This window comes from Vigna unguiculata, chromosome 4 (genome assembly GCF_004118075.2).
Source record: "Vigna unguiculata cultivar IT97K-499-35 chromosome 4, ASM411807v1, whole genome shotgun sequence".
NCBI classification, from domain to species: Eukaryota; Viridiplantae; Streptophyta; class Magnoliopsida; order Fabales; family Fabaceae; genus Vigna; species Vigna unguiculata.
This window is the reverse complement of record NC_040282.1, coordinates 12247368-12319456: the sequence shown is the minus strand read 5'-3', so window position 1 is coordinate 12319456 and position 72089 is coordinate 12247368. Positions and strand designations below refer to the sequence as shown.

Below are 72089 nucleotides of genomic sequence, written 5' to 3'. Positions count from 1 at the left end.
CAACATGATGATCCGATGGTCATGTCGGTGGAAATTGAAGACTTCGCTGTCAGAAAAACCCTTGTGGATCAAGGAAGTTCGGTAGACATCCTCTATTGGAGAACTTTCAAAAAGTTGAAAATTTCAGAAGAAGACATTCAACATTATTCAGAACCCATAGTTGGCTTTTCAGGTGAGAGGGTGGACACGAAAGGCTATATCGACCTCTTCACTAAATTTGGAGGAGGAAAGGTGACGAGGACGGTAAAGATCAGGTACCTCATCGTCGATGCGCACACATCATATAACATATTATTAGGAAGGCCCTCTCTTAATACGTTGGGCGCAGTCGTTTCCACATATCACTTGGCAATGAAGTTTCCTTCCGCATCTGGAGATATCATCACCATACACGTGGACCAACCTACTGCTCGTAAGTGTTATGCGGATAGCTTGAGAGGACGACCTAGGTCACCACCAAAACGCGCAGTACACAATATTGAGAGAACATCGAGGATTGAGGGCGCAGACTTAGATCCTCGCTTCAATGATGACACACGGGTCGAACCGGTTGAGGCCACAGAGAGACATGACTTCGGGGACGGGGTCAGGTACACCTACACTGGTAAGGCGTATGCAGATGTCGAGGAGCTGAAGCAGACGTTGAACGAGCACGCCGATTTGTTTGCATGGAGCGCAGCCGACATGCCTGGAATCGACCCTCGAATTGCTTGCCACAAACTGTCTGTTTATACAGAAGCAAAATCGGTCGCTCAAAAGAGGCGAAAAATGGGGGAAGAAAAGAGAGAAGCAACCAAGATTGAGGTACAGAAACTGCTCTCCGCGGGCTTTATCACAGAGGCTAAGTATACCACTTGGTTGGCCAACGTGGTATTGGTCAAAAAGCCCAATGGCAAGTGGCGGATGTGCACGGACTACACAGACCTTAATAAGGCTTGCCCCAAAGACACTTATCCTTTACCCAGCATCGACCGGCTTGTCGATGGAGCAGCTGGCCATAGGGTACTTAGTTTCTTGGATGCCTATTCGGGTTACAACCAGATACCTATGTACGCAGGTGACAAGGAGAAAACAGCTTTCATCACAGAGGAAGCCAATTTCTACTATGAGGTAATGCCCTTTGGTTTGAAAAACGCAGGAGCGACGTATCAGAGATTGATGGATCGGGTTTTCATCATCTGATTGGAAAATGCATGGAGGTTTACGTAGATGACATGGTGGTGATGTCCGATTCGTTAGAACAACACATAATAGACCTTAGGGAGGTGCTACATGCAGTACGCCGATATGACATGCGTTTAAATCCAGAGAAGTGCGTGTTCGGAGTCACAGGAGGGAAATTCTTAGGGTTCATGTTAACACACCGAGGAATTGAGGCTAACCCAGACAAGTGCCAAGCGGTACTAAGTATGCGTAGTCCTGCAAACATCAAGGAGACACAGAGGTTGGTCGGACGTTTAGCAGCACTGTCGAGATTCATGCCAACATTAGACGAGAAAACACAGCCCATGCTTAAACTGATGAAGAAGGCTTGTAAGTTCGCGTGGGATGAAGCCTGTGAGCACGCATTTGTTAAACTGAAAGAATATATGTCCTCACCCTCGATATTGCACAAACCCGCAAAAGGTAAACCACTTTTAATATATCTAGCTATTTCTAATAACGTCGTAAGCACTGCTATAGTCCAGGAACACGATGGACAGCAACAACCTGTTTACTTCATCAGCAGAGTTCTGCACGATGCTGAGCTGCGCTACCAGACGGTGGAGAAGGTGGCATTGGCATTGGTAGTCACAACCAGAAGATTACGGCCGTACTTTCAGAGCTATGAGGCCATAGTGCGAACCGACTACCCAATACACAAAATGCTGAGGAGACCCGATCTGGCGGGCCGAATGGTGGGATGGTCAGTTGAGTTGTCCGAATTTCACATTCGCTGCGAAGCGAGAGGAGCAATCAAAGCCCAATGTCTGGCTGACTTTGTTAACGAGCTAGCTGGACAAACAGAGCCGAACGATAACACATGGACACTTTTTGTGGACGGCTCCTCTAATACCAAAGGTGGAGGGGCTGGCATAGTTTTGCAAGGACCAAACAATCTTCTTCTTGAGCAATCCTTGCGGTTCGGATTCAAGCCCTCAAACAATCAAGCGGAGTATGAAGCATTGATTGCTGGACTGCATTTGGCAGCAGATATGGGCGTCGAGAATCTCACGTGCAAATCCGACTCACAACTCCTGGTGGGACATATGGATGGCAGTTTCCAGGTGAAAGATCCTCTCCTCATCCGCTATTACCATGTCGTAAAAGGAATGTTGGCACAATTTAAAACAGTACGGCTGGAACACATTAATCGAGCGCAGAACTCCAGAGCAGACTTACTCTCTAAGTTAGCCACGACTAAGATAAAGGGACAACATCACACAGTAACTCATGCTACACTCAGTCAACCCACTGTCACCATGATAGATAGCAATGTCACAGAGGTAACAAAAACAGAGGACAAGGGGTGGATGGTTCCCATAGTTCAATTCATACAGCATGGTGAGGACAGCGGGACTGACGACCCCGCAATCAGGAAGAAGGCTTCGCGGTTCATGCTCATAGGCGGTGAATTATATAAAAGAGGATTTTCCAACCCCCTCTTAAAATGTGTAGCCGAAAATCAAACGCAATACTTGATGGATGAATTGCACACAGGCATTTGTGGTTTTCATTCCGGCTCGAGAACCATGGCGTCCCGCATCTTGAGAGCAGGGTACTATTGGCCTACCCTCAAGACGGATTGTGACAAATATGTTCAACGATGCACTCGCTGCCAGCAGCATGGCAATCTCCTACACGCAAAGCTAGAAGAACTTCATACCATTATGTCCCCGTGGCCTTTTGCTATGTGGGGTATGGACATCTTAGGACCTTTCAGTCCTGGGAGGGGACAAGTCAAGTTTTTGCTTGTGGCAGTCGATTATTTTACCAAATGGATCGAAGCAGAACCCCTCGCTACGATCACGGCTCAGCAGGTACAAAAGTTCGTTTGGCGTAATCTAATCTGCAGATTTGGCGTTCCAAAAACCATCATAACAGACAATGGGCGACAGTTCATTGATAAGGGGCTGGCTGACTTTTATAAAGGACTCCACATTCACCATGTTACTAGTTCGGTAGAACATCCGCAGATGAATGGCCAAGCAGAGGCCGTAAACAAAGTCATATTGAAGGAATTAAAGAAACGACTCGGGGAGGCAAAAGGTACCTGGGCCGACGAACTACTAGAAGTTTTGTGGGCCTATCGCTGCACCCCTCAATCCACGACTAAGGAAACACCCTATAGCTTGACATACGGTGTTGATGCGATGATTCCTATTGAAATCGGCGACACTTCACTGAGACGACGGCTCTTTGATGTTAACCTTAACAACGAGAGCATGCTCATCAACCTAGACTTGCTCCAGGAACTCAGGGATCGTAGTTGCATTCGGGAAGCAGCATCCAAGGCTCGAGCTCAACGCCGTTACAACTCTAAAGTCAAGCATCGATCGTTTCATCAAGGAGATTTGGTTTGGCGGATGGCTAGCAACGCACGAAAAAAGGAAGGTAAATTCTCTCCCAACTGGGAGGGCCCATTTCGCATCCGTGAGGTCGTTGGCAAAGGAGCTTACCGCCTGGAATATCTATCTGGGAGCACTATACCAGCAACTTGGAATTCGTCACATCTAAAATTTTATTATAGTTAAGACTATTCATGTGTCAGGCGATGTACTCTTTCCTACCTCGATTTTTTTCCCTAAGAAGGGTTTTTGTCGAGGAGGTTTTAATGAGGCATCCTTGTTACTAATAAAGTATTTACGTTCCTCTTATATTGTTTTGCGATTGGGTTATTTTTCTCACATGATAATTTTGTTCTTACTCTACCAAGGGCCCTGGAAGCCTCGTTAACCATGACGAGCCCTCCCCTCAACTCTTCACCATGGGTCAGGTAGTATCATTAACCATGATGATCCCTCCCATACACTGCCACTGCGCTCTATATAATGTAAAGCTTTTCCCCATGTCACGCCAATAACGACCTTCGCTAAGTACTCGGCCATCGCGGCCGAGAACATGTCTACCCCCGTGGCCGACACCTGTTCTTGCTCGCATACTAAGGGACGCCGTTATCGCAACACAAATGCTGACGTATCCCTATTGAGTTCAATCACAGCACATATACGACAATTAAATTCAACATAATATCACACAAACATAGCGGCAGTTCGTTACAGACGTCCTACAAATCATAAATGTTCAGGATCTGATTTAACAACCTTTTACACATAACACAAAAAGTCATAATAAGCATACAGCAGCATCCCACACACAAGTTCATCATATAGACGGCGGCGATGACACCTTCCCGGGATCGTTAGCAGCAGCTTTGGCGGACGCTATGTCATCAATATTCATCAAGACCCCATCGTAAACATCCTTCTCAATGCTAATACGATCATCTCCTGTATCAAAGTTGAATAGGTGGGCAGTCTGACGAACGGCTTTGTAAAAACCTTCCTCATGTTGAGCCATGACGTATCCCTCCAACTCGTAGATTCGCTCCAGGGCCGCAGTATGTTCGGCCTGTAGGGTCGCCAATCTCTCCTCTAACCTTTCCAGTGCTGTTTGTGATTCTTCATCCTTCATTTCCAGCTCTTTGCAGCGCGCTTTCAGTGTATTGCGTTCCCCTAATAGCTGGGACCGCTCATTTTTCACACTTCCCAGTTGCAGAGACACTTCTTGCCTTCTTTGATTGGCCTCTGCCAAATCCCTTTGCAATACCTGAATTTCACCAGATAGCCTACTGGATTCTGGCAGCTTGCTTAACACCGTTTCCAGATGTCGTCCCATAACCACAGCTCTCGCTTGGAATTCGTTCAGAGCATACAGCACAGTCTCTGGACGGATGGCCGACACTATCTCCGCCTCCTCTGGGGACAAGGACACCTCTAGGCCTTCATTTATCTTCAATTGGGAATCAAAGAGGGCTGACAAAGCGTCTTGATCTCTTTCTTCAGTATTTTTCGTTTTCTTTGGTGAAGGAGGGCGAGGGGTTCCTGGTTTGGAAGGCCTATCATGACGTTTGCCCCTCTTCTTTTCAACAGGCGGGGGTAATAAGTCCCCCCTCTGTGATGACCCTTCTGCTGGCATCCGTCCAGCACTTCCAACACTCTTTTTCTTTTCTTCTTCCATCCTCTTACGCCTTAGCTCCAGGTAGATATCCTTTCCAGACCCATCAGCTGCTGCCATGATACCTGCACAAGCATAAATGCATCAACCACCATTAAAATCATATCCCTGGCATTCAGCCAAATAAACATACATACCGAATAATTCATCGCGTGGATGGGAGGATCTAAATACACCAATAATTTTCTTTGAAGAGAGTTTCTTGGGCAGTTGGTCCAAGTAGGACAGTGTATGTCGGTCTTCAGGGGTTAGCGACTCTCTCGGCCAAGTACGGTATGTGGTAGGGGAGTTAGTCCAATAGAAAGGAAACTTGGGTGTTCCATCATCGCAATAAAAATACTCAGCCCCGGCGGACCTAATAATGACTTTAAAGAATCCTGTTTTAAATCTCTTAAACGATTGGGTGTATGCCGCTAACAGACACTGGTGGCTTTGACCCACAAGGGAAACCCAACTAGCTAATTCCCCTGGCCGGGTACTATAGTACTGCAGAAAGACTTGGGGTGATGGTTTTAGATGCAGCACGCGACAAATTAGTCTGAAAGACTGTAAGGCAGCCCAACTGTTGGGGTGCAATTGACTAGGAGCTACATTTAACACCCTTAATACGCCCATCGTGAAATCGTCAAACGGCACGCATACATGCAAGTCGGTAACCAAGGTTGAGTACATATAAAAGAAATCATGTGAATGACCCTCACGCCCGTGGCACACACTATCCCCTCTCCTGACCCGCTCAACACTCACAATACGCTCGTCGACAGTATCTGCTATGATATCAGCACGCTTGCGCAAGGCTGCTAGTTCCGCGGATCGGGTGAACCGCGACAAGGGAAGTTTAACTCTAGGGTCTACCCAGTCATACCCTGGCCGATGCAGGGCCGCATACTCCTCGGCCCCTACTGCACAGTCACTATCCACTGGGGATGATAGACTGTTCGACGAGTCGGGTATATCCCGCTCCTCGTCTGACTCACTACACCTACTAGAAGCACAATAAGCCGAAGGGGATGACATACCTGGAGAAGCTGCAACTTCTTCGCTTAGGGGGACCTTTCTTCTCAACACGCGTATCCCTCTCAATATGGGTCCTCTTCTTTATTTATAGGAGCCCTAAGGTACCAAATGAACATAGGTCAGGCACGGATTCCGATGTCGCCATCATGGCTTGTGTCTCGAGCCCCGCGCTACTCTAACTATATCTCTAGCAACTGCACCCCTATTTTCGTTTTGCAGCGCCGTCGTACGATTAATTACTCATTCATTTATGTTTTCATGCAGACTCTTGTTTCACTTCGTTTACTACGAGCCTGGGGGGCTAGTGTATTGGAAGTCTGGGTACATCCCATTAGTTAGGTACAATAGGGAAGTTTGGGAGGGATATACTCGGCCACGGGCACGACAGGAAAAGGTGAGGCACAGTCAGTAAAAGAAGGTTAGAGTGGTGTGGTCAGAGGCATATGTCTCGACCCAGGAGCCGTAAACATCACGGCCCAATGGCTAGACACATTTGAGGCACTGAAGTCAGGGAGTGGCCTGGTAGGATGGCAGGCACGCGCAGAGTGGAGGCCGAGTAGGTGTCGGCCCTGGGTGCCTGGTACATCTCGGCCCAAGGGTTCTGATGCGTAATGGGCTAGCAGTGCAGAGGGGTAGACCCATCCCAGTCACGGCAAAGATAGCACACAGGCCCAAGAGTTTGGAAGTCCAATGGAATGTAGAAATGTTACCGTTAAGGTATGAGAGGCAGTTACTGTATTGATTAAGATTCCTTAGTGTTTAATGGGAGAAGGAAACCGCTCTGTAGGCAATAATAACGGGAATAAGGCCAGGTAGTATAAAAGATATTTGGACTGTCTAGTAAAAGGTAAGTTTTATCTAAAGCCAAGGGGTTATTACTGACTTAAGCATCGGAGTATTTGCAGGTACTCACCCCTGACGGTAGTCCAGAAGCAGCTGTAAAGAGAAGGGACGCAAAGTGGGCGGAAGAATACAGAAGGCCTTTAGATCGCTTGGCTCTAACCCTTACAAGAACACTCTTCTTTATGTTTTTCGATCTTAACCATTCTCTTTATCCTTTGTAGTTAAAATCATGTCACTTTCTTTTTATATATATATATATATATATATATATATATATATATATATATATATATATATATATATATATATATATATATATATATATATATATATATATATATATATAAAAGTTTATCCTCACAAGTCGATTAATGTCTTCACAAGAATATTTTATCTCTTTATAGATCTTTGTTTTATTTTTGAATAATACATTTTTACAAAGTCATAAATGATACATTTATTAGACTTTATTATTTTATTCTTATTTCAAGTAAACAAAGATAAGTTTTGATAAATTGATATTGCACAAATGTTTACATTGTATAGTTGTTTTCTAAGTAAAGCTATATTAGATTTGATGTGTTTTTCATTATGCACCTCCACCACTAGGTTGGTTATAATAATTCCAACAAAACTTTATTACTTCAATAGGAATATTGCAAGAAAAAGTATAGATGTGAAAAGTGTGTTCAAAGAGAAAAAAAAATGAAATAATATTTGAACTCCATAAAAGAGGAAGTTTGAATGTAGTTTATAAAAACTTTTTGAAGAACTTTTCATGATAAAATGAAGATTGGACTTCTAAAATGTTTAAGTAAAAACAACAATACGTTACAAGAGTAAAATAAATTACTTATTGACTACCTCTTTATTTTACTGAGATAAATATTTACTAAATACAAGTATTCTTTAATATTAAATTACTTTTAATATTTATGAGCATTTTATATTTGTCATTTTTGACGTAGAAGAATAGTTTCTAAAGAGATTATAAGAAAAAAATTTAGTATAAAAGATATGATCTATAATCACACTTCATAAAAAAAACACTATAAGAAAATGTTTGATTAGTAATTAATTTTAGTGACCAAAAATTATTAGTCACTAAAGTAACTAATTTAGATATCAATTTAAAAAATTATATATACCTAAAAGGAAGATATTGTTGAAGGTCATTTTTTTTCCACTCCTTGACCCTTTTGGAAAACTTTAGTGCACTCTACTCACCATGAATGCCATCCGTGATATCTCCTACCTCGACGTCAGCCACCACATCCTCCCTTCTCAGCCCTTCCTTAAGATCTCTATTTTTTACACTCATGTCCAAGAGAATATTACCTTTTTGTCAAATGAGTTTGTGTCCAACACTTTTTTTTTTTAATAAAAAAAAAAAAGGTAAAAGTAAGAGATACGTCTAATATGTAGAAAACTCAAAAAGACAATAAAAAAATATGTATCTTAATAAAATATTTTTAATTTTTATTATATTTGATTTAATATTTTATCATTTATTATTATTAAATGTTATGCTTTATCTAAAAATAAAAAATACCTCATTTAATAATCATCATCTTTTAATATAAACTACGTATAATTTAAAAATTATGAAAAAAAAATTAAAAATCCATAAATTACATATAATGTAAAAAAATTTAAAAGAAAAATTAGGGAGCCATTGCCACCCATCCCTGAAAAGCTCCGTCACTGCCTCCGTCATTGTCGTCGTCCCTGAGGTGGGACAAAACCTTTGTCATGCCTCTCCCTCACAACTACAAGTGGCAAAATGGGCTGGGCCCAACGGGCCAACCTATCAGCCCGTGTTAAAAGGAACGAGCTAGGTTGAAGATTTCAACCTATTAGCCTGTTCTAGCCCGTCCCGTCCAGCCCGTCAACTTGATGGACCAAGGTACGGGCCAGCCCGTCTTGATCCGTTGGTCTATTTTAAAAAAAAATTAATTAAAAAAATTAATTTTTTATATTATATATTTTAAATGTATAAATATACAATAGTATTGTAATTTAAATCATTAACACCTACAAATTAAGTTTGAATTATTAGTTATAATTGAATAATTTAATATGTAAATTTAATAATTATTTTAACTTATCTAATTAAAAACATTAACTAATCAATTAAAAGTTAAGAAAATATTTTATTTGATTAAATATGACTTTAATAATAATTTATATGTATATATAAACAAATTTTAAAAATAAAACAAATTAAAAAAATTTGAAAACAAATTAAAAAACTTAAAAAAAAAAAAAAACTGGACGGGCTAGCCCGACCCGGCCCATTAACCCGTCCTATACGGGACGGGTTGTGATTATTGGCCTGTTTCTATTTGACGGGCCAGACCGGTCCAACCCATTTTTGACGGGCCACATACGGGCCGGGCCAAAACGGGCCGGGCTGGCCCGTTTTGCTACCCCTACTCACAACTGCTTTAACGACTCCAACAACTCTCTCCTCACCATTTACCTCTCTTATGTTGTTCGCCTATTGGTTCCGTTGTTGCCATTACTGCTAGGTACTTCACATGCTTTCTTTCATATTTGATGAATGTCAATGGCATGGAGTTGTTTTGAGCTAAAGTTGCAAACAACATGCATGACACCAAATTTAAAAGAAAAAAAAATTTGAAATTCATCCTTTGCACACACGTTTTAATGAAGTGTTTTTAGTTAAAGTCATAGCACACCATACATGACTTCAAATTAAAAAAGAAAAAAAAAATGAAACTCGTCCTCTGCAGACACAACTTCAATATTTTAGTTTTGAGTTGAAGTTGTCCATCTTTTGCATAACTTCTTATTTCTAACCAAAGTTTTATGTCTTCCTCTGCATAAACAACTTCAATGTTTTTAACTTAATTAAGATAATCAAAGTCATACTCATTGTCCTCAACTTTTGTTTCCATATTTTGAAATTCAAATTCATCTTCTTTATATACGTTTTCTTTGTATTCGATACAGAATCGTGTGCATAAGACACAACTTCTTTAGAGGAAGACATACATGCTAAATATAACTCACCCACATGTAATAATTATTTTTAAAATTTTCCTATTATGATAAAATTAGTATAAAATTGCATCACTGAAAAAACCCGATTTCATTTGTATTGTATAATGTAAGGCCCAGTTTATTTCTCTGCCCTAATGTTTAAGGGTTGGCCTTAATCTGTTGGGCCTAAAGGCTGGCCCATAGGGTGCTAAGGCCTTAAAGCTGTTAGGGTTTCCCTTTCAGCCTCACTCTTGCAAACAGAACCTAAACGCTGCCTCTCTTCCGTTTCAGAGCTCTGCTAGGGTTAGCCGTCAACTATCTCAAAGCGAACTCCGACTCTTCCATTCCATGTAAGTTGCTTCTGAACTAGTAGTGGTCTTCCTCTAGCTATATTTTGGCGTTCCCTTGAGGCTCATCTCAATATCCCGTTCTGCTTTATCTCTTTGTTCCTTTTCCAGCCACTTGTTTTGTTCCTAGAGCGACTGTGTTCTTACGTTCAGTGTCGAGGTTGCGTCGGGATAGTCTACTAGCTTATTTCCATGTAAGGGAAGCTAGAAACCTTCTTTTTGGTGTGATTAGTGTTCGTTTTGTCCATGTTTCGTGATTGTCTGAGCTCGTATGCTACTGTGGATGCATGTGCTGGTTGAATTTATTGTTTGGGTATGAAATATAGCTGTTGCAGGATGAATAGTGGGCGAGACCTGTTATTCTTGCCCAAGCGGCCCAGTCTCGCCTAGGCGAGACTTGCAGAGAACAAACCCCAGCTCGCGCCCGAGCTCTCGCTCAGGCAGAGGGTCTTAGTTTTGAGCGAGGTACTATCTCGCTCAGGCGAGAGACGCTCGCCTAAGCGAGCTCGCGTGGGAGCTCGAGGTTTGTCACTGTAGTTGCAGCCTAGGTGAGGGACCTCATCTTTGGGAGAGGAGTGGGCTCGCTCAAGCAAGGGAGGACTCGCCCAAGCAAGTGCGCGGGAAACCTTTCATTTGCCTCTGTCGCGATCTCACCTAAGCGAGGGCTTGTCACTGAAGTGAGGGAACTCCTCTTGCCTAAGCGAGGGCTTCTGGCTTGAGCGAGATGCGTTACGGGCCTCGTTGTTTTCTTCAATTGAGTGCTATAAATTGTTTGGTTGATTAATTGATGTTTTTTAAGTATGAAGTATGAGAAATGGCATGGAATATATGTGGTATGGGTTGAATTGATATATTGATGCAGCCTTAGCATGTAAAGTGAATGAGATGGACGTTATTGAAATGGCAATGGTATTGGTATGAGATGAGACTCTATACTCATGAAACTGATGAATGAGGTGGTATGGTACAATATGGAATACGAATGAGAATTTGGTTACAGATGTGGACCCGAGGTTCGAATGCATGATTACTGTTACTTGGTTATATGAATATATTTGGTATAAGTCAGTGCGTAATTCCTTGGAGTTTCTAGGTGAAAATTCAGGGTCGTGCTTCAGTGGTCGGGACGTAATTCCATGGCCCCTGTTAGTGGGTGTCCATGGTGGTGCCCCATCTATATAACTTGGTAAGGATTCAATGTAAGGATTGCATCCTGACACTCTAAGGAGTCAATTAGTCTCACTTAGAGCGGACTGACTCCTGTGGTGAGAGTAGCAAGAGGCCTGAAACTCATTAAGGGCTAACCTTGTGTGTGAGGGAATTGATTCATTGTAACACTTGTAACACATAGCTCGGGGGTGAGCAGAGGTATCCACCACAAGTGCAAGCATCCGCCGAATTTGACAGATTATATGTATCCGGATGAGTCGAGTCGAGTCCTAGTGTATTGATTGAAAGATCATAACATGCTTGGATGATATATGTATATTGGACTATGAAGGTATATTTGATTGTATGATAAAAATCTTGTTGACTCTAGCTTACCCTTTGCTTGTTTGATTGCTTTGTATGTTGTTCTTATACCTTTGCGATGATCATCAATTTATTGGTGGGAGCAGATGTGAGAGGTACTCGCGATCAACAAAGGAGGGATGATTCCGCTGCATAGTTTACATGGGCTGGACTTTATTTTTCTTAGTGGGTTTTTCTTTAGGGCTATGGCCCATGTATCTATCCGTATTTTGATTTATATACATTATGTTAAACTTTTGAACTAGTTTCCTTTCGGGCATCGTGGTGTGCCTTGGGTTATAAGGAGTTAAGTTTTAAACTCCAGGACTGTGTTATTATATTATCTCTATCTGACGCTTCCTTTAGTTTCGCTTACTAAATTAAATGGGGTGTTACATATAAAGCATGTTTGCACTTCATTTAGTATCACTTCTGCTTATGGAGTCTAAACTAGGAAATTGTAAGAAAATTAAGGCCTCTTTATTGTAAAATATACGATTCTACTTACCTACCTACCATTTTCAGCATGAATTTATTCAGACTTGAAATACTACATTTCAGCATGAATCTATTTAGACTTGAAACACTAGCAAAGCACAATGAATGCACACACATTTTCACCGCTATTTCTCATTATTCATTCCAAACTTGAAATATTAACAAAGCTAAACGCATCGAGTACTATATCTCCTTTACCCCAAGAATAATATACACAAGTACAGCGTCAAAGTAATTTCAATTTTTTTCTTTCTCATTGCTTTTTTTCATTTTAGATTCCGCACTCCCTAGTAACCATAATTAAGATAAACCAATTTGCAATCTAAATGTTATAATTTGAGTGGAAATAAGTAAATTAAAGAACATATATGTAAAAAATTTCCCATAAACTAACTTTCTTCCTCTACAATAAATCAATCTAATAAAACCAAATTTAGAAAAAAAAAATAATCAATCATCGTATCGACTAAATTAAACATTATTTTATAAATTTAAAATTATTGATATTTAAAATAGTCTTTATTAATAAAAATAATATAATTAATTTGTGAATTAAAAGTCTGAATTGGTTTCAAACATTATAACTACCAATCAATGTTTTATCTATTTACTATTATTGATGCTAAGTCTAATTTAAAAATAAAGACTATTTTTAGAATTAATAATAGTAAGTAATTAAAATTTTAGTACATAATATTAAAAATCAATTTAAATTCTAATTCAAAAATCAATTATTTTATTAATAATAAATGTTATTTTATACATCAATAAATTTGAGTTTATGAAATAGCTTCTAACTTAGTATGTTAACTAATTATTTTTGTGCTGTTGATGTTTTTTCATTTGAAAATGACGTTGGATGAATTTGATTCAAGTTTTACCGGTGAGGAATCTTTCCGTAATTTCTTGAAACACGCATGAAATACAAGTTCAGTGATTCTTACACTCCAATTTTCTGACTATTTAAACTGCAATAACATGGAGTGTTTTCATGAACCCCGAACTTCACTTGTCTAAAACAGTCACAAATACCAACAAAACCAATCCTTAAATAGCATTATTGCACAACATGATTGAGACACCATACCTCAGACAGAACTTTACCAAACTACAAAAGGCAAAGGAAACAGCAAAAAGTACAGCTCCAAAGGTACAAAAGGTAGCAAGTTATCTCCGAGATCGAAAGCATTCGAAGAAGCATTACTTACCCAGGTTAGTTTCAATTGGTCCAATCGATCATGATAAACGGAAGCTGGAGCTGGGAGAAAACTACAAGCTTATGTGGGCAGCAATGTACCTTGAACGCACCCAACAACATGATCAAACTCTGTATCAAAGGATTGCATCAAATATCGAACAATTGAAAGAACGGTTTGCCGAGGATGTCATCAGAGACTTCCCTGGTGATGTTGAAAAGCTGTCGTGGATGCTATTTGTGGATGGATGTTCTCTGCTACAAATCTTGGACAGGGGAAACCTTAGACATCCCGAAGACTTGAATGTTAAGGTTGACCAACTGGTTCTTGTGTTGCAGGATGTGCTTTTGTTGGAGAACCAGATTCCCTATGAAGTGCTTAAACTCTTGTCAGACCACCAGAACGATGACACACTGGTAGACAGCATGAACAAGTTTCTTGATACCAACCATCATTTGTCACCAGCTAATAAAGACCGAAAAGGAAAAGATCAATGCAAGGCCAAGTTTGATAACAAGGAAGGAAACAGGTATATACACCAACTTTCAATCTCAAATCCTTGATAGTTTGTATTTCGTATGATAAAAAATAAACTAAACCTAACTTAATCTTATAAAACTGACTTATAAGATGAAATTTGCATCCACTTATATATTATGAAGTTGTCTTATTTAATCGAAGTGGAACTTTCAATACCTTCTCATGCTGAAATATATATATATATCTTGTGTCTGAAATATATATATATCTTGTGTGTGGAACTAAACATTAATGGATGGTCCGAACAACAAACAATAAATTTCATTAAGATAAACTCTAACATATGACTTGTAAGATGAGATTTGCACTTATTTTATTCAAAGCGTAAATAATTGCAGACATATGTAACAAGTTGATATGCCACCAAAATTCAGCCATTATGATATACTTTGAACATGGTTTGTTTCTTAGGTCATTGGATGAATACGGGTACACAAGCGATTATATAAGGAATGAAGATACCCTTCATCAAGAACACAAAATAGAGGTGGGCAAGGGGTCACCTTTTCATCTTCTGGACCAGCTTCACAGACGTGTGGTTGGTGGTGAGTCACAACATCAGAACACAAAGAGGTGCTTCGACACGACAACATACAGGAACATAAAGGAGCTGAGAGCAGCAGGGATTAAACTGAAGTTAGGAAAATCACGCAGGCTGAGAGACATCTTCTTCTCTTATCGCTGGAAGTTTCTTTGTGCCGACCTCACACTTCCTGAGATAACAGTTGATGATACAACAGCTACTACTTTTCATAACCTGATAGCGTATGAGATGTGTCCAGATTTTGAGAACAAGTTCGAGATTAGTTCCTTTGTGGCTTTCATGGACTCGCTCATCGACCACCCTGAGGATGTGAAGGAGCTGAGATCAGCGAAGGTTCTGCACAATTCACTTGGGAGTGATGAGGAAGTGGCGAACCTCTTCAACACCATAAGCGCTGACTTGGTGCCCAACTGTGAGATCTATTCAGATGTTAGACGAGAAATCGAAAAGCACTATAAGAAGAAATATAGGGCTTGGATTGCTCTTGGTTATCATACTTATTTTAGTAACCCTTGGGCAATCATTGGTTTTTTTGCTGCCCTTTTTGCCCTAGTTCTCACTTTCATCCAAACTTGGTTTGCCATTCCCCCTAAATGCTGAAATTTCTTTCCTACTTTTCAATTTCTGTCATAAAACTTTCTTCATGCGTTTGCTACTCTTTTCTAATCAAAATTTGGAGTTTCACTTTGTAAGAGGCTCACAATAAAATTCTGTTTCTTGATTAATGTATCTCAGAAAGTTTGTGTTAAAATTTATCAATCTTATATTGTGTTCTCTATTTTTAACATGACATTATAAAATATTATTCTTTTGTTTTTGTTGATACTGCTACAAATTTTATATTTGAGGATCATTATAAAAAGAAAGTTCCACGAAGTTGTATCAAAATATATATATATATATATATATATATATATATATATATATATATATATATATATATATATATATATATATAATGCAAAAAGTCCAAGAATAATGCATGCACTATAGAAGAGTAAAAAATATTGATAATTAGTAACTATCATTCGTAAAATGTAACATCCCCGAAATTTGTTTTTAAATGTGTTAAAATATATAAATTATTTATAAACTCCTAAATTGAATATGTATAATATGTTAATCTAAACTATATGAAAAGAAACACTTCTCGAAGTTATCCTTATACACATATCTAATATTTTGACATCTGTCCAATTTTTTGGTTTTTTTGTCATTCTCCTCTTTTAACTTTTTTAACCTTTCCGCTTTCCACCTAGCTCATCTTTTAGGTTTTATGGCTTATGAGGATGGCTTATGAATTTTAAATTTCTTTCGTTTTCTCTCCCTCCTAAACACTCTTTCTGCTCCTCCTCCCTTCTCCTTCCTAAACACCCTTTCTACTCCTCCTCCATTTTTCGGTTCCAAGAAAAAAACAATTTAGTTGTTATAAAATTGGTTGATGTATATTGCTTTCACTTTGGTTGATCGTGTTGGAATAACGAGGATGACGACAAGGACGGGCGCTGGCTCCGGTGATGGCGCTAACTCGGGATCGTGCTGTCGTTTCTGTTTATGAGGATTGCGATCTTGAGGTGCTGACTCAAAGTTTTCGTGTAAAAGGGTATGCTTTTCTTTTCTTTTTTATTAGTACCATTTGTGTGTTCTAGAGTTTTCTAACTTTTCTTATTCTTCTTCCCTTTGTATTTTAACGTTTTTTCTATTTAAGAGTAGATTGAAGACTTTTAAAGACCTAAGATGAAGTTCTGAAGGCAGAAGAATGAAAAATAATTATTAAGAGGTTCTATATGTAGAAAGGTTTGATTTTTATTATTTCCCCATTTTTTTGAGTTTGATTTTATTAATTCTTCAGAGTTACTTATTTCTTCTGCTTCGATCAAGTAAGATTTCTGAGTTGGCTTTCGTTTGTTTTTGTGACAGATGTCTCCAAAAAAGCTTTACATCTTCGATGTTTTATTTTAATAGAACAATGTTTAAACGGTTAGTATGTGTAGTTTCATAACTTTGGTTATCTTTTTATCATTAATGTTTTCATTTTACTAATAAATTTATGTTACGAGTTCCTCATGCCATGATTTTATTCCCTTTTGAAGGAAGTTGAATAAAGGTTAAATCTTTAAGGTAATTTTATTATGATCACAACCTAACTGTATTTGAAGCTTTGAACAAGATCTATGGCTGATCAAGTAGTATTTATTCTAAACTTTTCAAACATGTTATTGGCTGCTTTCTAAATTTGAATCAATATTATGTTTTACGAGTTCCTTATGTTATGGTTTTATTCCTTTTTAAAGAAAGTTGAAGAAAGGTTAAATCTTTAAGGCAATTTTGTGTTAATTTTTTGAGAACTTTTGGTTTTGAAATTTTCAAGTTTGGAGAAACAAGGTTTGGAAGCAAGGATTAAGGTGGTTTGCAAAAGAGGATTAAAAAAGATTCGATTTTTAGTCTTTTTTTTTATGCTTCAAATGCTTCTCATTTTTTCTTTTTCTGAACTTTTGTAGTCGCCGTTGACAGAGGGGATGTCGAAGTAAATTTTTTTCTATTGATGGGAATTTTTGTAAGGTGATTTTTTTTTTTGTGAAATGTTGTTGGTGATTTCAAGTGAAATGTTGTAGCAATTCAAATAAACACTTGCACAGATAGGTTTTGTTCTTCCTGGTAAGCTTTATTTTATTTTTAGGTTTTCTAGGTTTTGTTTTCTTATTTGATTTTATTTCATGGTTCATCGGGTTTTTTTTTTTTGGAGAAGTTCTACATATCAAGGAAAGTTACGGTGGGAGTGATTCATCTCATCTTCGTTTATTGTGGTTATGGTGTTATACTTTTTCATCATCTAAGATCCAAGGCCATTTGGTTACTTTAATGTTGATCCTTATTGAGGCTACAAAATTGGTTGCAAAGCTTGATGAGAAGGAAATAAAAATAGTTTACCAATGCTTAGACAAGTTGATTTCATTGATGGGGTCCTCCATGCAGGTCTCCCTAGTTGTTGGCTATTTTATTTATTTTGCTGATGAATATATTATTGGGTAATTTTTCAATAATGTGTTGCTTTTGCTCCAGGGTTTCTCTGGGATGAATAGGTTTAGCTAGAGTAGATGGAGTAAAGTCCAGTGTGAGATGATATTGGCGTTTCTTATCATTTGCTTATTATTTCTAGCCAAGGTATTTTTTGTGAGGAACTTTGTGTCTTTCAATGAAGGACAAACATTGTTTAACCTTGGCTTAACTTTTTGAGATGAGTTATCAGCTAAAATTACTGTAACCTTTTTCCTTAACTGCAACTTTGTATTTCCATGCCTTAACTGCAACTAAAATTAGAGTAATTTATGTAGATATATATAATATTGTTGAATTTGTATTCTTCTCTCATGAAGGACTTCGTGATATCATATTTCAGGGATAAAATGAAGAAAGTAAACAAACTCTTAAAGAGCTTGAAACTAAGCACATCAACTATAGGAAAAGACAAACAAACTTCTTTACTTCTACTTTGTATGTCAGGATTCATCCAAAATTGAAGCCCTTATGAAAGGAGGCGAGGAATCCATTTATTTGAAACCAAAACTTGAGGACAATATTTCAAAACTGCAAAAGTTATTGCTTGATGAGGAGAAGATCTTGGATGAAATCACAAAGAGTTCCAAAGGTGGACTTTTATCATTTTTATTAATTTATTTCCAATATAGTGTTGTCTATTAATAAAAATATAGTGTTGTTTAATCATAATTTTTTTATAAACAGTTTGGGAACCTTCCATAACTTGTCTCCCTGTTTTGCCTTACTGTTTTTTCAAGCTACCAATGATATGGATAAAAGGTCATTTTCCATGAGTATCTCATTTTATAAAGGTTACATCCCTTTCTTCTTAACTTCTTTTTATTGACTTTTATCTAACACTGTGTCCTGCATATTACTAATTTTTTTCTTTCATTTTTAAATATTTCTCTTTATTTATAACAGTCACCACTAGTGCAAAATAAGTATATTAGATCGATTCCACAACCGATCTAATATGCACTGATGTAATATGTCAAAGACATATTAGATCGGTTCTAAAACAACCAATCTAATGCCTTTTACTGAAAAGAAAAAAAAAACATTTCGAAAGTGACCATGCAAAGGGGCAAAGGAGAAACCAACCACCAAAGACCACCAACAAACCACCACGGACCAACACCAATGAACCACTAAGTGAACCACCAACGAACCACCATGGAGAACACCGCACCCCAACCGCAAACTTGACTAAGAGACTTCACGAAACACCATGGGGACCAGCGGCACACATGCGGTAAAGCAGCGGCGTCACAAATTTGCTTCATTTGCAAAGGAGATGGGAAAGCACCAAGCACCAAGCACCGAGAAAGACAACTACAAAGAGAGCTTTCTCCACAAACAAAAACCCTAGGCATGAGAAAAGGAGGGAAAAAAACTAACTTGTTGCATTGGTTGTTGAAAAGTGGCATGGAAGAGAAGAAGAAGCTTGTTGAAGCACGATGTTATGGTGGTAGGGCACGATGACGGTGGTCAATGGCGCTAAGAGAAGAAGACGCAGTGGAGGCACAAGAGAGAAGACCACAGGAGGCACGAGAGAGAAGACGAAGTTTGAAAAATAAAAAGGGTTTTCGTAATTTGTAGTGCATAAAACATATTAGATCGGTTGTTTTTTTAACCGATCTAATATGTACATATTAGATTGGTTGTTCTTTATATAACCGATCTAATATGTATACATTAGATCGGTTCTCCCTATAACCGATTTAAAATACTCTTTAGTATTTACAAAATTGCCACAGTGTTTTAAATTAAATCGGTTCCGCTTCGACCGATCTTATATTTTGTTCTAATATCACCATTTTGCACTAGTGTACCTACATGCTAGATGAAATCATATGGAGTTAAATAGCCAACAATTTTCACTTTGGTGCAACAACTGCCGAATCAAATTTATGAATAAGCCTTTGAGAATCCTACTATTTCAATTCCAAACACAACCTATTCTTTTATTTATAAATATGTTTTCAGTTCCTTTTTCTTGATCAATAGGTTGTTCTAGTAGTTGAAAGCTTGATGGTTAACATTGCATTCACCATTATTTGGTTATCCAAGATCACTAGCATGTAATCTTTAAAGAATGGAAATGTTCAATGGAGTACCAATACATTTTAAGAATTGGACGAGAGAAAACTATAGTTTCCATTTATATTCCTGTCCTTCTTCTCTTTTTCTATTGTTGAAGAAATTGAATTATAGATTTGAGAATTACTTAGTATAAACCATTGATATGACTTAATTTGACAATGCTAAATATTTTCCTGTTGTTTTTCTAAAAGGTAGAAGACATTAGAATATTGAGCAAGGAAAATATAATTTTCTTAAGTGATTCATTTAGTCTCACTGACGTGGTTTTTGTGATTACATTTATAGAAAGAGCAGGATACCTGCAAGGACATCAAGAATAAGATAAAGATGGCAACAAGAAATATTAAAAATTTTCATGAAGCAAATACATAAAGCTTCATAAATTTCAGATTTCGATAATAAAAACAACGTTCATATGCTTAAATGTAAATTAATTTCGTAAGTTATTGCTTGTCAGCAAAATTAATTGTTCGGTTTGTTTCAATTATTATTCTTTTCATGAAAAATCACCTTTGCTTTGCATAAAAAAAGATAGTTATAATTTTATTTTAGAATGTTTTATATAGTTTTTCAAAAATAAATCTGAATCACAGAAGACTAGATTACTAATTATTTTGAATAGCTCACGAAAAAAGTTGATAAGTTTTCTTTCAAATTAAAACTATATTTTATAAATGTAATAAAAATAACTTTTACTTTTTATATATTCTCTAAAGTATTAATTATTGTTTATATACATATATCCTTAAAATTGTTTTTTTTAAAGTTCTAAATTTCTAAGTAACCTTTAGAGATATATGTAGTGTGAAGAAACTTCTAAAAACAAAATTTAAAACAAAATTAATTATTTATTGAATATTAAAAACAAAATTAATTACTATAATATTTTCATATTTATTATATTATGTTTAACTTTTATTATAAATTTAATGTCTATGTTGATAGCAACATCTGCATGTAATTTTGTTTAAAACTTTTAACATGAATTTCAGGTTTCTCTAAATTTTTTTAATAGGGATCATATAATCTCAAAATATGTTTGCATTTCTCCATTTTTTCTTTAAGTTGATTATTCACGTGTGGACAATACTTTGCACGAGACCACCAAAGTTCACAATATACCTAGTGGCGGAGCACTGTTAGGGCAGGGAGGGGCCATGGCCCCCCAAAAGTTTTAAATTTTTTTTATATTATATATATTTTAATTTTTTTAATATTATAAATATTAAAAAATATATTATAATTAAATCAAATATTTTATTTCTTTTATAAACATAATAATTAATGTTAATACATAATAAAATATAACATTAAACATAATAAAAAATAAAGAATAAAAAGATTTATCAAGATATTTTTTTTATTTTTATTTATTATGATTTGAGTTTCTCACAAATTGTTCTCATATTCCATTCTCACCTGTTTTTTCTTGTTTTTTAAGAGAAAAATATCTATTATTTTTGCTCTTATTTCTCCTCTGTCCTCTTCCATTCTCATGGGAGAAAAGAAGAAGGTAATTCTTTGGTCTCAGTTGATAGTGAAATATTAGTTTAATAATTTATTTAATGATCCTCTTTTATATTAATAGTTTATTTCATGAATATGGAAGAAAACATATTGTACTATGTGTTTTTTTATAACCGAATCTTAATTGTGGTTCCATTATATGTCTTGAGTTTCTCACAAGTTGTTCTCATATCTCCTTCTCAGCGTTTTCTTTTGTTTTTGAAGAGAAAAATATCTATCATTTTTGCTCTTATTTCTCCTCTATTCTCTTCCATACTCTAGAAAAAAAAGAAGGTAATTCTTTGGTCTCAATTGATAGTGAAATATTAGTTTAATAATTTATTTAATGAGCCTGTTTTATATTAATTTTTTATTTTATGAACATAGAAGAAAAAATATTATACTGTGTGTTTTTTTTATAACTGAATTTTAATTGTAGTTCCATTATATGTCTTGAGTTTCTCACAAATTGTTCTCACCTATCTTCTTTTGTTTATGAAGATAAAAAGATATGTTATTTTTGCTCTCATCTTTCGGCAGTTTTCTTCCATTCTTGAAAAAATAAAGAAGTTAATTCTCTCTTGTCTCACTTCATAGTAAACTATTAGTTTAATCATTTATTTAATCAACCTCTTGTATATTAATTTTTTATTTTATGAAAATAGAAAACAAATATTGTACTTTGTGTTTTTTATAACTGGATTTTAAGTGTGGTTTGATTATTATTGAATTTTATTTTGATAATTTTTTAGATATGTGTGATTTCTTTTTTAGTTATTGTTATACTAAATTATGTATTTACTTTTATTTCATTTGTGACAATAATTAAATATATAAATTTTTGATGTATTATTTTGGCTCCCCCAACAATTTTCGTCAAGATCTGCCACTGAATATACGTATATTTTATTTTAACAACTATAAGTACATATACATTTCATTTTAATATAATATATAACTAACAACTCTAGTCGTAAAACACAAATAATTGAGAGTCAATGTCTGATAACAATATCTTAATATAGGACTTTATTGAATACAGTCGGTTAAATATTATACTACGATTTATTAGCCAACACTATCCTCTAAATCAAAAGTTAACAATCCAATATAATGTGTTTTTTATTGGTATTTTTTCTTCTTCTTCTTATTATTAGTATTGTTATTATAATTATTATTTTAGTGTTTTTATTTTATAAGGACCAAAGTTGACAATAACAAATTTTAATTTTACAATACTATTATTCTTTTATATATTAATTATTATATCAATTTTATAATATAACACGAATAAATTTATGTGCAAATACATAATAAAAAAAAATATATAGACCGTGCATAGTCACGGGTATCATGCCAGTTTTATATAATTAAAATTGAAACAAAAGGGATGTAAAGGATATAAAGTATATAAATTTTTCAGAAACACTATAGACTTCCTTCAACTTAGGTACATCAAATCATCTACTCCTTTACCAATCATGATCACAGTCATATGATAACCACAAATAGAAATCAAAGAATGAGAAAATATGATAATAATAACAGAATGAAATCTTTAATTAAAGAAGATTTTGTAGAGGATTTTTGAGAAAGGTAAGTAAAAGAACAAAAATATGTAAATGATGTAGAAGAAAACTTCCTACTAACAAAAGTAATAGCTTTAAAATATGCATAGGTTTCAATAGCTTTTGGATATTAGAATACGCTAACCTAGGTTGGAATAACTAACCTTAGATTCTTATGTGTAAAATGGAGTCTCAAATTTCACCTATGGACTTTTATGGAGCGTTCAAGACAGTGTGTCTAGAGACTTCTAGAGTTGTTGCTAGCCTTCTAGATTATGGATCATTGTATCTTACCTCTTTTCCATTTACTTTTTACATGCTCATTATCATCTATCGTTAATTTCCATTCCATTTCTCTCGTATACTTTGTGTTTTTTAGGTTTCATCTCTTGTCTTTCCATCTCTGAAAGCTTGTCAAGAACCACCCAACTCTCTCACCACACATTGCCCAAATTCCCATCAAAATGCTAACAAGAACTCACAAAATCACCAAATTTCCCTCGTCTATAGCTTACTCATAAAAACACTAAATTTCCGTTGTGTATAGCTTGGAATATTAGAACAAGAGACAAACTTTGCTAAATAAAGTGGTAACGGGATGAATTGGTTTTAAAGCTTTTTTAGTTAAAAATTTATTTCTTAAAATGTTTTCAATATATAAAAACTAGAATCTATCAATATTGATTAATATATAAAAGAAATGAATGAATAATAAATATGATAGAAAGAATGAAAAACACACCAAAAATTTATAATGATTCAGACAGTACAAGAAAATATTTTATTATCAACCAATTTTACTGAAAAATAATAATTTTTCACTCTATTAGCAAATTTAGATACCGATTTATAAACTAAAAATTATTGGTAATTAAAATAATTTTTAAATTGGTCACTATAGTGAATTTGTCTCTAGATTGATCACTAGCATTAGATACCAAAAAAATTGGTCTCTAAATTTGTATCTAACTTTGTCACTAATGGGGCAAATTTAGAAACTAATTTTTTTTGTAGCTAAACCCTTGATAACTAATGTTAGTGACCAATTTAGAGACCAATTCATTACAATGACTAATTTAAAAACTATTTTAGCTACCAATAATTTTTAGTTTATAAATTGATATATAAATTTGTCACTACAGTGACTAATTATTTTTTTACCCTTAAAATTGGTCACTAGTAAGAGATTTTCTTGTAATGAGATCATCATTGATCATACGTTCAATCTTAACTTTCCCCTCCAAAAAAATTGGTTTCATTGACAACAAATGGGTTTAAACAAACCAATAAAGAAATAGTTTGGCTAAAATTTTCTACCCGTGGAGTATGTAATTTGACCGTTGCTGAAAGGCAACAATTTTTTTCCTAAAGCTACAAATGTTTTAAAATCGTTGCCTTAGATGGAAATACCACACATTTTAGTCGATGCTTAGGAAACACATTATTTTATAGTTTTAGGTAACACACTTTAAATGATGTATATTCTTTATGTCTTGTTTAGAAGAAGATATTTAGAAGGCTAATTCATTTATTTGAAGAAATTAAATTTTTTACATTAAAATGACTTGTTTGGATAAAAAAATTAGAAGGAAATTAAAATTTAAGAAATTTTGGAAGGTGATAAGTGTTCAGTTTTAGTTAAATTGCATATTATTTAGACACATATCTTTCTTAAATTCAATGCAAAAATTACTAAAACAACTCCTTTTGCATTAAAATATATGGATTGTGGAGTGAAAAAATTATAATAAGTGGAATTTAACATATTTGTACTATTTTTGCAGGAAAAATGAAAAAAATTAAGAAATTGGTGCTAAATCCCAAAGTTGAAGCTCAACTAGAAGAGATGAAATGAGAAAATTCAAAATATGAGCCTAAGCTAGAGTAGCGATATTGGCGCTAAGCCACATTTAAGGAAACCTTCACTATAAGGAAATCCAAAGCTCTAGAATGACAGCTGAGCTTCAAGAGAAAACCCCCATGGAAGGGAAAGCTCCATTGCTGATCACCAAGTTGACTACCCAAGCTTGGGAGCAAACCTACTCATTAAGGAAACCTTCATAGTTGATCTACTTGGAGGAGAGTTAGAACAATACTTAGAATTTTTATAAATATAGAGCATGTCTCTATTATTTTCATGTTGATTTTGTAAGTCATTCTAGATAGGGAAACTCCATTAGCTTAGGTTCATATTATAACATCCTTTGTAAGCTATGGAAGGAGGAAAACTACTCCATGTTCTTGTTATGTTCTTGTTGTATATATCATTATGAGCAGTTAAGTTCTTCCTCAGTGGGATTAGATGTAACTTCTAAACTCTCTGTACTACACTTGTTTGATATATATTATGTTTCTATTTTTAACGATGCAAAACCCTCTCAATGTAAAAAGTAAAAGTCCACGGGCACAAGCAAGTAAATCAAGCTCCACTAAGATCAAATATGAGTACAAGAAAATCAAATAAAAAGCACAAAAAAGTTCCTATAACCAGCCAATACATCAAAGAAATAAAGCTTTCAAATAGGAAGAACAAAGAAAGAGAAATCTAAAATAGAACAATAGTGCGAGATTGATTTCTCTAACCTCATACCTCTTATTGACGATCCCAACAAAATAAAGAACCTTATGCCGCAAATCTACTACCAAACTTTCAGCTCGATCCAACGATGAACAAATAAAAAGTCACAACTTTACTGAAGCAACTCCATGAACATGCTAACAAATTTTCTCTGTTGGGGTGCAAAAATAAATCTATGTTTTTTACCAAAAATACCCCTCTCCACTTAGATTAAATAGTGAGACAAAATAAATTTGACTAGATTAGACATTTTAGACACATAGTTGTGAGCCAACCCAACAAAAATGTCAATGTATGGATTTTATTTTTAGTATAGTCACTAGTGCAGTTTTGACTATTTAACTCGCGTTATAGGCCTTGGTTATCAGGAAATCGAAGCATATAATGGCGCAACGGCACTTTTACAATTCCTACCAGCTTTTCTGCGTCGGTTCCCTCAATAACCGAAGCAGAACCTACTTTTCTGCCTCGGTTGCAGTAGACCCGCTGCCATAAAGCTTTTAGGCTTCGGTTTCCCTAACCTGAAGCAAAAAATTAACTGGGAGAGTGACATTTGGCCTCGCTTATAATTGAACCGAGGCCAAAAATCACTATTTTACCTCGGTTAAAAATTGAACTGAGGCCATATACCAAGTTAGGGATTCAAAATGCAAATGCATTGTTCTTCATTTTCTACAATGCAACATTCGTGTTTTCTCTCCTCTGAACACGCCGCAGCCATCCACAACCGTCATTGTCCTGCCTCCATTCACGCCATTAGCCACCGTCGAGCCACCTTCCACGCTATTGCGGTCATTTGGGTTCCACAATAGCTGTTGGCTCGTCCCACGCAGCCACCGCGCCAGTCTCCGTTGCGCCACCATTCCACGCCATCAACAACTGTTTGTTTTCCCCAAACTAAGCTTCTCCATTGTCTGTTAGTCTCTCGTGCCACCCTTCCTCCTGTTTCGGCAAGCCACCGTCGCACTCTACCATGTTCTCCCTACGTGTAGTGGTTAGTTAAAATTCAAAAAATTACGTGATTCCCCTTTTTTTATTTTGCATTTTGTATAATTGTTTTTGTGATTTAGGCTATTTTTTTGCGTTTTGTTAGGCTTTTGTTGGGATTTTCTTGGTTTTTATTTTTTTTCTCCTATTTTTTATTATTTCTTGTGTTTCTATGGTTGTGTTCTTTATCAGGTATTGTTGCACTGTGGTGGGACTGTATAACTTTCGGGAACGTGAGTATCGTTGCATCCTCCCATTGTTATTCGCTTCACTTTTCATGCTCCCAGGTTCTTATTTTTGTAATGAGTCTATGAATTTATAGTCTATTGTGTATTAGTTTTATTGTATGTATATGTGATTAATTATTTTCTTAAATTAATCTCTTATTTTGCAGACATTCAAGAGTACTACACCAATTATTGCGAAATCCATAAAGTTTAGTAGGATAACATGTGTCAAATTTATAATTCAGATATACAATAGTATTGATTAGGATATTGACTTGTTGTTACAAGATACTTTCAAATGTATTTGGATTGTGGATGATGTCATGTTTCATAAAATGTATAGTTTTGTTTCTGGTTTGACTGGTCTGGTTTTTTGAAAAAATATGCAGGTTAAAAATTGTGGGAATAACCAAAAACAAAAATTTTATTTAAAAAGTTAACAGGACAAATGGTTTCGGTTCTCATTAGAACCGAGGCAGAAATAAGGGGTATATGGCCTTGGTTCTCATTAGAATTGAGGTAAAAAGGTGAGTTTCTGCCTCAAGTAACACCCGAGGCCAAAAATTGACATTTTTTTGCCTTGGTCTTATATGCCTCGGTTTTGAAATCGAGGCAGAATAGCAAAAATAGCCACTGTCAATTATCCTTTTTGCATTGGTGTGTGGTCCTTTGTTTTAATTATTTCACGTAACCATAATTCATATATCTACATAGTCATAAATTACAATTTGTATATCGTCTTATTTTTGATAGTACGCAGAATATAATGATACTAGTGCGATTGTGGGACTGATATTGACAATTATATTGTAAGTATATTTAATATTTAATTTCTATATAGTTATATTTTTGAGAATTGAAAGAGACTTTATATTATCTACATTGTATATCCATTGATTAAAAAAAACTACGGATATAATTATTACTAGGGATGTCAATGGGGCGGGTAGGGTACGGATAGTAGCTCCCCCCGTACCCTACCCACTAGATAAATATTCGCCCCGTACCCATACCCATATCCGTCGGGTATCCATTATGCGGGTACCCGCCTATATTTTTCATATCCGCGGGTATCCATAGGTACCCGCGAGTATTTACAAAATTATTAAAAAATAAATATTTAATCATAAATTCAAATAAAATAAAATAAAATACATCATTGTCATAAATTTTAAATAAAGTTCAAATAAACTCAAGTTCATTCAAGTTCAAATAATTATAAAAGTAGATATAAAATGACGTTCAACACAATGAAAATTCTTTCACTACTACAGTTTTGACTTTTTAACTCGCTCTTTATACCTCGGTTGTACAGCAAACGAGGCGTATAAACACGCGATGGCAATTTTGAAATTTTTCAACCTTTAATGTCTCGGTTATTTCAATACCCGAGGCAAAAACTTACATTATGCCTCGGTTCACTCAAACCCGAGGCCTAATGTCTGCCAAAATTTTTAATTCTCCCGTCATTTTTAATTTTTCAATTAAACGAAAAGGGTTTTGTCTCTGTTGTTTAAGACCCGAGGCATAAACTTCACACTGTTCTGATTTTATTTGCACTGCAGGAAGGTGGAAAGTTTAGGTTAAATAAACCAAAATCAACCACAATCCTCGTCTTCCTCTTTGCACCACATTCTTCCTCATTTTCTCTAACACTTCAAACTTTCTTTCTCTCCATCTCCAAAATCAAACCCAATCATTTCCAAAGTTTCAAACTTTCTTTCTCTCCAACATCTCACATCCAACATCCAATCTCAAAGGTAAGATCTTTCAATGAGGGACGTTGCGGTAGCGTCACTGGCCATCTGACGCGCCACCACCATTGCGCACACCGACGACGTGGAGACATGGCGGAAGCAGAGGGACTTTGGTTCGCCGGTGCTGCTCGTCGCTGCACCACAGACGACAAATGCACGCCGCCACACGCAGTGAGGGACTCTGGTTCGCCGGTGCTGCTCGTCGCCTCTGGTTCGCCTTCATTGTCGTCTCCGTTCGAAGTTCCGACGCCATCATCCTCCGTTCGAAGTTCTGACTCGCCCGCGGCGATTATTTCTCCTTTGTTTCTTTAGCCGTCCAACCTTTTTCTTCCTCTTTTTCTTTGTGATTTAATACAACAGAGTATGTGTGAATGAACTGAGGTGCGAGTTGGAGTGAGTATGGTGTTTGGGTGTATTTTCTGTGTGCAGGTTGAAGTGTAAAGGAACAGTGGGTTTGGGGATTCTGTGTTGATTATGGAACTCAGGCAGAAAGGCTGGGTTGTTTTAATTTTTATTTTATTTTTAATGTCTATATTAGGCCTCGGTTATTCTAGAACTAAGGCAATAATGATTGAATATGCCTCAGGTGTAAACCGAGGCAGAAAGGTAACATTTTTTACCTCGGCAATATATGCCTCGGGTCTTAAACCGGGGCCAAAAGACTAAAATAACCGCGGCAGAAACTCTTTCCTGCACTAGTGTTTAATTAATGTTTTGATCAAAAAGTCCACTTTCTCCAATTGATTCCTAAAAAATAAACAAAATAAACAAATAATAAACCTCAATTGCCACGTGCCAAATATTCTTATTTTGATTTCATCATTTGACAACAAGCATACCATAAACGTTATTGTCTATATAGAATTTGATGTATATGCCCAATTTCAAATAAAGGAAAGAGAAGAATGTCAGGGGTGTACTTGGAAGAAGACAACGTACCAATACTATTGAAGTTTGAAGAATGAAGACAGAAGACAAGATGTGCAACTTAGAAAAAATTAGGCTAGAATATTTTTTACCAATATATATATATATATATATATATATATATATATATGAGGGTATTTTTGTGAATTAAAGTTTAGCGGGTACGGGTATCCACGGGTACGGATACTATGATACCCGTACCCGCCCTGTTAACATGCGGGTATCAAAAATACCGGTACACACGAATAGCGGGTATCCATTTTTAATATCCGTTTCCTACCCATTGCGGGTTTTATCTGCGGATATTCACGGGTACGGATTTTTTTGACATCCTTAATTATTACTTTATTATACTTTCTGAAATTTAAAAGATAATGTAATATGTTTATCATATTTTTCGATTGAGCAATTTTGGATAAGTATATTATGATCATGATATTAAGTTATACGTGACTCCAAAAGATTATCGTCGTATAGTGATGACTAAGTTTCACAAGAATTACGATTTAAACAAATCTCAATAATCAAGAATAAGAATATGAAGACTATAAAATAAAAGAAAATTTAAAATATTCAGATTGTGGTCTTTTGCAAACTTAACTTTTAGTTTTGATTTTTTAAATTAAGATCACTACAAGAAAATATTTTTTTAAACATCAATTTTAATGATTAAAAGTTGTTAGTCACTTTAATGACTAATTTATATATTAATTTATAAAATAAAAAGTTATTAATTATTAAAACAATCACTATTATGAATAAAGAATTATAATTAGTCTCTATATTAATTAACAATTTTTTATTACTAAAATTAGTTATTTATAAAATATTTTCTTATAGTGAATTTTTGTATTTCGGTTGAAAGTGTACCGGAGAGTGAAATTGTATGCATATATTATTTGTTTTTAAACCACACAAGAAATAGATGTATGATATGAATTGAAAGACCATAAGATATTTTGAAATACTAAATAAATATACGATATGTTATTTTCTATTTAGTTTTCTTGGTATATAAAATGCGCATATATCGAACATCGTTATATTTCTTTATAGTTCACATATGTCAAAATTTACACAAGTATGGTTACTTAAAAATACATATCAAATGGATAATAAAAGATAATAAATATTTTGTAAACAACTTATCTTTGTAGTAAATATATTTTAATATTTAACACAGAATTGAAGCATAAAGCAGTTCATTATTTTTCTTTAGAAAATACTACTTTGTGTTTACAAAATCTGTTGAGACCAATATATAAAATATAACAATAGTAAAATATGTTATCTATACTAAAAACTATAGTTGTAAACACTACTAAATATATATTTAACTTCATTCGTACATACGGACTTAAGAAAATAAACACACTTTTTTATGTTCTCAATTTGACAAATTATTAATATTTAATTGAATAATCTAACTATTTATGCAATACTTTCACGTCATACGATCTCGTTAAACAACAATAAATATAATAAATCAAATATACAATCTATAATTGGATTAGAGGGGCAAAATGATAACTCTATCATTTTTTTTTACCGTGTTTAAAGTCTATATTAAAACAATTTGGTATATTGAATAAAAATTGGAATATCAAATATTATTTTAAACTAAAGTAAAATTGAATCTGGAAGTTAATTGCAATTCAAACCATATTTAGTAAGCATAGTGAGTAAAGTCTAAGAATTTGTAAGTATAAGCTTGGAATATAAATGATATATTATATAACAAAATATCAATCATATCTTTAAAACTAATGTTTAAATGTTGTAGATTGTGGAAAAGTGAAGATGATGGACCTTACAAAACAAATATTTTATGTTTTTAGTTCCAAGAGATTATAGTTTTACCTAAAACAGGTATTATGTCTTCTTCTGTATCCTAAAATATTCTAATTTGTATGAAACCAGTACGAAAGAATCTCAGGTTCGTTTGTGCAAAGCATGTTGTTCTTCATTTAGTATCACTTCCTCTTATGGAATCCATGCTATGCTAGATAATTATAAGAAAATTAAGGTGTCTTTAGTGTAAAATAAGATTCTACTTACGTACCTACCATTTTCAGCAGGAATCTATTCATACTTGAAATACTAGCAAAGCACAATGAATCCACTTTTACATGCCTTTTTCACAGCAATTTCTCACTATTCATTCCAAACTTGAAACATTCACAAAGCTAAAAAGCATCAAGTACTATGTCTCCTTCTTTACCCCAAGAATCATATCCACAACTATAGACTCAAAGTACTTTCAGCTTTTCTTATTCCTCATTGTTTTTTGCATGTTAAATCTACACACTACCTAGAAACCATTATTCAGATAAGGCAATATGTATATTCCTCAATTTCTGAATTCATAATGGAAGAATCTAGGTACGAAAACGTGTAAATTTATTAGTTTAAAATTTTACTATGAAAGTTATTTTAGACTTTTATACGAATTTAATTCAGGTCTTTCTTTTTTTTTAAGAATTTTCTCTATAATGATACGTGAAATTCAAGTTTGAGATCGGAGAAAAAGTTGGTCATTTATGATACTTGAATTTAGATTATGTATTTATGTATGATAATTTATAATCGATATTTATTAATGAAAACGGTAGTATTTTTGTGATAACAATAATTTATAGTTTTTTATTTTGATTATTTTTAATATATATAATTTTAATTTATATTCAAATATTATATATTTATTATGTTTTAAGAATTTTTATATTTTTTTGATATGTATATATATTAGATCTTACTATTTTTAAAATAAATGCACGTATTTACATATCGTATCTTGTACGTATATTATATCTGTGTATGATAGTCGTGGAAAATTCTTCTTTTACTTAGTAATTTCTTACTATTTAAAGTGCATTAGCATGAACTATTTTCGTGAACAACTTTACTTGTCTAGAACACGACAAATACCCACCAAACCAATACTACAATAGCATCATTGCACAACATGAGTGAGACACCATTCCTGAACAGGAACTTTAGTGAACTAGAAAAGGCAAAGGAAAGACCACAAAATACAGTTCCAAAGATACAAAAGGTAGCACATTATCTCCGAGATCGAAAGCATTCGAAGAAGCATTACTCTCCCAGGTTGGTTTCTATTGGTCCAATCCATCATGGTGAACCGAACCTGGAGCTGGGAGAAAAATACAAACTTATGTGGGCAGCAAAGTACCTTGAACGCACCAACCAAGATGCTGAAACTCTGTATCGAAAGTTTGCATCACACGTCAAACAATTCAAACAACGGTATGCTGAGGATGTCATCAGAGACTTCCGTGGTGACGATGAAAACCTCTCGTGGGTGCTATTTGTGGATGGCTGTTCTCTGCTACAAATCTTGGACAAGGGAAACCTTAGTCATCCCGAAGACTTGAATGTTAAGGTTGACCAACTGGTTCTTGTGTGGCAGGATGTGCTTCTGTTAGAGAACCAGCTTCCCTATGAAGTGCTTAAACTCTTGTCAGGCCACCAGAATGATGACACACTGGTTAACAGCATGAACAATTTTCTTAAGTGCCACCATTTGTCACCAAATAGATCAGAGCAAAGACGAAAAATTCATGGCGCGAGCAAGTTTAAGAAAAATGAAGACAGGTACACATAATTTTCTGTCTCAAATATCTCACAGTTTGTATTTCTAATATTTAGAAATTCCAAGTCGACTAGATATACAACTAATATATAAAGTTTAAATTTTATCTTACAAATTGGTTTTATAGAGTAAAATTTCACTTCTTAACGTACTCTTAAAGTCATGAATTAAAGTCTACTTTAACAAAATTGATTATTTGTTAATCTATTGTTTTAGCAGTTGTCTAGTTGCTATTAAACCACACATTAATGTTTAATTCTGCTTTGAAATATATATGTTTTAACGTGATAGGAATGTGTTAGAAGTTCTACATCAATTAGAGATAAAGTCAATTTATGATATATAAATTGATATAAACATCACTTTACAAACTGATTTTGTAGAATTGAATTAAACTGCATTTCATTGATACACAAATATTATATCTTGTTTTTCAGAACATTGGATGAAGATGGGGACACAAGCGTTTATGTGAGGAGTGAAGACTCCCTTCGTCAAGAACACATAATAGACATAAGCAAGGACTCACCTTTTCATCTTCTGGATCAGCTTCGCAGGTACATCCTCGACGACGCTCAAAAGGAACCCCACCATCGGAAAGGTGACGCACAAAAGGGGAAAAAGAAGAAGAAAAAAAACGAAGATTTGGACATGACAACATACAGGAACATAGAGGAGCTGAAAGCAGCAGGGATTAAACTGAAGGTACAAAAATCACGCAGACTCAGAGATATTTCCTTCTCTTATCGGTGGATGTGGCTTCGTGCTGAACTCACACTTCCAGAGATCACAGTTGATGACACAACAGCTCCTACTTTTCACAACCTGATAGCGTATGAGATGTGTCCAGATTTTGAGAACAAGTTCGAGATTAGTTCCTTTGTGGCTTTCATGGACTCCCTCATCGACCACCCTGAGGATGTGAAGGAGCTGAGATCAGCGAAGGTTCTCCACAATTCACTTGGGAGTGATGAAGAAGTGGCGAAACTCTTCAACACTATAAGTACTGACTTGGTGCCTAACAGTGAGAGCTATTTAGGTGTTAGACGGAAAATTGAAAAGCATTATAGGAAGAGACACAGAGCATGGCTTGCTCTTGGTTATCATACTTATTTCAACAACCCTTGGTCAATCATTGCTTTCCTTGCTGCTCTTCTTGCTCTGGTTCTCACTTTCATCCAAACTTGGTTTGCTATTCACCCTGTTTGTTGAAATTTCTTTTCTAGTTAGTTGTCCATTTCTTTCACAAGATTTACATTATGCGTTTGGTATTGTTTTCTAATCACAATTACGAGTTCTGTTTCTGATTCATGTATTCGAAAAAAGTTTATATTAAAATTTATCAATCTGTGTTCTATATTTTTTTACGAAAATGATATTTGAACATAAGAATCGAACTCAATTTTGACATGGGTGACGTGACACCTTTTTTTAATTTTTTTTAACGTTTTTTAAATCAAAGAGAAGCCATGGTCACGTGCGCGTTGGTTATTCTTTTTGCCAAAAGTAAAGCAGACGTGGAGAGAGAAAGTGTCCCAAAATTTGTAGAGTGATCGTGAGACAGGGAGGGAGAAAGTCGGAGGAAGTGGGGGGACAGTTTCTGGAAGTCGGAGGAGAGGCCAAAACACCGTGAGAAAGTTGGCGGAAAGGCGGCGACAGCGTGAGCAACTCGAAGGAAAGGCGGAGACAGGGTGATGAAGTGTGTGGAAAGGTGAAGGCAGCGTGAGGAAGTCGGCGGAACAGCGGAGAGAGACTGAGATAGTCGGAGGAAGTCGAGACAGAGAAGTTGCGGTGTTACAGAAGCGAGGCTGGAGGCGGTGACCGTGAGAGGACACACCTGCGACAGCGACGATAGCGGAGGGGATCGAATGCAGTGGAAGCGAGTCGACGACAACGACAACCAACCTACCGGAAGCCGTTCCGCAACACTGTTTTAGTGTAAGGTTCGTGTTTTAGAACGTCACCAATCGAAAAGGTTTAATCTTTGGGGGAAAAACGTTTAATTTTTTTTTCAAGTTTGGTGCAACATTGTTTGACAGAGTCGTTGGTATATTCTGGTTTGCATTGTGGTGTCGTTTTGTAGTCTTAATTTTGTAGTGGCATGTTGTGGTGTTTGACAATGTTGTGCGTTTGGAGAACACCAAAATTTTTCATAGCAGCACATTTGGGGGTTTTTTAATATTATGGTGGCCGAATGTTACTGAGTTATGGTTGGATATGGAAAATAGGAATTTTTTATGTTTCAGGGGCTGGGCTTTGGTGTTTGATATTGTTGTTATTGTTTGTTATTTTTGGAATTTTTTTTGGTTTCTGTAATTATTTGATACTATGTCTTTCAAGGATGGCAGGTAAAGGACAATCTGATGAGAAGGTATTCACATCACACTTTTATGAATTGGTTGTTATCATTATTTGGGTATGATTTTTAAATAAGTTATAATTTATGTATTTTGATTGAATGTTAGTGTCGGTTGCGGACCTTTTGTTACACGAAGTACATTGTTCAAATTAACGGCTTGCTTTTGGATAGCCATCGTGCAAGGCTACAAGATACACCATTCCAATGGTGTTTGCAGATAGTGAAACCGTTCCAAATATGTAATCCCCTTATGCTGGAGATGCTGAAGCGATGGTTACCGGCTCAGGAATCTTTTCGTGTCATGCAACGGTGTATTCCATTAAGTTGTGGTGATATCTCCATGTTCTTAGGATTGGGTGGTGTTGGGGTGGATGTGGAATTTGAAAAAAATATATATGGTGTTGTGGGGTCAGTTATGAAAGATAAATTACCAACAGTTGAAAATGTTATTAATGTCATTAAGAGTTTGTTAGAGGGTGAGTTTGTTCATGTTGATAATGTTTGCCGATTGTATATTTTAGTTTGTTTTGCTGTCCTATACTTCCCTAGGAATTCAAGAACTATTTGTAATATTCCGTTCAGTGTTTTAGACAATATAGATAGGTTGTCCACTTACAACTGGGGTAAAGCAGTCCATACGTATCTGGTAAAAAGTTTAAGTCGTGCCTTTTTGGCACTTGGTCAAACGAAAATCTGCTTAAGCGGCTCAACAATAGTTTTGCAGGTACAAAGAACTTCATTTACTGATTATTACTGATTTTTAGAATATATAAATTGATGAGATTTACAAATTTCTATTTTGTAGTTGTGGGCCATAAAACGGCTTCGATTATGTGCGTCAGATGCAGAGATTGTTTTTCCACGAATTTTGGGCTAGACGGACTTTCAATTAAAGAGAAGACGCGTTGAGAAGTTATTTCAAGAGACCCATGTATAAGTGCCTACCATTTTTACTTTATAAAAATGTTAATTATATTTGCCTACCATTTTTACTTTATGAAAATGTTAATTATATTTGAGCACTAATCTGTTAGGTTATTTGTTCATTTAGATTTTTTTGAAATGGAGGTTGAGAGAAGAAGACCATGACAATGAAATTATTCGAGAAGCCTTGCAACTTGGACATGAAGGGCAATCTAAAAAAGCGCATGTAGATAACAAGGCTGCGTCGACGCAAGACTTGTTAAAGAAGCTGCGAAAACATGGAAGACGACTACGGAAGTTGAAGAAGCACATGACGGAATTGCGTGAAGAAATATTGTCTAGATCTTATGTAGGGGATGAAGAAGATGGAGAAAATGTTGACGAGAAGGGTGCAGAAGGTCTACACAAAGAAGCCGATGTTGAGGTTGAGGTTGAACAGCGTGATCAGGAGGATGAAATTGGTGAACGTCTTCATAAAGGTTTTGATTTGAACTCCGAATCTGATGTTGAACAGTTTGGGGAGGTTTTAGCACTTCAAGTGATTGCTCCATATGATCCACAACAGCCATCATTTGATTCATTAGGGGTTGACTTGATGAAGTTGTACCACACTGTTACTTATGCCCGTACTCTTTATAGGTATTATTAATCAATTTTTTGTGACATGTATGAAAATGATTAAACAAAGCATGAAATTTGTTACTGACAGACTTAAACTGTAGGTTGGTGGCCAATATAAATGGCCAAATTTTGGGTACCTCTAAATGCTCTGGTTTTGCTCCTGGCAAAATGGTGGACAATATGGTAAGAACTATTTTTTGTATTTCTAATTGTATGACAGTGAGTTGCTGATGTTGGGGACCCAATGCTTTGTGATGAATAAATAATTTGAAAATCTGAAGACCAAAATTTATGTAGTCAGTCCCCATGTAATATCATAGCAGTCCCCATGAAATTAATTTCATATTCATTTGCCTGATTTGGTGAATCCTTTTGTGTAGGTTGTTTTGTTCGGTGCAAGCACAATGATGTACTTTCAACGACGTAAATATGGTCATGTCAAGCGAGTAGCTTTCAATCCGTTATATGCGGTACAACAACTTAATGTTTGGTTACGAATGACTTAGCTTTATTTGAGTTAGAAATAAGTAATGTCACTTTTGATTGTAGAGTCATGTTCTTAACGACTCACGAAGGATGAAGATTAATAGACGGCAATGGACATTGAAAGACTATGAGGCTTACTTTCGTGCAGGATTGATTTCTGTGGAGGATATTGTGGATGCTGATTTTGTGAGATTCCTCTTCATATATGTAATTTTTGCTGCATATTTAATAATTTCCAAGTTAAGTGATACATTTATTATTTGATGCAGTTGTTTGCCCCGATGGTGCATGAAGGTCATTGGTGGTGCTATGCTGTAAATTGTCAACAGAAGAAGCTTTATGTCTTGGATTCAATTGGACATTCCAATAAAAATCGCAAAAGAGTAGATAATGCCATTGTAAGCACTACAAATGTTCAATACACGTTTTGTATTTGTTGTCATAAAAGTTAATTTTATTGATTTCATGATTGATTGTAGGCTTATAATATGGGATTGCTTTTTGGTATGCTGTTGAAATGTGGTGATGAATATCTAATCTTTGAAGCAGAATGCCAGAATACTCCTATTCAACCAAACTTGTATGTGTTTTCATTTATACAATCTAAATGCGTTGTTCTTCCATGTTTTGTCTGAATTTGTGATGAGGAATGTATTTATTTGGGTTGATGTAGGTATGACTGTGGGATTATTGTTCTTCAAATGATGGAGTTGTGGGATGGTCAGAAGAAATTTGATGGCAATACCATGCCTGACTACACCAATGTAAGTTACAGGACATTTAAGTTGTTACTTTTGACTTTGTGTATTATATTGTCATTTATGGAGTTGGAATTTTAATATTTGTTATGCAGGACCAACTACAACAGATTAGGCAGTAATACATATGGAAATGGATTTTAGATGTAGACAACATTCAGAGGCAAGATGTGCTGCAGTATTATGACTTGTTAGTTAGACGTTAGGGTTTGGTTAACATTTGACCTCATACTGACATTGAATGTGAACAACAAGATTGAATTTAACTTTTTGTGTTGTAATGAAGTACATGAATGTACAAAATTGTTATGTAGATCCCTGTAATTATTTGATGGGTCCCCTCTTTAACCTGACTGTTGGTCTTGTGTGCTTCATTACAAAATGTTAAGACTCTGTATTTATGTTTTAATTACTGGAATGTGACAGTGCACTTTAGCAGGCCATTTCCATTTAATGGGGTTAATTTTTTCATTACGTTATTGGGAATGTGTACCATTTAGGAACTGATATTTAAGGTCATTCACACAAAGGTGAGGTGATGATGTTCTTGTTTTTAATTACGAAATTATGCAGACCAAAAACGTTCCCACCGCTCCCCATATAATTTAACACCGATCCCCACCTCTGGAAGGAGTAATTTATTTGATTTCATTGGATATGCATCCAAGGAAAGGATGTGAGGTCTTCATGTTGTTGACCTTGGGGTGGGTCTTCCATTTTGTATTTGTAATTGTGAAGACCAAAACGTTGTGTACCACTCCCCATTTAATTTCATAGCACTCCCCATGTCTGGGAGGGTTTGTTTGTTTGTTTACTTGGCTATGCGTCCTTGGAAGGAACACAAACCATTTTTCAGCCCTTAGACACTTTCATTTATTTTTATTTTCACGTGTGTGAGTTCATGATGTTGTTATCCTTGTGGTGGGTGTTTGAAATTTTTTTTTAAATTGAGAAGACCAAAATCTTTTGTACCACTCCCCACTTAATTTCACAGCACTCCCCACCTGTAGAAGGAGATATTTTATTTTAATTTTGTTGGATATGTCTCCAAGGAAAGGAGAGAAACCCATTCTAGCCCTAACTGACTTTCATTTCATTATATGTACATGTGTGTGAGGTCACGGTGTAGTTGACCTTGTGGCGGGTCTTCCATTTTAAATATTTAAATGTGAATACCAAAATCTTGTGAACCACTCCCCACCTAATTTGACAGCACTCCCCACCTCTGGAAGGAGATTTTTTTTAAAATTTTTTGGAGATGCATTAAAGGAAAGGAGGCAAACCCATTCCAGCCCTTACTTACTTTCATTTCATTTTATGTATATGTATGTGAGGTCATGATGTGGTTGTCCTTGTGGTGGGTGTTTGAAATTTTTTTTTAAATTAGGAAGACCAAAATCTTTTGTACCACTCCCCACTTAATTTCACAGCACTCCCCACCACTGGAAGGAGATATTTTATTTTAATTTTGTTGGATATGTCTCCAAGGAAAGGAGAGAAACCCATTCCAGCACTAACTGACTTTCATTTCATTATATGTACATGTGCGTGAGGTCACGGTGTAGTTGACCTTGTGGTGGGTCTTCCATTTTAAATATTTAAATGTGAATACCAGAATCTTGTGAACCACTGCCCACCTAATTTGACATCACTCCCCACCTTTCGAAGGAGATTTTGTTTAAAATTTTTTACATATGCATTGAAGGAAAGGAGACGAATCCATTCCAGCCATTACTTACTTTCATTTCATTTTATTTATATGTATGTGAGGTCATGATGTGGTTGTCCTTGTGGTGGGTGTTTGAAATTTTTTTTAAATTGGGAAGACCAAAATCTTTTGTACCACTCCCCACTTAATTTCACAGCACTGCCCACCACTGGAAGGAGATATTTTATTTTAATTTTGTTGGATAAGTCTCCAAGGAAAGGAGAGAAACCCATTCCAGCCCTAACTGACTTTCATTTCATTATATGTACATGTGTGTGAGGTCACGGTGTAGTTGACCTTGTGATGGGTCTTCCATTTTAAATATTTAAATGTGAATACCAGAATTTTGTGAACCACTCCCCACCTAATTTGACAGCACTCCCCACCTCTGGAAGGAGATTTTTTTTTAAATTTTTTACATATGCATTGCAGGAAAGGAGACAAATCCATTCCAGCCATTACTTACTTTCATTTCATTTTATGTATATGTATGTGAGGTCATGATGTCGTTGTCCTTGTGGTGGGTGTTTGATTTTTTTTTTAAATTGGGAAGACCAAAATCTTTTGTACCACTCCCCACTTAATTTCACAGCACTGCCCACCACTGGAAGGAGATATTTTATTTTAATTTTGTTGGATATGTCTCCAAGGAAAGGAGAGAAACCCATTCCAGCCCTAACTGACTTTCATTTCATTATATGTACATGTGTGTGAGGTCACGGTGTAGTTGACCTTGTGGTGGGTCTTCCATTTTAAATATTTAAATGTGAATACCAGAATGTTGTGAACCACTCCCCACCTAATTTGACAGCACTCCCCACCTCTGGAAGGAGATTTTTTTTTAAATTTTTTACATATGCATTGAAGGAAAGGAGACAAATCCATTCCAGCCCTTACTTACTTTCATTTCATTTTATGTATATGTATGTGAGGTCATGATGTGGTTGTCCTTGTGGTGGGTGTTTGAATTTTTTTTTTTAAATTGGGAAGACCAAAATCTTTTGTACCACTCCCCACTTAATTTCACAGCACTCCCCACGTCTGGATGAAGATATTTTATTTTAATTTTGTTGGATATGTCTCCAAGGAAAGGAGAGAAACCCATTCCAGACCTAATTCACTTCCATTTCATTTTATGTACATGTGTGTGAGGTCACGATTTAGTTCACCTTGTGGTGGGTCTTCCATTTTAAATATTTAAATGTGAATACCAGAATCTTGTGAACCACTCCCCACCTCTGGAAGGAGATTTTTTTTAAAATTTTTTGGAGATGCATTAAAGGAAAGGAGGCAAACCCATTCCAGCCCTTACTTACTTTCATTTCATTTTATGTATATGTATGTGAGGTCATGGTGTGGTTGTCCTTGTGGTGGGTGTTTGAAATTTTTTTTTAAATTGGGAAGACCAAAATCTTTTGTACCACTCCCCACTTAATTTCGCAGCACTCCCCACCTCTGGAAGGAGATATTTTATTTTAAATTTATTGGATATGCATCCAAGGAGAGGAGACAAACTCATTCCAGCCCTAATTCACTTCCATTAATTCATTTCTCATGAATGCGAGGTCACGATGTTGTTGCCCTTGTGGTGGATCTTCCATTTTTATTTCTTATTCGTGAGGACCAAAAACCTGTATACCACTCCCCATTTAATTTGCGAGCAGTCCCCCCCTCTGGGAGGAGATATATTTATAAATTTATTGGATATGCCTCGTTGGAAGAAAGGGAAACCCCATTCCAGCCCTTAGTCACTTTCATTATGTTCATCACATTACGGTGCGTGTTAAATGATGTATGACCTTATAATGTTGAAAGAAGTTAGAAGCAAAAATATTTATTCTTTTGTTAAAATTGGTCTTCAATAACATAACATAGTGAACATAGTCAACAGTAGTGGTGGTCCTTTGTGGTTTACCACATAATCGTTAAAACAAAAAACACATAAGAACATGTAAACAACAAACTAAATACATCTTAAATAATATAACCCCATGTTTTACATTTAATCATCAACATTTTGGGAAGGTTCAATGTTGGAGGAGGTCTCCCCAATGTGAGCAACAGACTGAGTGGACGGATTGACAAATTTTTTTAATATCTCCTGAACCTTTGGATCAAGTGATGGATGAGGCTCAATGAGTGGCTTCATTGTGGCTTGGACTAGTTCATCCGTGGGTTCACAAATGTCTGCTTTGAATATCTAGTTCTCAAAAAAGGCGTTTCTCCATATTAATGACCAAAGTTATTAGGAAACGAAAACATTTAGTAGGAGTAATGTCAAGTTCTTTCTAATTGGGAAGAGTACCTTCACAATGTTGCGGACAATGATGTTTAGGTAGCAAATTTGATGTCTATGACCAAAAGTCGCAACTTGCTATGAACAACTACAGAACGTTAGTATGACAAGGATATAAAGCAATCGAATCCCATGTTAAACAACACTTTATTAAATATGTGTGATGCAAACTTGACTTACAGTGTTCAGAAGTAAAACTGCTCCAACAGTAAGATCTCTCCCATATTCTGGATGAAGAAGTACTTTCTGATGCACACTTGCCCAAACGGTGCCAGTAGGGTCCTGTTCTTGGAAAGGATAAAATGAGTAGAACAATTTGTTTCCAATACATATTATTTGTGTTAAAACATGATACCTTCACACATATCTGCATATCGCCTAGTCCATTTGGGTTGCACTGTTTGACAATGCATGCTACGAAAGGAAGTATACCAGTTCTGTCACAACTTCCTAAGTGTGCACTATTGTTAATGTCTCCGTCCTTAACCAGGCCTGTGAATGAAAATTGCCATGAGTGTTTCGCTCATATTCATAACGACAACAAATTGATGTTCACTACAACATATGTACCATGGAACTTTATGAATTTCTCTGCCCATAACCATGCATTTGATTTGAAATCCCTCTCATAACTTGCAACAGTAATAGACTGTGCAAATTCTTGGGTGCTTTGTGCGTGTTCTGAACCACGGTTAATGATAGCTGCCTGGACATTTCCTGCTGGCCCAGGAATAAGGGTTGTTGATGAATTACATTTTTGGAGGAAAGATGCCAAATCTTCTTCCTCTACATCAAGCCCCTTCCACGGTTCCATTGCAACTGAGAAAAGTTAAAATTTTAAATATTTCAATTCACAAATGCGCAGTTTTGCAAACCATTCGTGTAAAATTAATGATGTACCACTATAATGCGACAATGAAAGAGTTCATCACTTACCTCCTATATTCCACCGTAACCCAACAAAAAAACACTCTTTTTATGGTTGCATAAGTAGTGGGCCGCGGGGTCCATTATATGGAAAAAGTTGTTCATGGTGATATGTCCATAATACCCTTGCTTTTCTTCCTCAGTAAGTTTAATCGTCATTAATGTTTTGTCTCCTGTTCCATCGCCAACCCTTTAACTTCTCCCCAACCCCCTTACCTAACAGAAGTTAATGCAGAGTTATGGTGGGAGCTTGGACATTAAAGGCACGCAGGTTGGCAGGCATCGTTGAATGGTGTTTGGAGCTGCACAGTCGTCCTCATTGAATATCGTAACCTTCCATTCCAAGTAAGTGCATATTACAACTTGAGAAAAAAAAATTTCTGTCTGAAAAAAAAAATTTGATGTCCGCATTAATTATGAAACTTCATTGCACTTGGGTTGTTGTTTTCAAACATTGCAGACACGTTTACGTTCTATGTTTCCTACGGTTTGAATCAATTTTGAATGTCATACATGGCCACTAACTATTTTTCTTTTTTGATGAAATAATGAATATATGTAGTATTCACATTGGCAGGTATCCTATTAACCAAATAACAGTAGTAATGGAGCCCTTTCCATCACTTGATGATATTTGCATGGGTGAAGCCATTCCTGTCCAATCCTCGCATGAACTGAATGAAGATATAAATAGTAACAACCCACATGACGTCAACGAAGATGAAATTGTTCCAAAAGTCCATATGTGTTTTGATACATTGGACGCTGTGAAGGTGTTTTACAGAAATTTTGCTATACAAAGTGGGTTTGGAGTTAGGATCAAAATTTCACTACGGGGTTCGGACAATGAAATCAACTACATAAAGTTAGTATGTTCGCGTGAAGGAAATTACATTTCTGCCATACCCACAGAATTGAAGACCGTGCCAAGTCAAAAAAAATAGTGCAAAGCAGGTATAACTGTTGAGAAGAAGGAAGGGAAATGGTACATAAGGAGTGTTGTCACTGATCATAGTCATGACATAAGTCCGCAGAAGTCTAGGCTAATACGTGGCAACCGTAAAGTAAACATGCATGCTAGGCAAACTGTTGACATCAACGACGAAGCCGGTGTTAGGATCAACAAAAGTTTTCGATCACTGGTTTGTGAGGCCGGTGGATATGATAACATAACCTTCATTGAGCGGGATGTTCGCAACTACATTGGTAAACAAAGAAGGTCATTGTGCAAGGATGGGGATGGCCAAGCGTTGCTTCGACACTTCTCACAGATGAGAGAATTGAACAACAACTTCTTCTTCGATATAGACATGGACGAAAATAACAGAATATGTCTTTTGGGCCGATGCAAGGAGTAGAGCTGCATGCGAAGATTTTGGTGATGTGGTGTCATTTGACACAACGTACTTAACAAACAAATATGACATGCCATTTGCGCCTTTCGTGGGTGTCAATCATCATGGGCAGTCAATTTTGTTAGGTTGCGGCCTTGTTTCTTGTGAGGACACAAGTACGTTTGTCTGGCTTTTTGAGTGTTGGCGTCGATACATGTCCAATATTGAACCTCATGGTATCGTTACTGACCAGTGTAAGGCAATGATGAACGCAATTAAAGTTGTATTTCCTAACACAAAACATAGGTGGTGTTTGTGGCACATCATGAAAAAGGTTCCTGAAAAATTGCAAGGGTACACAAACTACAAATCTATGAAGATGGAATTGAAGAAACTTGTGTACGATTCCATCTATATTAATGACTTTCAGTTAGGGTGGGTGGATTTTATTACTAGGTATGACTTGAATGCAAATGAATGGTTGTGTACGTTGTATGATGAGAGACATCGTTGGGTTCCTTGCTATTTGAAAAGTCATTTCTGGGCTGGAATGTCAACCACACAAAGGAGTGAAGGCATGAATGCATTTTTTGATGGATTCATCAACTCTAGCACAACCTTGCAACAATTTGTCGTACAGTACGACAATGCATTAAGACAAAAGGCAGAAAAGGAGTTTGAAGCGGACTTCGCATCTGCGAATACAACTATTGCATATGGCTCTCAATCACCGATTGAAAGACAATTTCAATTAGAATACACACACGCCAAATTTAGTGAGGTACAAAATAAATTTAGGGGTAAGATGAATTGCTTCGTGAAGAGTGTATCAAAAGATGAAATTGTTTGGAAGTATATCGTCAAGGAAGAGTGGATGTGGAATGGCCAGAAAAACCACAGAATGCACAACTTGAAACTCGATTCAGTTACAACAAATATTGAATACAGTTGTTTGTTGTTTGAGTTTAGAGGCATATTGTGTCGCCACAGCTTCTTGGTACTGGGACAAGAAGACATTGAATTTGTAGCCGATAAGTATGTCCTCCGACGTTGGTCAAAAAATGTGCGAAGGAGACACAGTCTCGTAAATGCGGGCTACAATAAAAGTACTGACGACCCGCGAATGCAAAGGTACCAAGTATTGTGTAAGACTTTTTATGATATAGCTGAGGTTGCTTGTGACTCTGAGAATACAACAAAACAGTTATGTGATGAACTCCACCTCATAGCAAAGTCATTAGGGGTCCCAACCGAACCAATGCAATGTGTAGCATCGAACGGAGTTGGGTGCCAAACCAGTAATGATGTTACTCCATCTGCAACCAACAGCGGAATGGTTCTAAGCCCAATTCATGTTAAGAGGAAAGGAAGACCACGTTCAAACAGACTGCAGTCAACTGTGGAGAAAATATGTAGGAGGAGGAAAACAAACGCGTCTAAAAATAAGGCTTTAAGAACTACAATGGTAAAATCATATTATTTTATAAAAGTCAAAATATTATGTTTCCATTAATCACTGCAAGTAACTGTTGTTTCTATTTTTAATAGGACATTTCCAACTTTGATGCAACGCCGGACCATCAGCATGTCTCCTTTGAATGCCCACCGTTAATGAACACACCCATTCCTAATACTGGATTTATGTCTTTGTTGACATCTGTCGAGTCTGACTTTGGAAACACTCAAATTTCTTCAACAACCCACATTTGAAAAAGAAATTTAGGTAGGTCCACCAAGGTGACGTACATATACTATGTGGTGGTAAAGGGATGTTTTTGTCGCCAAACTAATATGACTGTTCTGTTATGCATAGATAGTTCATTTTGGAAATGCACCTCCCATATTTTATCTTTACTACCACATAGGTTTTGCCGCACATGAGATGCACAAACATAATATGACTAAAGTCTTGTTGTTTGTGAATGACATGTGTGTAAAAGGATGGTGATTTCATATTGTAATGGTTACTCCATTTAATGAAATATTATTTCGTTCAACGTTTATGATATTATTTATTCCAATTACATGAGTAATTAATTAGCTTAATTTCATTTCTTTATGCAATAAATTAATTGTTGTCTGTTACCATTCTGATTACCTTAACGGATACAAATTAAGTGGCCAATATTAACGTTCTTGCGACGCACTAAATGATGACGTCCAAGACACCCTTGTGGGGGAACCCAATGTTCAACTACCACCGCCTAATATTAAATTTACATTCACCATTCAAACCTAGTGCTGCGTCACCTACCAATCTGCCTCCTTCTTCCACCTGTCCTCAACCACCATAATTTAATGCTTTTAATGTGACGTTTTGTGACATACCACCTTCCCTCATCTCTCAAATAGGCCAACAAAGAACGCAAACATCACGCCCAACCCAATATTATGGAATCGACTGGTTCGTGCAGTATTGGCGATATTACTGTTCGTGAATCATCTCCTACTGCAACCAAAGTGCTGTGGACCTTCACCAAGATTAACATACATGACCAGGTGCATGGTACCCTTTATTTTGACACTGTGTTTACATACATTTCCATTATTTGACATATAACCTTTATGAATTTCAATGTAGTTGTTTGCTCATGTTGATCGACATTTTACTGCGGCATTTGAAAATGAATTGACCCACCAATGTTCTTATTTTCTCAATCATATTCAAAACTATTAATATCCATGGATTGAAAATACAATGGGTAACCTTATTGTTGATTATCTGAGCAGGACTTGAATGTTGATTTTGCTGAGGTCATCAAGAGCCTTGACATGGACGTGATATATCTAGTTGGACGTCGAAGAGGAGTTGAATGCAAACTGCTTGTGTCGCAAAAAGACGAAACAACAAAGCTTGGACAAGGATGGAGGAAGTTTTGTTCTCAAAATAGGTTGAAGGAGGGAGACAGATTGGTGTTTGAGGTCGACCACGTCCAAAAACAACCTGTAGTTGAGGTTTACATTAATGGGTGCTACTGTGATGTTGCAAAGTCCATAGATTTAGTTTGATGTTATTACATCCAGACAGATGTGTGTTCAAGTCTTGTGTGTTTTTATATTATCGTTAAAAAAATATTAATGAATTGTGTCATTATGATACTTTTTGGTAACTTCGGACTCCGGCCTCATTTTTTTTATCAACGTCTGTTTCATGTTTGGGAAATCAATTGATCTTTAAACTTGCAATTGCGTTCAAAAGTGGGGAGTAAAGCTTTCCCAAATGGGGAGTGGTGGTATATATTCTGGTTCAGCGTGCCAGGTTTAACAACCATCTAAATTTTCTCTATTTTATGAGGCAATTAAATATTTTATTTTTAATTATGACCAATGAAAATTTATAATAACAGTTTTAATATCATTTTAATTTTGGAAGGAAATCAATTGATCTTTAAACTTCCAATTGCGTAAAAAAGTGGGGAGTAAAGCTTTCCCAAATGGGGAATGGTGGTATATATTCTGGTTCAGCGTGCCAGGTTTAACAACCATCTAAATTTTCTGAATTTTATGAGGCAATTAAATATTTTATTTTTAATTATGACCAATCAAAATTTACAATAACAGTTTTAATATCATTTTAATTTTGGAAGGAAATCAATTGATCTTTAAACTTCCAATTGCGTAAAAAAGTGGGGAGTAAAGCTTTCCCAAATGGGGAGTGGTGGTATATATTCTGGTTCAGCGTGCCAGGTTTAACAACCATCTAAATTTTGTCAATTTTATGAGGCAATTAAATATTTTATTTTTAATTATGACCAATCAAAATTTACAATAGCAGTTTTAATATCATTTTAATTTTGGAAGGAAATCAATTGATCTTTAAACTTGCAATTGTGTTAAAAAGTGGAGAGTAAAGCTTTCCCAAATGGGGAGTGGTGGTATATATTCTGGTTCAGCGTGCCAGGTTTAACAACCATCTAAATTTTCTGAATTTTATGAGGCAATTAAATATTTTATTTTTAATTATGACCAATCAAAATTTACAATAGCAATTTTAATATCATTTTAATTTTGGAAGGAAATCAATTGATCTTTAAACTTGCAATTGCGTTCAAAAGTGGGGAGTAAAGCTTTCCCAAATGGGGAGTGGTGGTATATATTCTGGTTCAGCGTGTCAGGTTTAACAACCATCTACATTTTCTCAATTTTATGAGGCAATTAAATATTTTATTTTTAATTATGACCAATCAAAATTTACAATAGCAATTTTAATATCATTTTAATTTTGGAAGGAAATCAATTGATCTTTAAACTTGTAATTGCGTTAAAAAGTGGGGAGTGATAGTATTTTAAATAGGGAGTCTTGTTACATATTCTGTTATATAATTTGGTTCAACCAGGCTGTAAACAAAAAAATATTACTGATGCACAAAATAAATGCAAAAGATCTATAAACCTGCAACATACATTTTGAAACACAAATACACATAACAGAATCATGGACATACTTTGTCCTGTAAAAGCAATCCAAAACAAACATTGTTAAATAACTCTAAATCAAATACCAATGGTGTTTTCAAATTAACAAAATTAACCAATTTGTAGTGATTTCAACTTGTTCTTTCCATAAACAGAATATGGTTTCTTTGTGGCAACACTCTTGAACTGCATCCTAGGTCGGGCCTTCATACGGTCATACATATTGCTTTGTTGTGCACCATCATCTTTTTCATCAGTCATTACGGATGCACGTGGATCAATGAAGACATCATCACCAACTTCATCTCGGACCTCATCCTTCGGTTGTTGACCCTTCCAATTTGCAACCAACTCATCCAATGCGGACATAGATTGTTTCAAATCAGCTATCTCTGCTTCATGATGTTCTACCAAACTCTCTAGCTCTTCCTTGTCCTTCAAATCTTGGGTTTTGAATTCAGTGCCGAAATGTTCAAATGCTTCTCTTACAATAGCATGATCAAGTTCTTCCTTTGACACCGCCACATCAACAATAACCTACACAACAAAACACATGTCTGACTTCAATAAAACGTTACAGATTTCAAACATAACTAATGTAGTTAAACACGTCCAAACCATGTCGTGATCAAAAGCAGTCTTCATGACCTTGTCACCCACGCTCACATTCATCCAATACAACAATCGTGGGAACAAGTTCATCTTACAATTGAACATTGATTGGCAAACAACCAAATGATCAAATGACCATAACTGAAAACAAAAATCATTAATAAAATCAATTTATGGAAAATAAAATCCATATGTAAACAACACTACAAAAAATAAATGAATTTACCTCAAGCAAATACGCACATCCAACCACATAAAACTCAAATTGACTTGGTTCGTTCTGCAACGCCAACGAAGCACTACACAAGCTAAACACCAAATACTCATACACTAATGTACCCCAATTATATTTCCCAATATTTTCCATGTCATCAACAACTTTAAAAATAACGGGGAAAACACAACCCTTTTTACTTGCAAGCAAGAACTCTGAAATTCCTAACACAACATATAGCTTGCAAAATAATTCAACATCACCAACATCATCATCAAATTTCATCAAAAAGTCATATATGAACTTAACATCAACTCTTTGACGCCCAAAAGTATTCCACGTCTCACTCTCCATAACTTCCTCATTTAAATCAATTTTTTCACCGACCACCCTCAATCCTAACCCTAAACAAACGTCTAATAAACTAAACTCAACCACTTCACCACCAACATCAAAACCACCCCTTCTTTCAACCCATTTACTACATAAGTGAGATAAAACGTTTCTACTTATCTTCAATGATTGCTTTAACATCGCAAACCACCAAAACGGGGTGCTTGCAATATACTCCTTTTGTGCCACAGTTAACTTTTCGTTCAAAGCACCAATGAACTTCGCTTTACAACAATGACGAAAATACATATCTGTAAAAAATCATAATGTTAGGACTTTCACAAATATTATATACATCAAATGAACAATTATTTGACCACCTCAATCAATTATTTCAACACCCCAAACTCCCCTGTTTTGTACACTGATAAAATCAAAAGCAGCAATACACCCAAATGAAAATTTCACAATACTCAACCAAATCCACAATACATGATTGGGAAACCCTACAGATAAGTAAAACGGAATTGAAATCACACACTTTGTGCCAGATAAGCGGTTATTAAAAAATCAACCATTAACAAATACATTACGGCCAGAAAAAGGTTTCTACTCACCGTCCTCCTTTCTACCCACCGTGCTCGTTCTTCTCTGCCGGAAATGTTCGATTTCGGGAAGCCCTACTACGCTGTCGATGAGTTCTGGTGGAGCTCCAAAGGTGCATGAAGAGCTCCATGGGCAGCGGAAATGGATGAAGGAATGGAGGCAAGTTGGAAGGCACTTGCAAGCAATGGAAGGTGAAAAAGGTGATAGGATTTCCTAATCTATGCTAGCCTAAGGAAGGTGGCTAGAGGTAGAGAGAGGAAATCTCTAGAAAGTGGTGACTCTCAAAGGCAATAGAGGGAGGAGTGCTCTCAACTCAAGTTGCATCTATTGCTTAAAATTTCAAGAGTGTCTACAAATGAGTGAAATTTTGGCTTTTATATGAAGCCATTAACACATGAGAAAGGAGAGCCATTGGATGGAGTGGGCCTTGATCTTGGCCCTTAGATTAAGCTTGGAGAAGGAGGCTTGATCTTGGCCATTGGATGATGCCTTGGAAAAGGAGGAAGCATTCCTAACCCTTGGATGCTTTGGATCCATGAGGTGTAGGAAGAAGTGTTGACTTTCACTTAGTCCACCTTGGCTCTTTTGATAGTTCATGGCCAAATCTTCTATTGGGCTTAGTCAAGCCCAATTTTATCAATTGAACTACTCATTGTTTGACTTATTATTCTAGAAAGCAAGGCCTAAACAATGGGCCAATCTTATTGCTATTCTATTGCTCTTTGATACACCTCTTCAAATCTTCATATCTTCTTTGGCCAATGTGAAGAGTGTGAGAAGCCCAAGTGGGTTTAGGCCATCTTGAATGAAGCCTAATTGGATCTTTTTGAGCATGCTCCTTGTTATTGGGCCTCTTGATGGGCTTGGGCTTGAAGGTGAATGTGGGCCATGTATTGGGCCTTGAGCGTGATTTAGGCCTAGGCATTGACCCAAGCTATAAGCCTTGTTGGGATCACATCATCCCCTCCCACTTGAAGAGGATCTGACCTCAGATCAAGAGGGTTGTTTAAGGCTCACAGCAACCAAATTTGAGGTTCCACCAGGATCAAACACATATCTTCAATAGTCATCAAATAAAATGGCATTAAAATCATGGAGACCATGCAGCATACAGGAATGTGGAATTTGTGAAAATGGGCTTATAAAATGGAAAAAGGTTGATAATAGGCCCACTTCACAAAAAAAATGTCTTACACTTTGACTTAGATGATTTTTGAAAAGAGTTTCAAAGTCAAAGTGTATTTTGGTACAATATGATGAGGAGTATGAAATAAGTGAATGAGATGGAGAACAAAATGTTTGAGAGGGAAACAAAACAAAAGATTTAATGACAAAGTGAGAAGAGTTTAAAGATGAGAGAACTCCCTTTGGAAATTTGATCCTCATGGAAGGAATTGGTGAAGGATGGTACACCAAATCCCTAACAATGAGTTCCTTTTTTGCTTTTGAAATGCTTTTTAACTCTAAAACTTGTAATTGTATTTCAAGCCCACTCTCTTGTCTTATTTTCTCTCTTTCTTCTAATTCTTTTCTCTCATTCTCTTCTTTGGCTTTTCTAAGACTTTCCTCTTTTGCATTTTCTTCCTCATCTCTTTTCTTCTTCACATTTTTCTCATATTCCTCTTGCTCTCTTTTCTTTTTCTCAACACGAAGCTTCTCAAGCTTTTCTTTTACACTTTGGATATCAAGCTCTCGAAACTTTTCAAGCTTCTCTCGTGCTCGCTTTTGTTTTTCTCTCTCTCTTTTTTCACTCAAGAGCAAGTCCAAATTGTTCTTAAAATCTTTTTCTAATCTAGAAAACTTAGCAAGATTTTGGATGAATGCATCACCAATGTCAATGAAGTTTTCTATCCTAGACTGTTGCTCTTTAGTTATCCTAAATGAAGGGTGAATGAAATGTTTCCACATGCATGCTTTCAATTCATAAAATGTATTAATGCATGAATTTCTCCCGTTTTTCACTCTATACTGCCTCTCTTGCCACCATTCGGATGCACGTCCTATAAACCTAGAAGTAATATGCCTAAGAATGTCAAATTGACTATATGTACTAAACAATGGTTGCACCAATTTCTCGGTATCCCACATCCAATCTCTAAATGATATTGGTCCTATATCCTCCCCAAAGAATGGAATGTCACTATGAAATGTATGATGCAACTCATGACTACCATGCTTATGCAACCTAGGACTATATGTAGAATATGTACTCATGGTGATTGAATGAACTTATGCAACTTGAAAAAAAGTGTGGTAGAGGAAATCCATCACAAGTGGACCTACAGGTTAGGCGAGGTGAGTCTTTAAGACTTCTTAAATACCAAGGCCAATCCTTGCCAAGATACACTTGTAAGAGGTTTCAAAGATCACACAATTGTCTAAGTGCTAAGTAAATAGAATCACTTGAGTCACTAAGCACAAAACAAGCAAACAAGACTCAAAGAAATTTAACACTAAAAACGGACCCCTAAATGGCAAAAGATTAGAGACTTTGGTCTCACAAATCAAGCCACTATACAACGTGAAAACATGAATCTAAGCTATGCGGCCTAATGTAAGGTGAGAAAGCACTTAGAACTTTCAACACACTTACAACTAAAAGCGAATTACTAATGGAGGAGAAAGGTTCTACTTAGGAGATGGGATTGAACACCTTGTGGTTCCCCAAGACACCTAAGTAGGCCAAAATACAAGTTCAAAGAGAGTTAAAATTGGTACACAACATTTAGGCAAAGAGGAGCAACCCAAGAGCACCAAACTTTTAGAGAACTTTGAGTAGAAAATAAGGCACAAAGGATGCTCCAAATTGACCAAAAGAAGTGACCAAATTGTAGAAAAACTAGTAAACTAAAAGTTGCAACAATTACAAGCCACAATGGCCAACAAAAATGCTTGAAATTGGTGTTGGAAGCTACTCCCAAGGCCAACTTGAACACCACAATTTTGGACAGCAAAGTGATGCACTCCCAAGAGCACTTTGGTGCCAAATGAAGCCTTAGTTGATGGCTTTGAAGTATACACCAATTGGAGGAATATTTGGACCCCTTGTGGATGCAAAATGCAACACCAAACAGCAACAAAACCTGGCCAAAATAATGAACAAAAATAGCAAACAAACTATGCCAAAGGCATTGGTTAGCTCTCACTCAAGCAAGAAATTGATGGCTCAAAACTTTCCAAAAGATGGTGAAGGTGAGAGGAAGAATTCAAGCACACTCTCTAGAGTTTTACTTCTCAACCACCACCTAAAATGCTACCTTAGACTAGCAACCAATTTGGAAAACAAAATCACTTAATTCACAATCAAGAGCATTGAAGCCAACATTACGTGCCAATTGAAATGTATAACACAAGAAAAGCTAATTAAGAAAGTTGAACCACATTGAATATGATTTGACAAGACTGAATTGAATAGCCAAAAACAAGGACAAGCAAGAAATTAAGGCTTGAAAGAAAGGAAAGCACAACAAAAGGAATCCTAGAACGGAACTAGAATAGAGTAAAAACCAAAAACAGAAACTGCAGTGCTCATAAAATGCTTATGGTATTCATTGCATGTATGCCAATGTGAGGGAAGTAATCCACTCCAAATGAAAGCAATTGATGGCTATATTGAATACACATATAAACAAGCAAATGTATAGACCAAGAGCACTGAAATTCTGAAGCAAAACACACCAAAAACGCACTAAACAGTGATTTTTCTGAAAACACAGCACCAGAAAACGCTGACAGATGCCTTAACTTTGAAGAATTTTCATATTTTTTGTACTGGACATATTTGAATGATTCTTTTTGCTACTTTTTCGTCCAGATGTTAAGAAAATTAGGCAAAAATCAGAAGGTGATTCGGTGCTATGAATCGTTACAGTTAAATCACACAAGAAAAGTGTGCGTCAGGACACAAGTGAAAACAGCAGCAAACTGACACTGAAAAACGCAGAAAGTTGCCTCTACTTCAAAAATTTGTATAGAATTCAATTCTCAACATAATTGAATGATTCTTGTTGGAGAATTTTCGTATATGACTTAGCTTTTCGAAGCAACAATCAGCTTAAAATTTGGTGCACTGAGTCACTCGTGACACTTCTCAAACAGAAGGTGTGCAGTGGAAAAAAAGTTGAAAACAGAAGCAAAAGCAGAGTGAAAGGGGAAGATGTTCAATAGACAAATCAATTCGATTTGGAGCTTGAGTATGATCTAGAATCAAGCATAGATGAAGATGAACATCTTAGGACACTCTAAGGCACAAACCATTCGGTGAAATGGCATTAAAACAGTGAGGAAAGCTGACTCAAACAACCACACGCATAGCATGAAGCTTCATTGCATTTTGGAGTGGAGTTTGGCACGGTTTCACTCAAGCAAGTGCAGAAAATGAATGTAAACAGTGGAAAATTGAAGAAACATGTAAAAGAAAGCATGAACAAGACATAGAACACAACTTGAATGGTGGAAATTTAAAAGAAAAAAAGAATCACCGAATAAAAATGACAAGAAACACAATGGAAGCAATAAAATGGTGCTGAAATGTAAAGGAAAGTTAGTAAATGATGTGAACCATAGCAAGCAAGGAAATCTACAAATAGAGTGTAGAACACTCTTGTAGTCTCATAGTTGCATGGAATCAATGGAGAAACACAATATAATAGACATTGAACGGTAGATGTGAAAGAAAAACAAAAAAGAAGAAGATAATGATGAAAACAAGACGGAAAAATGATGGAAACACAAGACTAGGAAAGAACCTTACCAAACCTTGAGAGACCATGGTTTGATGGCTCTTGATACCATTATGGTGGAGCTCCAAAGGTGCATTTAGAGCTCCATGGGCAGCGGAAATGGATGAAGGAATGGAGGCAAGTTGGAAGGCACTTGCAAGCAATGGAAGGTGAAAGAGGTGATAGGATTTCCTAATCTATGCTAGCCTAAGGAAGGTGGCTAGAGGTAGAGAGAGGAAATCTCTAGAAAGTGGTGACTCTCAAAGGCAATAGAGGGAGGAGTGCTCTCAACTCAAGTTGCATCTATTGCTTAAAATTTCAAGAGTGTCTACAAATGAGTGAAATTTTGGCTTTTATATGAAGCCATTAACACATGAGAAAGGAGAGCCATTGGATGGAGTGGGCCTTGATCTTGGCCCTTAGATTAAGCTTGGAGAAGGAGGCTTGATCTTGGCCATTGGATGATGCCTTGGAAAAGGAGGAAGCATTCCTAACCCTTGGATGCTTTGGATCCATGAGGTGTAGGAAGAAGTGTTGACTTTCACTTAGTCCACCTTGGCTCTTTTGATAATTCATGGCCAAATCTTCTATTGGGCTTAGTCAAGCCTAATTTTATCAATTGAACTACTCATTGTTTGACTTATTATTCTAGAAAGCAAGGCCTAAACAATGGGCCAATCTTATTGCTATTCTATTGCTCTTTGATACACCTCTTCAAATCTTCATATCTTCTTTGGCCAATGTGAAGAGTGTGAGAAGCCCAAGTGGGTTTAGGCCATCTTGAATGAAGCCTAATTGGATCTTTTTGAGCATGCTCCTTGTTATTGGGCCTCTTGATGGGCTTGGGCTTGAAGGTGAATGTGGGCCATGTATTGGGCCTTGAGCGTGATTTAGGCCTAGGCGTTGACCCAAGCTATAAGCCTTGTTGGGATCACATCAAGTTCTGCTCACACACCTGTTCTCCGGCAACACCTTCCTCTGCCTCTACTCCGACTTTCTATCTCACGCGAACTCCGATCTCCGATCGCCTTTCTCTCTCCCTCTCTCACCAAAACTACCAAATTTTGCATTTTCTGTGACTTTCTCTCTCCATGGCTGTTTATTCACACAGAACCAACGCGCACGTGACCGTGGCTTCTCTTTGATTTAAAAAATGTTAAAAAAAATTAAAAAAAGGGTGCCACGTCACCCATGTCAAAATTGAGTTCGATTCTTATGTTCAAATATCATTTTCGTTTTTTATAACTTGTCATTAAGGCTTTTTTTTTTTTAAAAAAAAAACAAAACTGGTGCAAAGTGTATATTTAAGGATGACTATAAAAAAAACGCTCCAAAGATGTTATGATAAATACAAGTTGTTGTATAAAGATTCACTGGTAGAAAAATAAATTTTAATGATTGTTAGTTAGTGGCAGTTATAATTAAATGACACTATATTAAGAGAAAAAAATGAATAATATTTACAATCGGTTTAAAACTGACTATGCATCTCAAATCTTCCAAAGTCATCTTAGCTTTTCGTCTGCATTCCTTCTCGTCATCTTATATTTGCCGAATTCTTTCGTATATCTTCCTCTTCTCTTAAGGCTTCATTGTTTTCATCACCAAAATCATGTAATACTCATTTTATCTCCCATGAATCTTTTTCTTCTTTCTTCTTTCTTCTTATTCTTCTTCATCTTCGTCGATAACTAAGACAAATTAGGATTTTTAACATATTTTATTCTATTTTATTATTGTTTTCAATACTTGGATTCATTACCTATTTTATTTGATTATCAAATAATTGATTCCCATTGAATTTCTATTAGATAATGTCAAGTCCACAACGCATAAACCATTTTCGTGTGTGGAAGCATATGTGCGTATAATGTAACCCTTGTTTCCTTACAAATGACCCTTGTTTTTCATTTGTTATTGTTGTTTCTCTTCTATAATATGAAGGTAGATTTTTAGATTGTTAGACTCTCAAGTATATGAACGTCACAATATGGATGGAGAAATTCTTCTGTCTTATTGAATGAAAAACTGGTTAATAAATAGCCTTACATAAAATTGAAGTAACCGACAAAAACAAACAGTCCACTACTTCCTAATATCACAAAGGACTTATAGAACTTATTTAATAACAATGAAACTACATAACAATACTGCAACTGCATAACAAAACTGCTTATATCTGACTCTGAACAAACTTCTAGTGACTTGTGTAAATTTTGGTAAGTATCCAGCTTGAGTGGTTTTGTCATGATATAAGCTACTTCTTCTTATTTCCAACAATACTTCATCTCGATAGTTCCTGCCTTTGTTAGATCTCTAAGAAAATGAAAGCAAACATCAATATGTTTGCAACGACCATGCATTATTGGATTCTTTGACAACTTAATGGAAGAGCTATTGTCATAATGGATAACAGTAGTCTTATTTTGCATTTTGAACAATTTTTCCAACACCCTCTTCAACCATATGGCTTGACAAGCACATGATGCTGCACCTATAAACTCAGCCTCTATAGTTGAGAGACTCACAATTGGTTGTTTCTTTGATGACCAAGAAACAAAAACTAAACTCAATAAGAAAACATACCTTGATGTGCTTTTCCTATCATCCAAATCCCTTGCATAATCATTGTCAGTATAACCAAAAAGCTCTTGGTTTCCTCCCTTCTTGTAGAAAATTTCAAACTCGGTTGTTCCATTTAAATATCTCAACACCCTTTGGTCACCACTAAATGTAGCTCAGTGGGATTCTCCATATATCTATTGATTAAATTCACCACAAACATCATATCAGGTCAAGTAGATGTAAGATACATAAGACTTCCCACAATTTGTTTATAGTAGGTCTTATCCACCTTTACACCAATCTCATCCTTTGTGAGTCTAGCACCAGGTACAATTGGAGTTTGCACAAAATTGCTTTTATCCATTCCAAACCTTTGCAGCATCTCTGATGCATATTTCTTTTGACATAAAAAAAATGCATCTGATCGATGCACCACCTCAAGACCCAAAAGATACCTCACTTTTTAAAGGTCTGTCATATCAAACTCATGCTTCATAGAGCTTTTAAACCTTGCAAACATCAACTTATTATTTTTAGTAAAAATAAGATCATCAACATACAAACTAACAATTAACATTATATCTTCTTTTTCTCTTTTCACAAACAAGGTATATTCATAGTCACACTTCTGAAAATCTTCCTATAAAAAAATGCTTCTATACAGTTGTACCAAGCACGTGGTGCTTGCTTAAGTCCGTAAAAAGTCTTCTTCAATTTATACACTTTATGCTCATCTCCTTTTTTTTCATAACCACAAGGCTGGTCCACATACATCGTTTCATCCAACTCACCATGTAAGAATGTTGACTTTAATCGAGTTGATAGATTGTCCATCCCTTTTGAGCTGCAAAGGCTACAACCAACCTTATTGTCTCCATGTGAGCCACTGGTGCAAATACTTCAGTATAGTCTACCCCATACTCTTGTGCATACCCCTTTACTATAAGCCTGGCTTCGTACCTGTCTACCTCTCCATTCTCTTTGAATTTGGTTTTATAAATCCACTTTACTCCAACTTTCTTGGCTCCAGGGTAATTCCATCAATACTAATGTGCCATTTCTATTTATTTCTTCCATCTCCTCATCCATGGCTTTCCTCCATTTTTCAATTTTAACATCAACATCAAAGTGAATAAGATCACATTCACGACCTACCAACATGGTAGATAGGGCTAGATTAGCTTTAGTACTATCTTCAGAAAAACCTTATCTAGTTTCATAGTCTTTCATCCAAAGTGGTGGTCTTCTACACCTTCGTTGTTTAGGACTTTCAAATGTTAGATCTAAGATATTGTCTTCGTTTGGGGTATCTGCATTATTCTGCCATGCCTCATGTTCTTCATCTACAAGAGCTTCATGTTCTTCTTCTTCAAGAATGACATGTTCTTCTTCTATAACAACTTCCACATCTTTATCACCTCAATCTAAATCACATAAGATGGCTTATTCATACTTCTTATCCCAATCCCAACTTTTGTCCTCGTCAAATACAACGTCCCTTCTTATAACATTTTTTTGTGAAACTGGATCATAAAGTTTGTATGCTTTTGATACTTCACTCACCCCCAATAAAACACAACACCAGCTTTTATCATCTAGCTGAGTTCTTTTAGCATCAGGCACATGCACATAGCAAATACATCCAAAGACTCTAAAATACTTAACTGAAGGCTTCTCTTATCCTAATCCCAACTTTTGTCCTCGTCAAATACAACGTCCCTGCTTATAACATTTTTTTGTGAAACTGGATCATAAAGTTTGTATGCTTTTGATACTTCACTCACCCCCAATAAAACACAACACAAGCTTTTATCATCTAGCTTAGTTCTTTTAGCATCAGGCACATGCACTTAGCAAATATATCCAAAGACTCTAAAATACTTAACTGAAGGCTTGACTCCGCTCTAGCCTTCCTCTGGCGTCTTGTTTTTCATTGTTAATGTGGGACATCAGTTCAAAATATGCACAAACCAAGTGATAGCTTCAGCCCGAAAATTCTTGGGCATTTTCTTCTCTGAAACATTCTCCGAACCATGTTCATAATGGTTTTGTTCTTCCGCTCATTAATCTCGTTCTGTTGTGGCGTATATGAAGTTCTTAATTGCATACGAATACCATTTTCACAGCAAAAATTGTTGAATTCATGTGATGTAAATTTTCCCCACGATCAGTGCGAAAGCCTTTAATTAATGAATTAGCTTCCTTCCCAACATGAATCTTAAAATTCTTAAAGGTAGAAAAAGCCTCTGATTTTTCTATTAGAAAATAAATCCAAGTTTTTCTACTGAAATCATCAATAAAAGTGAGCAAATACCTCTTTTTGCTTTTAAAGATGGGTGTGATTGGTCCACATATGTCTGTATGGATTAATTGTAGAACCTGTGCGACTCTCTAAGTACTTTTCTTCGGGAAGGAATCACGAGATTGTTTTCCTATCAAATAATCATTGCACAATTTTGTAGGAGCCTTCATTATTGGCAAACCATGCACCATATTGTGTTGGGACAACGTATGTAAACCCCAAAAATTTAAATGCCCATATCGACAATGCCAAAGATGCATTGCATCCTCTGTAATTGTGTGAAAGCAGGTGGATTCAACGGGTTGTGGTATGGCATGAATTATGAACATTCGATTGGAAGATATTCTAGTTTCCATGTTGAAATAGAATACTAAGCCCTTTTTCTTGTAGTTGTCCAATACTTAATAAGTTATTCCTTAAATCAGGAACAAAAAATACTTCAGTAATGATATAAGTTTTATCATTCATATTTAACCGAATGTTACCTTTGCCAGTTACATTCATGCTAGAGTTATTGCCCAATTTAACAGAATCTTTGTAACTTTCATCAAGATATGAAAAATACTCCTTTTTCTCACACATGTGATTACTACATCCGGAGTCAAGAAACCTTATAACTTCTTCATTTGCCACGTTCATGTCGTTGTATTCCATCAACATTTCTTCATTGGTCTTTACATAGTTGGCTTCTTTCCTTTGGTTTGAACATTCCTAGCTGAAATGTCCAAGTTGGTGACAAGTATAGCATTCCACTATGGATTTGAGGAATCCACTTCTGCTACGTCCGCGTTCGTGTCCTCTTCCTCGTCGTCCATAGCCTCCACGACCTCGTCCCTATTCTGCAGTGTAATCTGAATGAGCAATTTGTAGGGCCTGCTCTTCTACAACATGAGAAGCCATGCGTAATTCATGGACAAGCATGCTACTCTACAATTCATCAATGGTCAATGTCTCGATGTCCTTGGACTCCTCAATGGAACATACCACATAATCAAACTTCAAAGTCATGGATGTTAGAATTTTTTCCACTACGGCAACATCTCCTTTCTTTTCACCATTAGCTTTCATCTTGTTGGCTATGGAGAGTGTTCGAGAAAAATACTCATTTACAGATTTCCCAATGATCATAATACCCGTCAAACTTTCGCATAGCTGGTTGGACGAATGAACTTTCTGATGCCATAACGTATTACTCTTAGAAGACTGTTGCTTCGGTTTTGGATCAGGCCCCGTGATGAAGCTCTGATATTAGAATGTTGGACTCTCAGGTATATGAATGTTATAATATGGATGGAGAAATTCTTCTGTCTTATTGAATGAAAAATTGGCTCATAAATAGTCTTACATAAAGTTGAAGTAATCGACAAAAAACAAACAGTCCACTACTCCATAATATCACAAAGGACTTATATGACTTATTTAATAACAATAAAACTGCATAACAAAACTGCAACTGCATAACAAAACTGCTCTTAAATTTACGTAATCACATAATTGACTAACATAGACAATGATGGTAGATCAAATATGACTTCCCATGGAAGGAAGGCTGTAAGACCCGAGAAATTTGAATAATTAATTGAATAATTATTTAATAAATGCGGGTAGTATGAGCCTTTAAGGCATTTAATGCGGATTGCTATAACGTGGAAAGTTACTAGCTTAAATGGTTGAAAGTACCTTGTTATGTGAGAGGACTTATAGGTTTGAGTCCTATGTATGCCAATTGTGTGTTATTTATTTGTTTTTATTTTTAAATATATGTTGAGCATGATTATGAAATGATATAATCATTTAATTATATTAGTCATCATGAAACATGAATTGGCATGATGGTTTGGTATTCACTTGGCATTTCAGGGTTATGGGTTCAAGCCTTGGAGAACCTAAATTAAACTTTATTTTTGCTATTTTGGGTTTTGGCTTGAATTTGAAGGGTTAAGGGAAACCTGGATGCATGGGCAGCCAAGGGAGGCTGAGAAACGGACCATAAAGAATCAATGAATGATAATAAACATTGCCATTAAACCTTAAATTCGTTTTTGGTAATTATCTAGCTTTAAGGCACCTTTAAAAGGCCAATGTGAGGTAAGAATAAGGGTTTTGGCAAGTTGTGAGTGTACACAGAAAATAGAACACGAATTTTGAGAGTAGTAAGGTTGGAGTGAAGCTTTGAAGCTGAATTGGGAGAGAAAGCCAAAGGGAGATCATTGAGGATCAAGAGAGAATTCACAACAATTCCAAAATTTAAGCCAAAGGAACCAGGTTAGGGGAGCTTTACGCGTTAACTTTAATTTTAATTTGATTGGCATGCTAAATAGAGTAATTTCATGCGTCAATTAATTTAATTTTGATTGATATGCTGAATTTGGTATGATTTTGTATGAATTGTTTTATTCCATTTTTTAAATTGGTGATTCGGGAATATTTCCAGAAATTGTCTGGTCGACGATGAACTGCCGCCAGACGATTCTTTCCTCTCTTAGGCAATTTAGGGTTCCTATAGAAGAACCACCTGCTAAAAATAATCTGTTTGACCAATGGTGACGAAGCCTTGCCCAAAGTTGACTGATTGACCAGTTTGACTCTGTGACTGTCCACTGAGAAGCGGACACGTGGCAGTGCGTTTTCTCTTCCCAGAACTAGGGTTTCTTCCTCTTTCCTCCTTTCTCCACCATGGATTCTGTCACTGGTACCTTCGTCTTCACGGTGGTGCTTCTGGTTTTCGCGACTAATAGAGGTGCAGATTCCACTGCAAATCTGGGTTGGTGAAACTGAACGGAATAGATAGTGGTTTCCATGGTTGACGTCGCAAGGTAGAGGGTGAGGTGCGAGCACAAGTGCGGGTGAGTGTTAGCGCGGGTGTTGTCGGTGGTTATGGCCGCGGTTCTGGCGAGTTGCGGGCTCGACATAGGTAGGCCGCGAGCTCTGGTGGTGCTGCCATGGTGGTGGCAGCGAGATGAATGAGGAAGGAGACGAGACAGAGGCGCGATGAAAGAGATGGTGGCTGGTTCATGGTGGCGCGGGAGATTCAGGTCTAAGCCTGATGCGTGATGGAGATGGTCGAGTACAGTGATGGTTCCGTCAACGCGACTGCGGAGACGGTGGTCTGAGGTTAATGACGCGGTGGTTCCGTGAATCATGGCGGCTGGACCGAACTCTGTGCAACGTTGGTGGCAGCGGAATGCGTCGTAGTAGATGGTGGTTGCATTTTCCGACGTGAGCGCGACGGGGTGGCTACTGTTCCAGCGAGTTGCAGACGTGAAGGAGGAAGTCGATGGCGGTTGTTCCGGCGAGCTGCAACAGTGGTTGGAGGTGGCGGCTGCGGAGTGGGTTGGTGCAAAAGAGAGAGAAAGAGAGATTAGGGTTAGGGTTTGTGTTGGGAAGGAGACGATGATGTGGCAAACATTGATTGGTGATTTGAGTTAGTGGAGGATTGATGATGTGGCAATCTGTCATTGGTTAACTTAGTAAGTGGAGGATTGTCACGTGGCGAAATCTGGTGGACTAGAGTTTAAGTGACATTAGGGGTGCAGAACAGGAATGAATTTCTATTACAAAAGGGGTGTAAACCTGAAAACAGGGGGGTGCAACTAGCTCCAGAAATGTTTTATTTTAAAAATAGATATTCAAATTGGAAAAAGGGGTGTAAACGTGAGAACTGGAGGTGCATTTAGTACCTGAACTATTTCTCTCTAAAATTCCTATTTTGGGACTTAATTTATGAATTAAAATATTCATTATTTACACTCTTAAGGACCTAAATTAGATTATTGTTGCAATAGTAAACTCAATAATATCCAATTATATAGTATGCAACTAAATACAATTTTTAAATGCGAAAATAATATTAAATTCCCAAAATTTAAGTATTGAATGTGAGCGAAGGTTCGACTCATCATACCTTCCAAGCGGTTTGGAAGCGGGCAGTGCTTGGCGGTATGTGTCCCCCCGCCAGGCGATTTTACTGCAGCATTATTGGTGTCATTGTGTGATATATATAACTATGCAATATTTATATGTATGTGTAATATGTTAGCTCACCATATCTGCTTGTGTTTGGCGATGATCGTGTACGCGGTACACGGGAGCAGATGTTATTGCAGGTGGATCTGGTAAGGCCTAGAGACGGAGCGGGGCTAGTTTTGGGAGAAGATTTTATGAGAACTTTTATAAAGTTTTTTTTTATGCTTTCAAATAAATTGTAATTATAAATATTCTGGACTTTTGGATAATTACAATCTTATTTGTACTTATGAATTTGGTTTATTATGAAAGTAATAAAAGTTTATTTTAATTTTCCCGCGTTTTGGGAATATCAGTTATAATAAATGAAGTTTTATTATTTACTTCTTTATTTTATCATTTAAATTCGTAATATCCAGTCGGGATGTTACAAAGGCAACCATCAGGGAGTTTTATGGTGCGTGAATCTTTTAATCTCAAAAAGCAAAATAACTTTTATGTTAGTTCTTTGGTCTGAAAAAAAAAATGCTCACTTTTGTGGCTGGTTTTACTAAAAATTTCTCACTATTTTCTGGTCAATAAATGAATTGGAGATGTTATTCTGCCATCTCTTCAAAGACTTCATGGTAGCATGGAGAAGTTAGACATTTGTAAGAACGAACATTCTAGCATAAAATGCTCAAGCTATGGCAAGAAAGTGATTGATAGAGATGCAAAACAATCCATGTGGATTAGGAAAGAGAAGATGAATGTGGCATTTTTATATAGTGTTTTTCTTTTCCTTTCATAAAATAGTAGTACCAAACAAAACTATAATACTCTTCAACAATACAAATTATAAGTCTTACTACTAGATTGCCTACTAATTATCTGGTTTTAATACACTAACATTGTGATTCAACATAATCAAAAATTCCTCATGCACCTAAAAAATGAGAGTAGTTTAATGTAAACAAATATTGATGTCTCTTAAGAGAATGATTGTGATAAATTCATGATACTACTAAAGGAGAATGAGCGGCTTTTTACTTACGTGATTATGTCTAAACCATTAAACAAAAGTTAGTCTTTCTAATTGAGGGGCTATAAGCTTCAGGTGACTATGCCATCTTATGTGAGTATTGAGAGAAAAATTATAATGCGAGCCTTTAGAGCTAAGGTATATCTTACAAACACAACCAAAGGAATTGCTAGGGTTATTGATAAAGCAGAAGAACTTGTACTAACTTCTCTATTCCTTTAATCTTCTCACTAGATTTCAGATTGGTCACACTACCGTTGATTTAGGAATAGCCCTAGAAAAATGGAAAACCTATCGTGATGGAGGCTTTAAGAACACTGATCCCTTGGAGAGATTAGCATCAGTGAAGGGTCAACTGGTCTCTTTTCCTATTGGAGTTCATGTGTCAGGAAAGTCTAAAACACCTTTTTCCTAGTTTCCATATTATGTTTGAGAAGATTATTTTAGAACTGTGTAGTGTAAAAGTGATGAAAAAGTATCTTTAATTTAATCTTTTTTCTAGTGAATTGGTAATTAAGATATTGTAGTTTTGGTACTTAGGAGATTAAAAGTAGCTAGATAGACAAAATACTATATAACCTACTACCATACCCCTTTGGTACTAACATGGTTGTACCCTTATCAACTCTATACTTATCTTGTCATCTAGTTATTACTGTATCACAAATAAATTCTTTCAACCCTATTACTTATAAGGATAATGATACAATGACCTTTCCTTTTTACCCTTTTCTTACCCGCCTATGTGGCAGTTGATGTGGCCACAAGTTTTTTAATTTAAAAATAATTAGAAAACACTTCGACATGGCAAGTGATGGTGCTTGCTAAGTCCACGCGCGTGGAAGAGAAACCAAGTGGTTCGGTGAAAAAGCTTTGAAGAGACATTTGAAAGACGTTTTTCGTCCTTCTTCCCCAAATTCTCAATTAAGGAAGCAAGATTTTGGGTCTCTTTGAAAACTAAATGAATAGATATGAAGGTAACTAAAACGATGTGTGGTTTGAAAGAGAGAAAAATTCTCAAACGAAGCGTTTCGTCGAAGGGTTGGGTGTCCACAAAAAAATGAAGTTCCTCTATCGTGGTGGATGTTAGCTCTTCGTAATCGAGCGTAAAAAAAATTATCCTTCAACAAGGATCTTGCTTTGTGGTCTTCATTAATCATTTGGAAGATGAACAGTTAGTGTACAGTTTTCTTGCTTTGTGGTTTGATGTTTTCACATATGTTGTTTGTTCGTTTTGGGTGACCCGTGAGGTAGTGAAAGGAAACTTGTATTTGTTTTTGTTGGTAAGGTGAATTTTTTAGGATTTTGGTTGTTTGCTATTGTTCATTAAACCCATGTTTGAATTTTTGTGGTAGATTGAATTTGGGGTTTTTCGTTGAGGCATTGAAAGGAAAATCAGTTGTTTGTGTTTGTAAGTTGTTTTTTGGGGGGTTTTGTTTGTCTCCTCTCGTTCATTAAAACCAAGTTCGAATTTGAGTGGTTGATTGATTTAGGATTTTTGACATTGTTAAGTGAAATGAGTGTGATAAGTTGTTTTTCAGTTTATGGGGTTTGAATTGTTGTTATGTTTTTGCTTTTGTAGAAGGCAACATATAATTTGTGGTTATTCTATGAAATTGTGTCGTTGTGTGGGTTTGCTAAATTTCTGATAATTGAAGTTGGTTAATGCATTTCACTGTTTCAGGTTAGTTGACATGAGTGAATGTAATGAAGGTAGAATTGATTTGAAGGAGGTTGACATTGAGAGTGTGTGTAGGAAGAAATTTTCTGAAAATAAGATAACAGTTACCATGATATATAAGTTTCTTTTTAAGCATTGTAAATCTCTTGATGTAGAAGATTTTTGTCGGTTGTACATTTTATTAGGCATATGTAAAACCCGAGAAAATGGAATAAAGAATAATAAATAAATTAAAAACAATTGTGGGTTAGAAGTACCCTAAGAGAATTTATTGACAAGTCATAGGCAAGGAATAATGTTAGCTCAAGTGGTTGAGAGTACTAAAGGACTTGGGATTGAGTCTGGTGTGTGCCATTAGTGTGATTTTAAATGTGTTTAATTTTATCAAAATATTGTGAATGCAGAAGCATGGTTTAAGTTTGTATGAATATGTGAATTGATAGGAATAATGTGATGGTTTGTTGGTGTGCATGTGTTTGATGGGTTGGAAGGATGTGGGTTCGAATCCTGGCTAAAGTAAGTAAGGCCCTTTATATTGTTATATTTTTGCGAAGAATTCATTGGAAATTGTTTGGAGCTAAGAACCAAGGTAATGGGAGTTGAACCTAGTAACCTAGTCTATCTTTTGTTATTATTGATGTTTGTTGTATGAGATCTATAAAATGAAATGAGTGTTGACGTTGCACACCACTATTCTCATATGCTTTGCGTAATGAAAATAATAATGTGTCGGATTTTTTTTATTTTGGGTAGTCTTTCTGGACTCATTCACGTTATAAAAAAACCAATAAACTAAAATTGGCTAAGATAGATTGGGTAAGGGTTAATTCTCATTATTTATTTATTGTGTTATTTTTCTTTCTTAACTCACCTTTTATATTTGTGTTTGGCGATGATCGTGTGACTTGTTACGCGGGAGCAAATGTTAATCCAGGTTAGGACATTGACGCCTAGAGACGAAGTGGGGCAAAATATGCGGGATTACTTTATGTTTTATTTCTAAACATTTTGTAATAATTTTTTATGATGTTTTTCTTTATTATGGATTTGTAATAAGGAGAATTCAATGGATTGGAATTTCATCGATATAAATTTTAAATTTTCCCGTGCTTGGGAACCTTATATATTATTTTATATCCAAAGAAATTATATGATATTTGCTTTATCTAGTAATATCCACCTAGTGTGTTACAACATATATGAGTTTCTTTTGCCTAATAGAAATAGAACAGTATTTGTTACACTTTTTAAAATATTAGATGATTTGACGAATATAGTTAAATATAACTGGGGTGATGTTGTATATGAGTACTTGGTTGAGAGTTTGTGCACTGGATCATTTGTTTTGAAGAAGCAATTACATAGAAAATACTTCCATATCGTGGGGTGTGCTTATTTATTGCAGGTAAATGATACTAACTTACTTTTTTTGTGACTTTGTTCTTTTTTGTTGTTTCATATTAAGTGGTTACTTAGGTTTAGATTTATTGGATATTTTTTGTTGCAACTATGGGCTTTTGATCAATTCCTTATTGTGAAGAGAAAAGGAAGAGCCATGAAAACCAAATGTTCAAAGTTGTTGCGTTGTATTGATTACAAAGTCGGTGAGTTTTCAATAAGTAGTTTCGAAAAGAATGTGGTAATTTTTATTATGTGTTTTGTTTTTGTGTTATATGTTATTTGTTCAGTGATTTAATGTTGTTGGTTGTTTCAAATATTTTGTAGATAGGTCATGATCTTTGTGGATCAAACACTAAGTTTGGTGTACCGCTACGTTTTGCCCCAAGGACTGTTCAACTATGTTGTAATTGTACATACCCGACAAACCTAATCCAAATGGGGTGCGTATGGACTTCAATTGATTAAACAACATTTTAGTCATCAATTTAGTTTCGCATGATACATCTATAATGTCAAAAAATTCCTTGCACAACACTTGAGGGTATAGTTTTTACTTCTTCCTGAGCAAGCACAACTAAACTCGAACAACAAGAAGCTATAACTTATTGTTTCAGCCTTAGAATCATAAACAACGTTGTTGTATTTTTTTTGCACATTCTATATACACTCTTGCAGGACCACGTAGTTGGACACAAAACCGTTAACATCAACTCTTTTTATGACACAATTCATATTTGATCTAAACTCGTTTTAGATCTCGCTAAAGTTGCGCATGGAACTTTTGTGTGGATTAAGGAAAAGACAAATTCACATTCCTTTTTTGTCTCGTGTCTTAAAGCATTGTCATACTACATAACAAACTGATGCAATGTGGTTGTGGAATTGATAAATCCATAAACCAAAAACATTTAGTCTCTCACTTCACTATGTTGTTGACATGCTAATCCAAAAGTTGTTCTTTAAGTAGCACGACACCCATCGATTTTTATCCTCATATAGCGTGCTAAGTCATTCATTGTTTTGTAATTCATATTTTATGATGAAGTCAGACCACCTACTTTCAAAGTCATGCACCATGATGGACTCGTACAACAATATCTTTATTTCGGACTTAATATCTTTGTATTGAGAATATCCTTGTAGCTTCTTTGGTATTTTTTTTTTCATTATGTGCCAATTGCACCATCTATGCCTGGTATTTGGAAATACAATTTCAATTGTGTTTTGCATTGCCTTGCATTAGTTCGTGACAATGTTGTTTGGTGAATTATTTGACATGCATCGACGCTAATACTGAAATAGCCAGATAAATGTCGATGTATCTTCTGAAGACAAAAATTCATATCCTAGTAATATTGATTGCCCATGGTGATTGACACCTATGAATGGTGTAAATGGCATGTCATACTTTTCGATGAGATAAGTTGTGTCGAATGAAATAACATTACCAAATTCATCACACATTGCCTGACTATGTGTATCCACCAAAAACCATTTGTTATTCGATCTTCTGAATCCAACTCAATATCATAGAAGAGCTCATTGTTTAATTGTCGCATGTTTGAAAAGTGTGTTATCAATTTTTGTCCATCCCCATCCTTGCACAATCTCCTTCTATGGCGGCTGATGTAATTTATGACATCACACTCCACAAATGGAACATTTTCAAACTTGCCAACTTCATATACCAACGATTGGGAGCTCTTGTTAATGTGTACACCCGCTTCATAATTCATATTTAGTGTCCACTTCACCTGTATGGTAATATTTTTGTTTCCACGTATCAACCTTGATTTTTTCAGTCTAAGGTCGTGGTTGTGGTCATCAATCATGTGTTGTATATGCCCTATCCTTCCTTCTTTACAATGCTTGTTCTGGCAGCACATTATTTTCTCCGTGTTGGTATACGTTTTAATTCAAGAGGAATGGACGACACACTTGCCTTCACAACTACAAACTAATTTGATGAAGCATAAGTCATTGTCCTCTCCTTTCGATGAACTTTTAATTTTGACACCAAACCCACATTTAATTGCATACTTCCTATAAAATTGCTTTAGTTCATCAACTATTTTGAAGATCAAACCAACTTGAAGGGCTTTTTCGTCATGGTTATCTTATATTAGATTAGAAATATAATCGTCACATGGATTTTTGACGTAATTGTCATGAAATAAAGGAATGTCTTCTAGGGATATTAGGTTCGTAACTTCTGATGTCGTCATGTAAGTGTGCATGTGTTACATTTTTTTCTCAAAATAAAAAATATAATTAAATCAACCAAATGGTTCCACCAAACATTGCACCTACATTGGACTATCATGTTAAAACTATTGTAGTTTCACCTTTTCACATCTCGTTAGAAATGAACATTGCAGCACTTGTCTTTTTAATTGGATGATTAAAGTTTTCTTTTTTACGATGTTGAAAGTACAATATTTTAAACAAAAATTTAATGAAGGAATAAATGGCGACCTCACCTTTCAGTAAGAGTTACTATATATGTGTCGTTGGGGTTGGATGTGCATTTATCTCCACGTTGGTGAACCTGGTAGTTGAACTCATTTAGAGTTGATAAAGTCTAAAACATTGGTGGAAAAGGAACAACCAACACTTCAAGATAGAAACAAAGACAAAAGGTTGGTAGGAAATTTGACTTATGTTATAAGTAAATGAAGGGCATTTTCGTAAATTGCAACTGTTATTGATTTAAAATATTTTTTTTTCACTACATATAGGATGAAAGAAATCAAAGTCTTCACCAAGCAACACTTATACTTTTCCCCCTTGGTTGTTCTTCGTAATCCATTTAAATTAACTTCTCCAATTCGTAAAGCATTTGAAATTGATTTTGTTTGTTTATGGTTTTAGAAGGTCTGTATTTGAAAATATCATCAAGCAAATGGAAGACTTGGATATTGTAGATGGTGCCAATAATATTTTAAATTCTTATCTAGCAGCGCTTTAAGCAAATGGAGAAATGAAAAAATGTGAAGACAGTGTTCACTTTGAAGGTCCAACTCCAACTCTATTTCGAATTCCATATAGTAGCAGATTACACATTTTGAAGGACAAAGTTGGCAACCACATGTTACGGGGCTGCAAAATACCTTTCACATGTTATAGGCAATAATTTAGAAAATGAATAATGTAATAAACATGAACTACTTATACTTACAATATAGTTGTCTATTCTTATACAGTTCTTTCTACTATGTTCAAGGGAATCAAAGACAAAAATTTGATTGTCTTACAATTCATTAAATAACACCACCAATAATCATCGTGGACAATTAGAGCACACAACTACAAAATACATGTGACATTTATAAGTATTTCACACATAAATAAAAAATGAATCGCCTTTAACTTGAACCAACCAACTTGCGACCAAAAAACATTTTGTAGTTGCTTAATTTCCAAACACATCTGTTGGCAATTCTCTTATTACTGTTATGTAGAACGAATGTCTACATGCACAAAACACTTTGTTAATTTCAATTAATTTTATGAAGAAATGAAGTTGTACTAAATAACATTATTATACCGTATACATGAGATTCATTGAGATTTTTTTCCACCATTCATGCAACTTCCGTTCAATGTACATCATAATATTTGTTATAAACATTACAACATACAACAACACATGACTCCACAATGAAATTGTTCAACATTCTAAATGCATAACTCAGATCAAGAGATAATTTAGGTAATTACCATGTTGCATACGTGATACATTGGTCGAAAACCTATACAATGATTGGTGGTCAATATTTGACTTTTTATAATACAAACAACCCTACAAAA

General features: G+C 35.8%; 5 protein-coding genes across 5 annotated transcripts in view; all 5 read left to right on the top strand.

The window, feature by feature from the left end:
• LOC114180502 overlaps nucleotides 1–3734 on the top strand; it is a 3782-nt gene extending 48 nt beyond the window's left edge. Inside the window, 2 exon segments of the mRNA XM_028066817.1 lie at nucleotides 1–1177; nucleotides 1180–3734. The exon segment at nucleotides 1–1177 is cut by the window's left edge and continues 48 nt beyond it. Of these exon segments, the coding sequence (XP_027922618.1) occupies nucleotides 1–1177; nucleotides 1180–3734 (3732 nt within the window).
• Nucleotides 3735–13452: 9718 nt separating this feature from the next.
• LOC114182578 (UPF0481 protein At3g47200-like) lies at nucleotides 13453–15411 on the top strand. The gene is made up of 2 exons (XM_028069475.1): nucleotides 13453–14165; nucleotides 14588–15411. Exons 1-2 carry the CDS (start codon nucleotides 13510–13512, stop codon nucleotides 15318–15320), a joined length of 1389 nt encoding a protein of 462 aa, XP_027925276.1. The 5' UTR covers nucleotides 13453–13509; the 3' UTR covers nucleotides 15321–15411.
• Nucleotides 15412–32321: 16910 nt separating this feature from the next.
• On the top strand, nucleotides 32322–34383 carry LOC114181512 (UPF0481 protein At3g47200-like). The gene is made up of 2 exons (XM_028067984.1): nucleotides 32322–33030; nucleotides 33466–34383. Exons 1-2 carry the CDS (start codon nucleotides 32381–32383, stop codon nucleotides 34238–34240), a joined length of 1425 nt encoding a protein of 474 aa, XP_027923785.1. The 5' UTR covers nucleotides 32322–32380; the 3' UTR covers nucleotides 34241–34383.
• Nucleotides 34384–34637: 254 nt separating this feature from the next.
• LOC114181513 lies at nucleotides 34638–38584 on the top strand. Its single transcript, XM_028067985.1, has 11 exons — nucleotides 34638–35399; nucleotides 35494–36111; nucleotides 36193–36318; nucleotides 36439–36950; nucleotides 37034–37115; nucleotides 37313–37402; nucleotides 37482–37604; nucleotides 37688–37816; nucleotides 37898–37998; nucleotides 38092–38182; nucleotides 38272–38584. The coding sequence occupies exons 4-11, from the start codon at nucleotides 36622–36624 to the stop codon at nucleotides 38296–38298; spliced, it is 972 nt and encodes a 323-aa protein (XP_027923786.1). The 5' UTR covers nucleotides 34638–35399; nucleotides 35494–36111; nucleotides 36193–36318; nucleotides 36439–36621; the 3' UTR covers nucleotides 38299–38584.
• A 5948-nt stretch (nucleotides 38585–44532) lies between these two features.
• On the top strand, nucleotides 44533–46151 carry LOC114180501 (protein FAR1-RELATED SEQUENCE 5-like). Its single transcript, XM_028066816.1, has 2 exons — nucleotides 44533–45906; nucleotides 45990–46151. Exons 1-2 carry the CDS (start codon nucleotides 44533–44535, stop codon nucleotides 46149–46151), a joined length of 1536 nt encoding a protein of 511 aa, XP_027922617.1.
• Nucleotides 46152–72089: the final 25938 nt, after the last annotated feature.

What these genes read in the sequence shown, in the direction of transcription:
- LOC114182578 (XM_028069475.1), top strand. Translation starts at nt 13,510, where the DNA reads ATGATTGAGACACCATACCTCAGACAGAACTTTACCAAACTACAAAAG. An exon ending in GATAACAAGGAAGGAAACAG is followed by an intron (nt 14,166 to 14,587) that starts GTATATACACCA and finishes TTTGTTTCTTAG; the next exon opens with GTCATTGGATGAATACGGGT.
- LOC114181512 (XM_028067984.1), top strand. Translation starts at nt 32,381, where the DNA reads ATGAGTGAGACACCATTCCTGAACAGGAACTTTAGTGAACTAGAAAAG. An exon ending in TTTAAGAAAAATGAAGACAG is followed by an intron (nt 33,031 to 33,465) that starts GTACACATAATT and finishes CTTGTTTTTCAG; the next exon opens with AACATTGGATGAAGATGGGG.
- LOC114181513 (XM_028067985.1), top strand. Translation starts at nt 36,622, where the DNA reads ATGACGGAATTGCGTGAAGAAATATTGTCTAGATCTTATGTAGGGGAT. An exon ending in AAAGAGTAGATAATGCCATT is followed by an intron (nt 37,817 to 37,897) that starts GTAAGCACTACA and finishes GATTGATTGTAG; the next exon opens with GCTTATAATATGGGATTGCT. An exon ending in CCATGCCTGACTACACCAAT is followed by an intron (nt 38,183 to 38,271) that starts GTAAGTTACAGG and finishes TTTGTTATGCAG; the next exon opens with GACCAACTACAACAGATTAG.
- LOC114180501 (XM_028066816.1), top strand. Translation starts at nt 44,533, where the DNA reads ATGCCATTTGCGCCTTTCGTGGGTGTCAATCATCATGGGCAGTCAATT. An exon ending in AGGCTTTAAGAACTACAATG is followed by an intron (nt 45,907 to 45,989) that starts GTAAAATCATAT and finishes TATTTTTAATAG; the next exon opens with GACATTTCCAACTTTGATGC.